We start from the raw sequence: 65,499 nt of genomic DNA on the forward strand, positions 1-65,499 counted from the left end.
ACAACATTAACTTAGTATCGACATATGTATCTTATAGGCGGTATAATTGCCTAATCTGACTTTCTTTTCAAATAACGTAAACACCCTACTAGTGATTGTCCACTATGGGATTAGCTTCCAATCTGAATTTCTGAAGTTCATGGTGGGTCACAACTTTTATGATATGATTGTTGAGATTCTTAAGTTTCTTGATGTTCTTGGATCCTATTCTATTCACATTCCAGATTGTGAATGAGCCATCAAATTCTGAATCGTAAGGTCATATGGTGCCAAATTTCTTGCTGTTTGTGTCACAGGAAGAAGAACATATTTATTTTCCTTGTGTTCTCCATGCCCCCTTTTCCCCCTAAGTTCTTTCTTTCTTAAGGTATTGCTCCTTCTGCTTCCTCTGGAGCCATTTTCTGGAGTCATCTTCTCCCTTGTAGATCGTTCTAGCTCATTTACCTGTTCTTGTATTTCTGTATCTTATATACACTCAGAATCAATATTTACTTCTATGTTTTAATACATTATATGGCCAAAGAGCATAGGATGTGAATAAAACTGCTTGCGTTGCAATCACAGATCTACTACCTACTAGATTAGCTGTAATATAGGAGCTTTACATGACATTTCTTAGCCTCAGTTTTCTCATTTGTAAAGTATAGCTCATAATAGTATATACTGCATGGAGTAGTTGTGATACATGTATTTTTTATGTTTATTTATTTTTGAGAGAGAAAGTACAAGCGGGGGGGGGGGCAGAGAGAGAAGAGAGGTAGAGAGGGTCTGAAGTGGGTTCCGCACTGATAGCAGCAAGCCTGATGTGGGGCTCAAACTCTAGACCCATAGATCATGGCCTGAGGTCCTGAGCCAAAGTAGGATACTCAACTGACTGAGCCACCAGGCACCCCAGTAGCTGGGATCTTTAAAGTGAAATAAAAGCAGCACATTAGGGACACCTGGGTGGCTCAATCTGTTTAGGGTCTGACTTTGGCTCCGGTCATGATCTCATAGTTCGTGGGTTTGAGCCCCACGTTGGGCTTTGCGCTGACAGCTCAGAGCCTGGAGCTCAGAGCCTGGAGCCTGTTTCGTATTCTGTCTCTCCCTCTCTCTGCCCCTTCCCCACTCGTGCTCTTTCTCTCTCAAAAATAAATCAACATTAAAATTTTTTTTTAAAAATCAGCACATTGTTATTGGCCCACAAAATTTCTCAATTAGGAATACCAATTACTGAAATCTGAACTTCCAAATATTTATTTTCTATTATAAAAGAACATAGCAAATATTTCAAGGGACCAAAAAAAGAGGAAAGTAAAATAAAAACATCAACAGTGTAATAATATGTAATTTCAAACATCATACATATTTGTTATAAAATCATTTTTTTTTTAATTTTTTTTTTCAACGTTTATTTATTTTTGGGACAGAGAGAGACAGAGCATGAACGGGGGAGGGGCAGAGAGAGAGGGAGACACAGAATCGGAAACAGGCTCCAGGCTCTGAGCCATCAGCCCAGAGCCTGACGCGGGGCTCGAACTCCCGGACCGCGAGATCGTGACCTGGCTGAAGTCGGACGCTCAACCGACTGCGCCACCCAGGCGCCCCTAAAATCATTTTTAATAATCCTGACCATTGGCACTCCTGCTAAAATTTAGAAATATCTCATAGTCACCGTTCTTTAAATTGAAAATACAATGAGCCGAATATGAGATAATATAAAATGTTAAAAAAATTAATATACATGAATTTAAAAACTTAAAATTTCAGTTCTTACAAGTGTTTGTTTCTTGTTAACTTTTTGAGAATTGGTACTTGTACATATTATAGTCTCCTTACCCTAATAATGGTAACTCCTGACAATACAACTCTGTTTTGGGGGACTCGTGGATGAGAAGGTAAGGCCATTTACCATTCTCTGGTTCATTAGGGAAAACTGTAAGTTTCAACACTTAAGGAATGAAAACTGTGTTGGTTCTTTGTTATTTTACTTAACTCATTCATATTTTTCCCTGTTGAAAGGGCAGCTGAACCCATATTAGATTACTGTACTGTTGATAGTAACTATAACTATAATGAGTATACCGCTTATTGTAACTAATGGAGGTATACCTGCTGTCTAAGATGCCAGTCACCTGTCATTCTTTCTTCTGCCATATATTCTATTCCAGAAGTGTTTATTGGGTTTTTTTTTTCCAAATAACTCAGTTATTGCAATCCTCTCCTTCCACACTTTCCATCAAAACTATCATTAAATGGTTATTGCTTTAACAGGAAGGTTATTAGTAACTTAATATGTTTTTAAGTGTAGCAGTGTCTTGTTTCTTTTGATATGGTTAAAAAATTACTTCTCAGTGTTCTCAAAGTTGCATAGATCTTCTCATCATATTTTTTCCCATAAGTTCTACTATTTTGTGTGCAATTTTCCACACCACAAGATTTTTAAACAACACACAGGTGATATTATAGAAGAAATAGCAATCTATGCCTCCAAAGAAAGCACTTTTAATAGATGGTCATGATATTAGCAGTGAAGTATGAAACAGCAAGGTTACACTTTAATCTCTCTTTCCTGACAGAGTGCTTGCCAGTTATTAAAGCCATGACAGCTTGCCATGACTAGAACCCTAGGGGGCCTACCCCTCATTGGGGAGATCAGTAGACAGCCACCAATATCATGGGACTCTTGGATCAACCTCAGAGAAGAAAATCAATATTTTGAGAAAGAGGAGGTAACCTGGGGAGTGGTATTTGGCACTTTGCCTCATGGAGCATGTGTTACTTTGAAAAGGTACACAATTCACTGAGTGTCCTGCCAGTAGCAAAAGATAAGAGAGGCAATAAATGATAAATGAGATCATGCTAGCAAAATGTTTTAGAGTGATAAAGTGTACAAAGGGCAGATAATAAATATGGATAAGAATAAAATAGTCATTTTATGGATGAGATATTGAATTCTTTCTTAAGACTCTCATGAGCAAAAAAGAGATTTTCTTTGGAATAGTTGGGGCAGTCTGACAATCTTGCAAAAATGCATCAATTAACAAACTAAAAGTAAATCAACTCTTCTAGAGCTGAAAGGGCTTAAGTGTGTAGTTTGATATCATCAGTAGGCTCCCAAGAGAGATTTTCTGTATGCAGATCTCACAAAACAATTTCAGAAGATTCACACTCATCCACTCACATCACTGACAAGTACAGTTCTCAAAGACGGTTTAACAAGATAAGCTCTTCTCTTTCTTTGTGAAGTTTGAAACACTTTGCTTAGCTAAAAAGAGAACAGAAAGATCATCCATAGAGTTGTAAGGAACTAGTGAATAGTTTCTTCTTGCTTAACCATATTTTTAAATCTCATATATGAGATCATGTTTCTATTTAATTGCTTCCTTAGGTAAATAAGTACCTGTCAATTTTGGTGGCTGTTCTCAGTATGACTGGAGCACCCCAGTGCTCTGACATATTCCTGTTTTTAGACAGAAGATTCAAAGTGAGCACTGGTAGAACAGATCTTACAAACATGAAAAACAGAACTGAGTTACTTTAATTCTGTCATCGATGTGCAAATCATTGTCTAAGCTTTACAGAGGCTTTTCTTCACCTACTTCTTGCCTTTTCTTAGACATTCCATTGTAGTAATTTAAATGCATTAATCTATTACTTTTTCTCTTTTTTTTATCTTAATGTACCGGGGTTAGAGATACAAATTTCATCTGAAGCAAGCTCAAATAATTCCAGCCTCTTACTGATTAATCCCCAAAATGAATGTGTGTACCTCTGTCCTCATGAGTCCGGTGAAGATGGTGGTACACCTGGAGTTTTAGAAATTAACGTCAATATAAAAGTAATGTTTGAGAAAGGATAAGCGATAAATGTGCTAATTTTAACCACACACACGTATTATATAACATATTATATGTAACATTATATGATCATCTCTTAATATTGCCTACCCGCTGAGAAACTGCTTCCATTACAGCCCTTGGTACACCACTGTAGTCAAGAGACTTTTAAAATGTACTTTAGGATGTTTGCCAATGGAAATGATCCAGTATGTAAGAGAAAAACTGATGGTCTAAGAAAGATAAGGAAGATTTAGAGGGTGACTTTCAGTAGGTAAAAGGGTTTGACATCTGGCTTTAGATAATTATTCTGAGGGTTAATCTATCTAGGAGCGAAAGCAAAGCATGTGGGTATATAGAAGAATAGTGCTGGGTAGATGTTATTCTCTGGAAGCATCTTTAAAGTTGGTGAGGTTTTCCCATCAGTTACTCATAATAGGAACCACCAATTTGCAAAACCAAAATGAGATCAAGTTTTATCTTTAGGGTATAATCCCCAACCCTTTTAATTTATCATAGGAAAAGAGAGCTAACAATTTGAGTGCCTACTCTAAGCCAGACATTGTGCAGAGGTGCAGAGTTATTTACATGTGTTGTATCTTTTAATACTCGGGACAACCCTGAGGTGTGATTATGTCACGTTTCATTTAAGGAAACTGAGGTTTAGAAAAATGAAGGCACTTATCAGAGGCCATACTGTTAGGAAATGCAGATTCTGGCCTCCAAACCTGTTCTTTCTGACTCCAAAGCCAGTGTTATGCATACTTCATCATAATTGCTTTTTCCAATAAATGCATATTCATAATTTAATACTCTCACTTTCCTTGGGCTTGTGTGATAACCAACACAGAAACAAACCACTTGGCTGCTAACTGGGAAACTTTGTTATATTCTGGTATTTGTAACTAAAGTTTTGCGTTTTTTGGACAATACGAGCATAAAGTTAAATGAGGACAAAAGAAAAAAAAACAATGATAGTTTATTCAATTAATAAACCTCTAACAATTCTTTTTATTTTGAGTCAGGAATGATTAGGAGTGTTATCAGTGCTAAGAAGACCTGCTGCTCAAATCTAATTAAGTTCAACAGCAAGAGGGGATTTTTGTTTATTTGTTTAGCAATTTTTGGTTCTTGTTCAGAGTACTGAGGAAAAGGACAATTATCTGCATTTGTAATTTTAAATATATACATACTTCTTATATGTCTTCCATTCTAAGTAATCTTTTGACTTGGAAGTTTAAAAACAATAGAGGAATTAGAAATTTATGTAAGCCAATATATGGCCTATTTTTGTGAAATCAGAGATGCACGTGGAAGAAGAACTTACATTTCATAAAATTGCATAATGTTTTAGAATAAGCATTATTTGTATTTATGAAATGCCTTTCTTCCTATAATTCCCAGCATTGCAACTAGGATAAACACTTTTTCCTTTGATGGATAGAACCTAACATTTTATTAGAAAATTATCCATCTTCTGTATTCACAAGTTAATTAAAACGCAAGCAAGTTCATTTTTGCATTTTGTTTTTCTACTACTTAAGGATATATTGTTGCCTCCAAAGTTTTGAACCTCATTGTGCAAAACTGCTTTACAAACCATAGGATAGATTATTAAATGAATTATAAAACTTCTCTCACCAAATTATATAATCCCTATATTTTTTGCAAGGTCTTCACTGTTTGTTACTTTGCAGGTAATATTTTGTGCTTTCTTATTTCAACATGTTGCTCAAAATATACACATTTTATACTAGTTAGCAAGATCAAATTATTTTATGACAGTAGGTAAGGTAAATCTCCATTAAGCAATGGTAATGAAGAAAAGTTATAGAGGTATAAGGAATGTTACTGGGGCCTGCGATGGAGGTTAATAAAATAGTGTTACCCTCTATCCACATATTCTCTTACCACTATCTGTTGATCCACGCAAATAGAGGAGAATCCTTCAAGGTTCTGGATAAATGAGCTGAAATAGTTCGATCCTGAGGATATTTTACAATTTTACCTCACCATTTCATTAATGAGTGAACCTGTGTTATCTTGAAAGCTGTTCTTATCGGTATATTTTCAAAATCTCTCATTCTGTCTGATGAATTTTAAGGCATCCCCATTCTAAGATGCTGTGAGTATGCACATTGACCTGGTTTTAGCAATGTGTTCTTTAAATCCCAGTACTTTGGAAATCCACCAGATACTTAGTAAAAACCTAACTTTGCTCACCAACGGTGAGACTCTGAACAAATTATTTAATCTCTTTGAGCTTCAAAGTTCTCTTTTTAAAAGGAAAATCATATTTGGCATATGTGAATATATATGAATATAAGAGGGATTAAGTCAAAGAGTGTAGGTAAAATTCTTAGCATAGATGCTAATGAGTGTGAAAATGAAAATATTATTTAAAAATTCTTTTAGTGCAGTGGTAGATATGAATAAAAACCCAAATTATTCATTTTCTAATATAATATATATCACTGAAAACATGAAAACATGTTAAGGTAGAAGACCATTTTGCTCCATTTTCTCAAATAAAAATATTTTATTCTACCTTAAATGTGTATACTCCAAACTGAAACTTTATATTTTGTACAAAACAATTATTTTTCTTGTTAATTTATTTAATTTTAATTAGTAAATATAAATAGTTCTATGTTACACTACATAATAACTTTTATTTTGAACTTACAAAACGCTTCACTTTCTGAAAATTATTAGCTCGAACATTTGCCTGTTTTGATTAAATACACATCAATGACTTCCCTCCCCACCCCCCACGTTTGTAACCTGTGCATTCCTTTTACTTCATTCTGCTCTAAAAACAAACCTTGACCTCAACCAGCAGTCTCAGATTGATAGGCTAACCCTGACATCTGACAGGAAGGACTTACATAACTATAACCCAGCTTTCATAAACTCAACATCAAACCTTTCCTGCTAACATTAGAGCCCATACGCCACCCAATGTCCCCATAACTAGACTTTGTTTATTCTGAAAACATGTTTACCTTTGAACTAGCATTTGGTAAGTTATTTTTTGCCTTAGTTCACAATGTCTAGCTCTCTGGCTACTCAGTGGCATACTCAGTGGCATCCTGGTCTTAAAACTTGGCGCTCTACTTGGTTCTCAGAAATCTCCTAAGAACTAAAATCTGTTACTGATTATCAGTCATGAGCCTGAGGACTTACTCCTGACACATCTCCCTCAATGTTACTTGCTACTTGGAAGCTAAATTGATTTGTCTTTTTGTACCCTGGGACTACTTGTCAGCTCTTGGGAACATACTTGCTGATGTGAGACCCTGACAAATATGATTCTAAACTTTCTTCATATTCTCTTAAATTTGTTTAATGTTTTATTTATTTTTGAGAGAGAGAGCATGAGTGGGGGAAGGACAGACAGAGAGGGGACAGAAGATCTGAAGTGGGCTATGTATGCACTGATAGCAGCAAGCCCAATGCAGGGCTCAAACTCATGAACCATGAGATCATGACCTGAGCTGAGATCAGACGCTCAACCGACTGAGCCACACAGATGCCCCATTTTTATTTTTTTAAAACAAGCTGAGAGTAATGGAGACTCCCCTTTCTGGTTCTTTTCTCTACCTTCCCACAAAGCCACATATGAACTTAGCTGTCCATCTTTCTTCTATCTCACTCTTTTTCATCCTTTTATGCTTATCTAGATCTGTACCTGTGACTTTTTTTTTTCTAATTTGCTTTATGCAGTGTACACGATTAGACAGGTTAAACAATTTGTAGTCTCTTTTACACACTATCTAACATTAGACATTTCTTTCATTGACCATATGCCACATGAATGTATAGTAGATACAATGCCTGCAAGGAATATAGGGATGGATAAGTGTCAGAAGAGAGATGCCCATACTAATTTGAGAACAGACAGAAGAAATTTCTCCCAACTGGGTTTGAGAGTGAGAGCTGAACAATGTGCTCTGTAAGAACAAACATGTGTTCTCGATTTTATTTGCACTCTATTCCAAGTTCTTTACAAAGGGTTGGGTAAAATTCTAGCTGAATAGTGAAAGAACAAGAGCTTCGTGGGAAAGGTGGATTTATTCTGGCAATGAAAACCAGATTAAGTTTTTATTCACATAGGTTTATTCCATCTAGTGGATGGAATGATGTAAATGAGCAGAGAAAATACACCAGATATGTTCAGAACATGGAGAAGTCTCGTGTGGCTTATTCAACTCTGTTTCCTGAAGAGTTTCAGAGACACAGCCAAGTTGAAGAGCTTTGGTTAAGTTTAAACACTAGGCCTAGAGATATCAATTTAGGAGTTACCATAGAGGTAAAGTTTGAAGCAGAGATTGTTAATACTGCCTACTTGCATAGGGCAGAGGAGAGAAAAGTCAAGGAATAAACTCTGGTAAATATGTATATTTAAGTGATAGAAGAAATAAGGTCCTTAAAAAAATAGATACATAAACTCCTGGATCTTGAAGTCCCCTTCCTACATGAAGACACTGTGTTCAGGAGAGACTAAGGATTTTGATTGATGGATGTGATGACAGAATTTGAACTCCAAATGAAGAAGAAAAAGGGAGCAATTGGAAATTTAGGAAGAGAATCAGAATATTGCAATAAAAAAAGGGTGAATGAGGAGTAGAAAAAATAAACACATACCTCTTTGTAGACATTTAATGATAAAGGAAGGCAGATAATTCCAAGGCTTTTTAAAAAATATCCTGTTAAATTGTGAAATAGCAATAATTCCTATTTTTCTTTGATTGATAACATGAAATATCCTTAAAAGAAATTGAAAAAAATAAATGTTTTAATTATAAAACAATGCATTTAAAGTCAAATACTACCTCTGCATACTACCTCCTACCTTGATGTTCAATATTTCAATTAGTCAAACCATTATAACTAAATCAATGAGTAGACTTCAGGAATTATTGATTGAAAAAAGAAGCTAGTAGAAAATGTAGTTACAAGTAAAAAGGCTATCAAGAATATATCTTAACTTTGACATATGTTCTATTATAAAATTATATAATTAGAGGAGTTTTCAAGGCAAATTTCAGAAAGTGTTTTAAAAATAATTCTGTAAGATATAACAAAGCATTTTCTAAATTTTTAAATAAGAATGATATTATTTTATAATATTTATGGAGATTATTCAAGTATTACATACTCTTCAAAAAAGTCCAATGTGCTCCCTCTCAAAGACAAGTGAAAAAAAAAAAAAAACCTTGGATTTTATAATCCACACCAGGATGGAGTTTCTAATGTTGTCCAGAATCTTCAGAATATGTACTGTATATTCATTACATACTAGACATGGTGCTGGGGGATTTCACAAGTATAGTCTTATTAAAGCTTCATAACAACCCAGTGACAAGTATTTGTATTTTCTGTGTGAGAAAGCCCCGTTTAAATATTTGAGGTAGGACATAACCAGCAAGTGACCAAAAGGTTCAATCAGGGATGATGTCTCATAATTGACATCTTGTCTCATTCACTAACACATGCAAGTATTTGTTTATTTGTTTGATCCTCATTCAATAAATCATATACCATTCAAAAAATGCTTATTAAGCATCAATTGTGTGCCAGTAGGCACTGTCATGTTAGGTTATGAAATATATTTTGGTAATTCTTTAAGCTGATCAATCTGCACCTCCTGATTCTACAACTTTACATGATTACCTTTCTTGGCTAGGAAGTACTGATCAAGATTAAGCATTGTACCCAAGGATGGCACTGTTCCTTTCAATTCAGCTTGACAAATAACTATGTGTCAAGCAGATTTTTTTAGGTGCAATGCTTATAGAGGTGAGAGAATGTAACATTGTCTCTCTTCTTTTGTGATTAAAGTCTAGTGGGGAACAGGGATGATAAATAAGTAACTACTAGTGTGATGAGTGTTATGAAGGAAGAATTACAATGTGCAGTGGGAGAATCCGATCAGCCTCAAATGCTTTCCTACAGGAAACTTGACAACAAGAGGACAATGGGAAGAAAATTTTTATAGAGATAACTGGTTTCATTTTCAGGAGCAATATCTCTTGATTACTCTTTTAGGACATTAAATAGAAAAGCAATATTTTGCTATAGTCGTCACAACTGCTAAAATTTATTCTTCCAGTAATTCTACTTGTAACAAAATGCTGAGAACACAGAACACAGAATAGTCTCAAAAGAATATTCATTTCAGGTTAAGAAATTATCTATCTGAGCTTACATGGCATCTAGTAGCTCACAGTGTAACTTCTAAATTATAATACTAAAATACAGTTTTAAAAAGGATTAGAAAAGCTAAAAGTAATCACAAAAACAAATACAAAACATACAAAATATGTTGATATAAATATATTTATATATATGTATAAACATAAAATCTATTGACATGTCTGGGAAGAATTGAAATTAACTTCAAGACCTATGGAGAGGTAGATATTACAGCCATGTTGGGATTGACAGTCAGGCCTGGGTATGCAAAGATAACAAGGGACTTGGTATGTAAACTTCTAGAATTTAGAATTTATGGGTGAGAGAGACATTAATATAAACCACTGTACTAATGAATGAAAAATTACAATCCCAAAAACACAATTATGTGGTCAAATTTGTGTTAAAATGTGCTGTGTGCGTATTATAAATCTACACAAAATGAAATGAAAAAAATGCACAAAACTATTATGAAATGCATTTATGTAAAATTTGTGTAATTAGGAAATAAACACACAAAAGTAGCACATAATACATAGTATAAAATTTTGGTTTTCTTTTTATGTACACATAGGCATATCACAAAGAATGAAAGCTAAAAAAGAACACATATACTATATATGAGCGGCAGAATTATGATGATTTTTAGGTTCTTCTTTCTTTTCTGCGTACTCCAAAATACCTGCCATAAGGATGCATTACACTTATTCCAAATTTAACAGAAACATTAAAGTAATATATATTAGTGAATTTGGGGGAAGAAGTTTTGCATGCAAAATGTTAAGGCATGATGGTTTAATTTGTTAACATGAAGGGCTTCTTTTTGTTGGCTGCTATTATGCAAGGCTATTGGAGTGCTGTCAATTTCTTTTTAATCTCTAGTTTTGGTATGCCTTTTGTATCTTTCAATAAGGGTATTGTTAGTACATTATAAATGAAATAATACATTTAAGATGGCGAGCACGGGGGTGCCTGGGTGGCTCAGTCGGTTGAGCGTCCGACTTCGGCTCAGGTCAAGATCTCACTGTTCATGAGTTCCAGCCCCGCGTCGGACTCTGTGCTGACTGCTCAGAGCCTGGAGCCTGTTTCAGATTCTGTGTCTCCCTCTCTTTCTGACCCTCCCCCGTTCATGCTCTGTCTTTCCCTGTCTCAAAAATAAATAAAACGTTAAAAAAAAAAATTTAAGATGGCGAGCACAATTCTTGATGCAATGTAGTAGTAGGTAAATTTCTCCTCCATCTACTTTCATTTTATATATTTGGTTATTTGAAAAGAAATTTTTGGGGTGCCTGGGTGGCTCAGTCAGTTGAGTGTCCAGCTCTTGATTTTAGCTCAGGTTATGATCTCAGAGTTGTGGGATCCAGCCCCTTGTCAGACTCTGCACTGGGCATAGAGCCTGCTTGAGATTCTCTGTCCCTCTCCCTCTACCACTCCCCCACTTGCACTCTTACACTCTAAAATGAAAAAATAATAATATTAAAAATATAAATAAATAAAAATATAAATTTCCATTTTGAAATTATTTTTAGATTTATAGGAAAGTTGCAAAAATAGTACACAATTTCCAGTTTCCCAAATTTTTTAACTTTTTAAAAAATATTTATTTATTTATTTTGGGCGAAGAGTGCAAGTGGAGGAGGGGCAGAGTGATGGGGACAAAAGATCCAAAGTGGGATCTTCGTTGACAGACTTGACTGCTGGAGCGCGATACAGGGCTTCAACTCATGAACCACACGCGAGATCATGACGTGAGCTGAAGTCGGATGCTCAATTGACCGAACCACCCGGGTGCCCTGCAGTATCCCCATTATTAACATCAGGCTATCATCTACCTTGGAGATAGCATGGCTCAGTTGGTTAAGCATCCAACTCTTGATTTTGGTTCAGGTCATGTTCTCACAGTTTGTGGGATTGAGCCCCCGTCGGGCTCTGCACTGACAGAGCAGGGACTGCTTGGGATTCTCTCTCTCCCTGTCTCTCTGCTCCCCCCACCCCAAATAAGTAAACTTAAAAAAAAAAAAAGATATCAGCTACCTTCACTTTACTTATTCAATCCCTACAAACCCTTGTTATCTTCAAAGAAATATCTTCTTACAAATATTTGAAATTCTTGCATATGAAAACTAATCCTGGTAACATTTTTCAAAATGTAAAGAAATATGATTTTAAAGTGGAATGATAGGGGCACCTGGGTAGCTCAGTCAGTTAAGCATCTGACTTTGGCTGAGGGCATGATTTCACTGTTCATGAGTTCAAGCCCCACATCAGGCTTTCAGCTATCAGTGCAGAGCCAGCTTGGGGTCCTCTGTCTCCCTCTCTCTCTGTCCCTCCCCATTTGTAGTCTTTCTCTCAAAAGTAAAATAAACATTAAAACAAACAAAAAAAAACTCAAGTGGAATGATAAACTTTATATATGATTCAATCTATATAATGAAAATGAATAATTTCATATTGTGAAATGTTATATTTCAAAGAACGGGAAAATTATATTGCTCATTTTCAACTATTGGCACTGAGACTCCTATCCTCTTTGCCAAATCCCACATACTTTATGTTTGCCACTGTCTATATCATACCTTTCAGTAACAAGCTCAACACATATTGGATAGGAGCTTCTAAGATCCTGAGTTTTATCTCTGTGCATAGCTTATAATTCAAATATATAGTAATATATATATTTGTTACATATATATTTGTTACATATATATGTATATTTGTTACATATATATATGTTACATTTCTAGAGGATAGATATTATACCATGCAGTATTTCTGACACATTTTTAAACCCAGGAAGATGCTGGATGAAGCTAATAGAAAGTTCTGATTTAAGCATGTGTAAAGAGATCTTAAATTTTATGTTGACTCATTTGTTAGTAACAACATTAAAATGTACAGAATGAAAGTCAATAGTTTGAAATTAGTCAATAAGCTATTTTTGCCTTAGTTTAGAAAAGTCTAGGAAAAAAGTTATCACAGTTGCAACCATTCCATATGTTTTGCTTGTTAAAGAACTAAACAAAGTAAAGTTGTATTCATTCAAGCTTTCACTGGAATTTTTAGGCTTTGTAATCATTCTACAATGCAGAAAGCAGTCCTGATGGCATTGAATTAAGAATCCAATTTTGTTATTTTTGTTTGGGTATTTGTTTACAGATAATAGTATAATTATGGTCATAGAATTACATATCTGTAATGAATCATACAAACTATTCCAAGTCTTCACTTGAGAGAGACATAGAGTTAGGGGTGTTAAATGTTATGTAAGATCCTACTGTATACTCACATTTCATGCTCCACAATAGAATATCAGCAGAGCAGGCTTTTCACTAAATAGTATGTATATTTAAAATGCATGGAATCTGTGTAATATCAAATTTATTGGAACAAAAAAGTAATCCATTTTCCTCCCTGTTCCTATTTTTCACCAAGCCAAAAACAAATGTAATCAGATTTTACTTTTTATACTTCTGTCAAATATTCTAAATACAGAATAGCATTTTTAAAACTTATAAATGCCATCAACAGTGGTTTTTCAATGGATTTTCTTCTTTCTCAATTCAAATGATTTAATTTTGTATATGCAACTTTATTTTCTGTCCAAATTCATTTTGAGTTGTTTCTTCATAGGCCCTCGTCTCCTCTGATCTGTTCATTTTAATTGGCCAAATAATCGCATCTCATTCAGCTTAGGTAATTGGTGGCTGGTCAATTACTAATATTTTACTTAAAATAATTTGAGTATTTTCAATATATTTGAGGTTTTAACTGAAACTGTATTCAATAAAAATGAACATTTTCTAAAAAGTACTCATACCCTAGATAGTCCAAATTAATGACAGACTATTTCTAATTCTTGGGAAAAGTAACTGAAGTGAAAGCAAAGAATTGGTTTGTGGCCTAAGCATAAATTGTTCAGCTGAAACCTGGGTTGCTTTAGCATACTGTAAGTTGAGTTCATGGTGGATTGGGTTAAGCTGCCTTAAGTCTGGTCCTACTTTTTAAATTTGACTTAACATAATAAGAAGTAAATGTTTTCTGCTTTGTGCTTTTAACTTTGTAAGGATTGGAAAATATCAGTGAACTTGTAGGGGAAAGACTCACCAAGCATAGCAGATCCAGGCCTCTAGACAGAGAGGCTGGAGACATCTGTAATCTGACTGGAGACTAAACAGAAGGAAAAATATTGTCCTTCCTCTGCTCATATAGGCCCTCACTGCAGGTTGAAGGAGCATCTCCTGTGCGCACTTGTATTTAACAGGCCTTGCCCTCGAATGGTCTGTTGCCAGGAATAACAATAAACAGTAGCTCATTACACAAGGTGCCATCTCATTACATGAGGAGCTACTCTGGCGTATTAAAAACAAAATACTGAAAGCCTAAAAGAAAACATGACTGAAACTGAATGCAAACAACGGTGCCTTTTATTTTAGATATATTGATCCTCTACAGAAGAGTGGCATACTTAATGAATATCCTTAATGATTTTACAGTGGGGCAAATTATCTATGAAAGGAACATGATTTAAAAAGACGGTATGATCTGGCACCCAGTGAAATCCAATATTCTTGCAAGCAACATCAAGTCACTATGTTATAATTCTCAGGGAGCAAGAAAGCTACAAAATCAGGAAGGGAAATAAAATTACTTTGTTTTAGCCATAGTTTTAAAGTCGACTAAAATGCTTACAGGGTGCCATGAAAGTATTTCCCAAACCAGCCTAATCCTGTTCTTAGTAATTACTTCCTCCCTTTCAGGCAAAATACAGTTGACAGAAAACAGCAAACTATTTTTAGGGGATTTAACAGGAATGAAGTATCATATGCAAAGAAAATTTTCATTACTTTAAATCATAACCTTTTGAGATTTTATTTTCTGGAACCTTTTCAAATACTTAAGATATGATTGGGCTATAAAAGGTTAAGTTAGAAGGAAGACAAATCTCTCAAATTCTTGAGATTGGGGTTCTGTGAATAGTCTACAGAGACTCAAAGAATTTGAAAGTGAGCAAAAAAATGAAAGTGAGCAGAGCAGAAAAAAAGTCATGAATATATAGAAATGCTTGATACACATTAAAGAAAAAGACATTAAGTTTGGATAAAACAAAGTAAGGTTTTGGGTTTTACAAATAAAAATGTAGGAATTTCTGTTATGTAACAAAAGTTTAGTGTATTTCTGGACACAACAGATCATGTGATTTGTATCCTTCCAGAGATGTAACTGGCCAAATAATTTTCTGCAGAGAAAAATTAAAAGGCTATCACATACTTCTCTTGAAGCCCTAATCTCTATTTTGACATTGTCTAGATTCTGCAAGAACACAGATTTAGACTACTTGCTATGGTCAAAGGACTTTCTAGCAGACCTCTATCAATCCCAGTGGAGGTATCAACCCTTCTTCCTATAGAATTACTGAATTATTCCTATTATAGAATTATTCCTGTAGAAATGTGAAGATGAAAGAAATTTTAGTACGAATGCAGTTCAGCCATTTCAGTTGACAATATAAGAAAACTAATACTCGGAAGAAAAAGAAACATTTCAATAGTGGAACTTATTTAACCTTTAAAGGAGCATTATGGAATTTATATTATTACCCTATTGTCAAAAATATAATGTTCACAGTGTTTAAAAAATTTGCCATGGGTCTCTCAGCCAGATGTCAATGCATTTCAAATTCAAACATTATAATGGATCATTTCATTCTCAATACCACAGCAATATGAGAAAATGTAGTGGGTGCAAGGTTACACTCTCTTGATACATTTTCAGTAATTTTCAGAGCCTGTACAGGGGGATGTTTATTGCAGTAGATTAAAAAATATAATAGAAATAAATGATATATATTTATATATATCATAAAAGAAAATAATGTCTTTTGTTTGAATTTTCCTCCTATCCCTACCTCATCTCATACTCTTACCTTAGTGCAGAGATAGGGAAAAAAATTGCAAAAAGTTACCTTAGTCATAAAAAGTAAGATGTATTGTAATGGGATGTTTTTGATTACAAAGAACATCTGAGAGAGTTTTTAATTAAAATTCATTGTAATGACTAATGGAGCCATGGGAACAAGAGAGATTGTGAAGACAGGCAGTAAATTGGAGAAAGTGGTGTGGTTTACAAGAGAACTGTGCTCCTATTCAAGTTTTCCCTTTAACTTGCTCTATGACCCTAAATAGTTATGGAGGACCAACCCAATGCAATAACTAAGGATTTTTAGCTCTTGTGTTTATGTCTTTGGGTAATCCTCTGCCTTTGGGGCCAGGCCCGGGGGGGGGGGGGGGGAATCTGTGACTTGCTTCTAACTAACAGTATTTGCCAAAGGTGATGGGATGGATTTACACTGTATAAGACTTGGTTTTAACAGACTGAAACAAGAGACTCTTCTTGTGGCTCAGTAAACTAAGTGGCCATGTTGGAGAATCACATGTGGCAGAGAACCATGGACAGCCTCTAAGAACAGGGGGAAAAAAAAGAAAAATAAAACAAAACAAAACAGTGTCCTAGAAATATAGCTATGAGGAAATGAATTCTATCAACAACTTGAATGAGCTTGGAAAGAGAATCTACTCCAGTATAGCTTCTTAAGGAGAAGGCAGGCTGTGACACCCTGAGCAGAACACCCAGCTATGCTATGCCTATAGTCCTGACCTATGAAGACTGTGATATACAAAACACATTCACGGTCATTTGTTATGCAGCAACCGAAAACTAACACAGGGGTTTACCCTAATTTCTTTAGGACTGAGTGGAAATACTGCATGCATTTTTAATACTTATTTTTTCTAAAATGTTTCTTGGTTGTAGGAGTCTAGAATTTAAAGGTTGTACTCTGAGAAGTCAATGCTCTCATTTAAGCAAGAAGATTGTGAGTCTGAAATAGAAATCCATGAAGGCATGTAAGGTACAAGAACGAAAAAAGAAAGGGCTGAAGTTTAACTCTGTGTCACCTCCTATATGGGGTTTCTGATTTAATGACCTCTTTAAAGTAGTCTGAATATGGAGTTCCTGGGTGGTTCAGTTAGTTAAGCACCCAACTTCAGCTCAGGTCATGATCTTGCAGTCCGTGAGTTCAAGCCCCACGTCAGGCTCTGTGCTGACAGCTCAGAGCCTGGAGACTGCTTCAGATTCTGTATCTCCCTCTCTCTCTGACCCTTCCTTGCTCATACTCTGTCATTCTCACTCTCAAAAATGAATAAATGTTAACAAAAATTTTTAAAGTAGTCTGAACAGTTTCTCTTGGAGCCAATAGGCAGATTTCCTAAGTAGACACAGCTATCCATTATCCCTGAACTTTGGGAAAGTGTCCCAGAGACCTCAGGGAGATATGTCTGATCGCTCTGGTAGATGATCTTCCTAAAACTGACAGAATACTGCATCCTTAAATACAGAGTTAAATGCATTTAACCTTCCTCCACCAACATTAGATTCAATCTTCAAATTCTAGGATAACTAGCAGTGCTTGTAGACTTGTTCAGGTCTCCTTAATGCTATAAACCAAACACAACAATCACTGTACATCCGAAACCATAAGAGACTGTATTCTGCTTTTACAAGGACTTCCTCCTACAAAGTTCACAAAGCTGAAGTACATTTTTTTTTTTTAGGTCATAGAACAAAACCAGAACGTGCAGTTTTAATTAATTTAAATAATCCTCACTCCACGCTTACTATTTGGTCTATTGTTCAAAAAGATTGGAATAGGATGTGTTTTCCTACAATTAGGAATGATTCTTTTTCAAAAGCAAGGACTCATGAAATACCAGTTTGCTGCTTTATGGCTACCATTTTATATTTTTATTATTATATTTTAATAACACATATATCTTATTTGTATTTTTAACCTGGCACACTTATGATGCCTCAGCATCTCCCATGAAGGAAGTTGAGAAAACCAAACATTTTGTAGTTGAGAAACATGAGGTACTATATACAATTTTCTGTTAAACTAACACGAGTGGGGCACCTCGGTGGCTTGGTCAGTTTAGTGCCTGAGTCTTGATCTCAGCTCAGGTCTTGATCTCAGGGTCATGAATTCAATCACCATGTTGGGCTCTGCACTGAGTGTGAGGTCTACTTAAAAACCACAATAGCAACATGAGTGAAACATAAGCACCTACTCGTTAGGAATTTCTTTACTTTCAAGTAAGTATGCTAATTTAATAAAGACCTCTTACTAGGTTATTAAATGTTATCTAAATATCTTCTCTGCTTTCTTGCCTTTTCTGTTCTGCCCTCTTTTATCTTGCCATTCTGCCTCCAAACACACTGGGCCTGAGTTCTTATAAAATGCATGTAATTTAAACTTTGCTTCTCTTTAATAATCTCTGGGGATGTTGGAAAAAGCAAAGTTTTATACATATTAAAACTAAAATGTGAACTGCCAGTTTGGAATGTAGACAAGAATTGGTAAAGTTATGTGAGGGTAGGAAATGGGTTTCCTTCCTGAAAGTTTAATTTGGTGGTATTTTCTGGAAGGTGCCTGGAGCACTTGTTAACATTCATAACATGCTAACAAGATTTATTTTCATAGAGAATATAAATTGGGCAGGAGAAAGCTTTGTGAATGAACAACAGACTGGTATGGAGAAATGCAGGAATGTGGTTCTACCTACTGCCCTTCCTTTTTCAAACATACATGGACACCTTCATGCCTGAGCCCTTCATTTTCTCTCTTTCCTCTTTAGTTCTCTATTTCCCTTCCAGCCTCCATTTGTATTCCTTTTTCCCAAAGCCTTTTAGTATATACTTCAACACTATACAACACTGTACATTTCTGTCTATCCTAACAACCTTAGTAGTATCTTTTTTATTATTATTATTAATTCAACACATTTAAAATGATCATCATATACTATAGTTCCTTAACACTTAAATTCAGTGTCTCTGTCAATCTGAATTATACTTTAAGCACAAATATTTCATCAAAATATATTTGTCATTTTATTTTTAGATATTTATTATATGAAGCATATGTGTATGGGTGTGTGGTAAGATTAAAAACAATCAGATCACCATTACTGGATATTTCATTTATAACTTTCACTTAATTGCAAAGTTAATATTGTAAACATGTCTAATATTTGTGTGCCATTTATTATTTTTATGTCATTGTGTTTTTATGAACATTTCGCGAGCTTTGTTCTTTGAGTTCAGGGTATTCACAGAGCACTGGGTCACTGATCATTTCTGATCAAGTCAACAAGTATCCTCATCTTCTGAAATAGTCTCAAGAGCTGAGCAGTGAATTCAGATCTAAATCTCACTTTTATCTCCAGTTTTACCTTGTTGCTAGGAGTATTCAGCTTCATTTTCAGAAATTATATAAAAGAAAGCCAATTTCATGGGGAACTTTGCAGAACCATGACTATGACTCAAACATGAATTACAGATTTTATATATTTCTTATGGTCTCAAGAACACATTCACTTGTTCCTGAAATTCCTGTTGTATAGGGAGTTTTTAGGGGACACGGTTTATTTTCAGCTGCTTAAGAAACTAACACTGAAGATGCAGATACTTTATAATTGAGATACTTCTTGAGATTTGCACTTCAAAACATAGCCACGGGGCGCCTGGGTGGCGCAGTCGGTTAAGCGTCCGACTTCAGCCAGGTCACGATCTCGCGGTCCGCGAGTTCGAGCCCCGCGTCGGGCTCTGGGCTGATGGCTCAGAGCCTGGAGCCTGTTTCCGATTCTGTGTCTCCCTCTCTCTCTGCCCCTTCCCCGTTCATGCTCTGTCTCTCTCTGTCCCAAAAATAAATAAACGTTGAAAAAAAAAAAAAAAAATTAAAAAAAAAAAAAAAAAAAAACAAAAAAAAAAACATAGCCACACAAAATAAAGCACATTTTATAATCACTAACCACTTTTGAAATTGAGAGTTCATTTTCTGGCAAGAGCTGTGTAATTTTTAAAAATCTATTATTTCTTCAAACCCAGGGCAGTTCAGCAAAGAGAAATAAGAATAGTTTTACAGTGCCATCTGTTTAATACACATGTTCAGTTTGAATCTAAATATCTGGCTTTCTGTAAACAATTGAACAAAGTTTCTTTTTATTCTTTGGAAAAAATTTTGTTTGTATCACTGTTGATCTTTTCCATTCAATTTCAAAATAATACATCTTCACTGAAGAAACCATGACTTTTGTAACAGTAAAAAGAGCAAAATAATGTTTATATTAATTCCCATTTCACAGAGGCCAGATCATGGACCCAGAGCCAGACTGCCTGGATTATAATCTCAACTCCAGCCCTTACAAAATATCTAAATTTAGAGAAATTACCACACTAGCCTCAGTTTGCTCATCAATAAAATGGAGTTGGTAACAGTGCAGAAATAACAATGTTATTTTGAGAATGAGTACTGCACTCCGTGACATACCATAAAACCCAGCGAGTGTTACTAATACCATTCTTATTAAAATCAAATTACTTTTTAATTGCATAACGTCTTGTGATAATTTTATGATGTCATTTTAATTTTTTTCACATGGAAGTGAAAAAAAATACACTACATTATTTAGGCTTATTGATAAATATGGTAGTAATTAAATATCTACAGATATACATCTAAGTTAAAGCAAAAGTCAGTAAGTATTGGGGCACCTGGGTTGCTCAGTTGGTGACAGCTCAGAGTCTGAAGACTGTTTCCCATTCTGTGTCTCCCTCTCTCTCTGCCCCTCCTCTGCTTGTGGTCTCTCTCAAAAATAAACATTAAAAAAAAATCAGTAAGTATCAGAATTTCCCATTTTTCCTTACAAATATAAATACTTGTAGAGAACTTAAAGGTCCAGGCCTGTGTATCCCATAATGAAACAAGAGGCATTTATAACTCACTTTTTCTCCCACTAACAAAAGCAAATAAATACACATAAATGTGCATATCAACACAAATGTAAGTAAGTATCGATATTTCTCAATCTGCACTGTATTTTAGTTTATTTTTCCTCTGCTGTCTTTTTCAGTATCCTTCATAAGGAGTATCTATTACAGCACACCCATTAGTTTATTTGTGCTAGCATTTATATGGGCTAGCATACTCAAGAGACTCTCAGAGTATCATCAAAAGGTAAATGACAAGTATTTACTGGATGTATTTATATGTCAATAAATAAATATCAGCCGTTAAATAATTTAAAAGAGGAAAATAGGAAAAAATATGGAAGAGAAGGTAACTATCATTCAAGGGTATGCTTTAGAAATAAGGAATTATCTAGGGAATACAATGTTATTTATAACTTAAAGCACATGGGGCAATCATGTAAAAAACCAATATCTGAAAGGCATTAATCTATAATCATGTTAATACTTTACCATTCTTTGTTAAGAAATTACTGCAATGCTCCCCATATATGGTGATATCTAATGAGTCACTTCATACTTTACAATTATGAAAACACTTAATTTTAGTTTTAAATAGACTAAAGTACATAAAGAAATATCATTGTATTAAATTTTGTATGTAAACTGTAACCTAGATTTTTGGAGCAAACAAAAAGAGCTATACTTTCGTCACCTAGTCTCTGTGCCTTAGTTTCATTATGTATAAAGAATCATATAAAATCATATTTAATGCCCTTCCCATTGCCAAACTTCCAGTTCTACATGTTATTTTAAAATAAGCAAGAATTATATATTTTTTATGATACCTAATATGTTCTTTTTGAAATTTAATGAAGAGATACTGGCTTTTTTCCTACTACCGAGAGAGGGGTCCACACCTTCTTGTTCTGAGTTTCCCTCATAGCTTTCAGGGAAACTTTGACAATGTCCAGAGCCCTTGATGTCCTACAGATGAAGGAGGAGGAAGTCCTGAAATTTCTTGTAGCAGGAACCCTCTTAGATGGCACCAACCCTGACTTCCAAACATGGGCCTACCATCGCTCCGTATAACATACTCTCCCCCACCCGTGTGGACCCGGCCATCCAGAGCAAACACTGGGAGCTCACCGGCGAGCCTGAGGAGGCCGTGGCGGCCAGGAAGTTCTGCGCATGTGCGGTCCTGGCTCCCGTGAACGCTTACGGGAAGTCTCGCGTGATCTCTACCTCCAAAGAAATCCTGAAGAGCCTGACGAGGAAGAGCAGGTCGTTGCTGGAGAGGGTGTGAGCAAGGGGGAATTTCAGGCTGAATGCACAACCCCGGCTGCAGCGACCGCTGTGACTCAGCGGGAGGTGGCGGTGGGGTCTGAAGGTGCACGTGGTGCCCGCAGCCAGCCGGCAGTTCCATGCTGAGGCCTGGTCTGTAGCTTCCACTACCATGCCGGAGTTGGGGGCGAACTACTGATCGGTCTGAAGCTCTTCTTTCACAGACTCTAAACGCAAAGTGGACATAAGGTCGACGGAAAATAAACAGCTTGATAGAAAAGGAAAAAAAATCTAGAATCTTCGCTCTAAAGAAGAGAAAATAGACGGTAATTCTCTGGATATAGGCTCTGTAGGGTATGCTGTCAAATTTTAAATTCTTATCTTCATAATCATGATTGTGAACAGCCTAAAGAAAGCGTGCAATACAGTATTCATTATTAATTGTAATATCTTGTAGAATATAATTAATCTAAATTGATCTGTGATGAAGTCCTGAAATATATTGAGGGGTGAAATCAAGTTTGTTTATTTCAAAATTAATAAGACCTTATTGGATGGGAGAGCTTTGGAATAATTTCTTTAAGAATACATTTGGAAAAGACTTCATCAAATTTCCCTGATTAAATTAGATTTGGACTTTAAAATCATGATTTGAAATCATGAGCTTTCTGATGGATTTGAAAGAATTAAGATTAATGTATCTATGAAAAATGGAATAGTCCTGAAGACTCTGGAGGGAAGCAGGCTATTTAAGTATTTTTTCTGCTTTGTTGGAGTCCTCAAAATAAATATGGAAAAAAGCCAAACAATAAGAGGTGGAGGAGTTTCATTAGGATTAGGCACTGAAAGTTGTCAGCAGAGTCTGAAGTATCAGAATCCGTCCTTGCCAGAAAAATAATGACAAGAGCAGTTTAGACCTCTAAATAATCTACATATTTTGTGAAAAGAGAAGGGAATTAATATTAAAGTGAGTATTTTGTGAGATTGTAGGGAAGATTCTGTAGCAAGTTAAAAATGAATTTGTCATAGGTAATAGGAAAGAGAAAAGAGATTTTGCGAAAGAAGGGGAAATAAAGGGTAAAGATATAACAAAAAAGTAAAGAAGGTGTCAGGTGAGACATGCAAATATAGATAGGGGAAGCAATAAATTGACATAGAGTTTAAAAGAGAATCCACTGAAACAGAAGAGTGAAAAAATAAACCCCCATTATTTCAATGAAGGGCCAGAAAGTGGGCAAATAAAGGTGCTAAACTCTTGAACACATTAAAATAAATTTCCACCTTGTTTCTTATGGTAGTTTTGAGAATAATTTTCACTAGTTGTTCCTTAATCCTAGGTAGTAATTTCTAAATTCTGGCAGGTAAATGTTTAACAATCCAGTAAAGTCTCTGATATCAGATGGAGTTCTTAGCAAAATTGCAGGGTATGCTAAATGAGGATAATTAACAATTTACACTGAATTATAAGTAATCCTTTTGCTGACTGAAGGTGTTTGAGGAGACCAAGAACTGAAGACGTTTAACAAAGTAATGGGTGACTTCACCCAAGGCTCTGGCACAAATTCAAATTAAAGGAAACAAATAATACTCATGCCTGAGGTAGCTGAGCTTATGCTAAACTGTCAGCATATGTCTGCAAAAACAAAATGGGAATGTAAATAAATAGATAACAAAATTTTGACATTAGTCATTCGCTTAATTTTTGATCAAAAAGAGTTTGTGAGTTCACTCTAATATAGAACTTTGAACCCATGATATCAATTTTGTCATTAAAACGAGAGTTTTACTCAGTGAAATCTGTCTCCCTAAAAATATGCACTATTAAATTATTAGAAATATAAGCTTAATAGGATAATGAAAATTTCTCAGGTTTGTAGCATTTCTACTATGTTCCATTTGGTGTTTATATCAGGAATAAAAATAAGCACTAGTATGTATTTTCAAGAAGGAAAATCCAAAATTATAACTAATAAAAATCATTAATTGAATCAAATAGGAAATCAGTATTATATATGTATCAAATATGTTTTTATGTCTTAATGTCACTTTTTCAAAGATTTTATTTTTTAAGTAATCTCTACACCCAATGTAGGGCTCGACCTCATGACCTCGAGATCAAGAGTCATAGGCTTCATCAACTGAGCGAGCCAGGCACCCTATATATCTTAATATTATATGAAGACTTTCTGTTGATTAGGAAAGAATGCCTAGGCCAACATTTCAGTGATGATTTAGCATCATAATGTAGAAAGGCAAATACATGGTTTGGAATAAGACAGAGCTGGGTTCAAATGCCAATTCTATTAGTTACTTTCTAGGTTAAGTTTGAAAAATTATTCCCTTCCTCCGAGATGTTTCTAAAATGTTCTCAAATGCCTAATCATAAGAGTGTTTTGAAGATTGTATTAAATTAGGTAGTGAATGTAACAGTCTAGTATCCCACTATGCATGGAATAAACATTAAAATGAAAAGTATGATCATTATGATTTCATGAATGAATAACGCCAGCCGCATTCCAATGTAATCTCACAACCTTCTTAGCCCCTCTTTTAAATATCCCAACAAGGAAAAAACATTTTCTTAGTGATCCTCAGGTCCCCCACTTGCACCCAGGCTCCACCAAAGTCTCTTGATGTCTGCCATTGCCTGAGGAACCCATGAAGTCCATCTCCAAAAACTTAGTCACACTTTGTATTGGTGATATTCATTTATTTGGCCAATTCTTGCAACTTCAAGATTTCAGAAACCTACCCAATGTTGTCAGCTACATCCTTTAATCTTTGCTTTCCATTTAGCACTTACTTCTCTTTTCTGAGATACTGTTGTTTTATAGGAGGAAAGTAAGCCATAAACTCTGTCAAGTAAAAAGGAAAGGTTAGAAGGATTCTCACCCAGCACCCATATCAGTTACCCTTCTTCCATTATCTGACTAAAAGTAGTTTTATCTCTTATCCTCATTTTGGTTCATTTCATGAAAATCTGAATTGCTATAAAATTTGTTTTTGTGTGTGTGATAAATATGATTTGACACATATAATTCTTTATATCAAATTAACTATGCAAGTTACAGATAACCAAAGGAAATGGGAAAGATAAGAAGTTTGTGATGGCATTATAAAATCTGTATGAAATAAATGCAAATGTTGACAAAGTTAGACTTCCATGTACAATATTTGCTTTATCATGTTTCTCTTTAAGGTGTGTACCATCTTACTGTGTTCTGTTTTGTTGTACTCCTCTCTTCCACAGTGTCTGATAAAGTGAAGAGGTTTGTGTTTTATTGGAGCATGTGATTCTGCATACTTGTACTGAAGATGGCAGTGAATTTGTGGAAGCATATTGCAGATTACATGAGATTAACTACTTATTTCAACACACAGTGTCAGAATCCAACCTGTAACACATACAATACGAGTTAAATTCCAGAGGGAGATCAATGATGAAAGGTAAAAGCATTTTGGAATCATTAAGCAGACCAATTCTACAAGAGTGTTCCTAGAAGGGGTTGGGGAATATTTATTTTTATAAAGTTTCTACTTTTTAAAAGTTATTTTCTTATGCCTGATTAGGCACAATTATCTTGTCCTTTCCTAAACTCCAAAAGCATTCCTATGTGTACAGTGTCATTAGCTGTTGATCATATGCTCTCCTGTGCTGGCACTTTACTCTCATCTCACAATGTTAATTAACTTTTCAAGTTAGATTTAAAATTTTCTTAAGGCAGGGGCAATGTATTATATTAATTTATTCAATAAATAATCTTGATAAAGGAATAACTAGGGAACATTCAAATGATACTGAAGTAAAAGCACACAAAAATAAGGAAGTTAATCAAAAATCAAAACAAAAAAGCCATTAATACTGTTCTTTCAACTTATGCTCTATGAAGGTATCATGTTAAAGAATTTGAGCAAAGGGGAAGGTAGAAAAAGCATGATAATGGAGGCAGATATGACTCCACAAACCCTGGTTTTGTTGCTTGCTGATTGTGTAATAATAGGGTAATTATTAATTCTCTTACTGGTATGATATATAGACTACTAGCATAGTCTATATTTTTTTCCCCTCACTGGGAACTTGGTAACAAAAATATGAATTAAATTTCTCTCTCAAAACCCATTGACTATGTCTGAGCATATAGTAGATGGTAAATAAAAGCAAGTATTTTTTTCTACATGTTTACTTACTGTTCTGTAAGTCCTCATCATGGGGATGACTTAATGGGAAGAAATGATGCTTAAACAGAGATTTGGAACCTAGTAAAAATAAGAATTTCTGGATTAATTTGTTCATTTCCATAATAATGAGATATTAACTAAATCTATTTGTTATATTCAACCTAACTCACATTTTACTTATGAAGATGATGTTTGGTGTTTTAAGTGGTACAGGTTATGGAATGAGGTAATTTTTGATTAACTAGAATCATTAAAGTCTACTGATTTTGAGTTTCACAACTCATTGACAGTATAGTTCATTAACTGCTTGTTCCATAGAAGATCTATAGTCAATGAAGCATAATCTCCTACACACATACTTAGAAAATTGTACCCACCAGGAAGTGAGTTCCAGAGGTCCCATCAGTATCATTCATTCAGGATTGGTCTTCTAATAGATCAAGAGAATTAATAGATTAAGCCATGGATCCTTGAAAATTCCATTTGCTAAGCAAACTTATTTTTAAATTGCTGCTGACAGTTTGAAAAAAAAAGAATTGAATTTTAAACATGAAGATGAGTAAAATTGAGGAAATTATTATTATTTTAATTATCTAATTGTGCATTATGAAAATGATGGTGTTGCTCTATATAATTCTGTCATCTTTGTTATGATTCTATTTGAGGTATCCAGCGTGTCTAAGTTGGATTACATCAGTTATGTGCAAACATCTTTTACCATTATTAAAGTTTGTTTATTTATTTATCTTGAGAGAGAGAGAGAGAGAGAGACAGCACAGGTGTGGGAGGGGCAGAGAGAGGGAGGGAGAGAGAGAATCCCAAGCAGGCTCTGCACTTTCAGCATAGAACCCAACGTAGGGCTTGAACTCACAAACCATGAGATCATGACCTGAACTGAAATTAAGAGTCAGATGCTTAACTGACTGAGCCACCTGGGCATCCCAACATCTTTTACCTTCATTAACACTTTCTTCTATTCAGCATCATTTACTTCACCTCAGAGGAATGCCCCATTTCCCTTAGTAACTGTTCAAACAAATTCACTCTCAGGTACTGAGAGTCTGACCTCAGCTCACCTCTTCAAGCTTCTCTCCTGACCTCATCTCTGAGTGCCAGTTCCCACAAGCCTTATAAAATTCCTTCATTTCTTTACATGTGCTCTGTTATCTCTCTCCTTCAGGTTTTTCCATACTTCTGCTATGACATTCTTTCCCTCCAAAATTAACCTGGCTAACTTGTACTCATCATTCAAATGTCAGCTTAGACATAATTTTCTACACTAGGTGCTAACCCTTGCTTGACCCCATAATTCTGAGACAGATGTTGTTCTTATGAGCTCCCATAAAACACTGTTCTATGTCCACACTAGTGTGTAATTGCCTGTTTAATTGTCTGTACCCCACACCAGATGGTAGAACACCTTGTTCACCCTTGAATCCCCAGTCAACAGCACAATGCCTAGCACAATAGTAAAAAAAAAAAAAAAAAAAAAAAAAAAAAAAAATTGTCATAGAATGGATGAGTAAACTCACATAATTTTGGTTTGCTTATTTTACAGGGAGAGGAAAACCCTTGAATGGGAATGTGATTTTTAATTTTTAGTTCTACAAGACAATCTAAGAGCAAATAAATATCACTTTATTGATTACACTTCTTACAAATGACTCAACTGTCCTTGTTTATATTGAACATCATTCCTAGGCTCAAAAATCATTTACAAGTAATAAAATAAGCAGAGACATAATTACAGCATAATGCTCAAATCTGATGAAGCTAGGAGATATTGGTAATTTAGACCTATATGAAGTGCAAAAGCAGATTAGTGAGGCCTGCAGAGGATAACACAGATGAGAAACAAATTGTTTCACATTGTAGAAATTAAAATCTTAGAAATTGGAAGGGACAACTTTGGTGAAAGACAAGGGGGAGGTGGAGGGAGATGCTGAAAAGAGGGGGATTGTTTGAATGCTTTTTAATGGAGTGGATTGGGGGCCAGGTCCCCAGTGACCCTTAATGTGACCTGGATACTCGCCCTTCATCTACCACCAGTCTTAGGCAATGGGTTTAAGAACCTGAACCCGAAAAGTTTCAGAGCAGAGGTAAATAATAGGACAATATAGAAGAACTGAAATCACAATGAATTATGTGGCCGCAACTCTCACAAGTACCCAAAGTGCATGTAGGGTTCTTTCCTGCTCTCCTTATTTTCTTGCTTTTCTTCACACTCCCTCAACCTTGTCACAGTAGAGTATAGGATCCCTCTCTGGGGAAAGAGAATGGCTTTAAAAGATTGTCTTGCAGAAACTACAGTGTGGGGAGTGAGCCCCAAGGTAAACAGACAGTACAAATGATTTCACCACTTGACAAGCTTGGTCCACCCATGGGGAATATTTGCAGGCAGTTTTTCAGGTATTTAATCTTATATATGACTTTCTTTAAACAACCTTCTAAAATAAAGGGGGAAAAAAGCAAAAGAAGCCATGAGAGGCATTCAGCAGAGATAAATTTCAAAGAAAATTTGATCACCTATCAGAGAGATAAGACACTGCAATGTGAAACAAGGATATGCTATTAAAAGAAATAAAAGAAAATAAGAAATTTCAATTGGTAATTATAATTATGGAAGCTGCAATTTTACAAAAATTCATTAGAGAGATTAGAAGTTACAGTTGATCTTTCAAAGGATAAAAGAAAAGAAAAAGTTGAGAAATAAGGAGGAAAAGTTAGAAGATTGAAGAAAAAATTGCTACATCTGATTAATGAGTTCCAAAGAGCACAGAAGGGAGGAGATTTCTAGTGAAATAGTATGAGGACCTTTATTAGAACTCAAGAGTATAAAATTCTGGATGGAAATGGCCTACAAAGTCCAAATACAATGGACTGAAAAGTAGATGCATCATTAACATAATTTTGAAATTTTAGATCACCAACACTCGATAGTCAATTCTAGAATTTTGCAGGGTAAAAATAAGGTCATGGTAAATATTCAAGCATAGCATTAAATTACTCAAAAACATTGGGAATCAAGTTTGGAGCACTGGCTTCAAAAGTCTAAGATGAAATCATTTTTATCTTAAAACATTCAAATTACAAAAATCATAAGCCAAGGAAAAGAGTAAAATAAAAGTAATTTCAGACAACGAAACATCAAAATTTTATTCCTCACTCTCCCTTTCTTGGGAAGTTATTAGAAGATGTGCTTGACCAAAGCATGGAGACAAACCAGTAAATAGAAATGCAAGGGAGTTCCAAAATAACAGGAAAGAGTGTAAAAATATAATAATAAATCAACAGATAATATAAAATATTATGAATGTTTATCAGCACATTGAAAATATTAATAAATAGGGAAATAAAAGCCAGCCCCTCTCCAAATAGTTTTTATAAGAGTTGAAAACAGTAGGCTCACAGGACAAAACTAATTTTTGTGTGTATATGGAACAAGAGAAATGGATAGCCGGGCTAATGCTGTGTTCTGTTATAAATTTGTGCTTATAATATGTGCAAGTATTAATAAATATAAAGTAAAATATAAAAATTAATTATAAACAAAATATCCTTGTTATTTTCCATTGTGTTTTCAAAGGAGGCAGAAGTGATTGAATGATAGAATGTCTTCTAAGAAAACCACAAATCTATGCATGTAATTGGAGTCCCAAGTACTCCATGCCTTGAAAAAACAGCATATTAACAAATAATAAAAATTAAATTTGCCAGAATGCTTTTTATCTGTGATGTAGTTATTAACTGGTAAAGTTTATAAGCCTTCTTTAACTTACTAATAAAATCTCCTTTGAATTGAATAATGTACTTTTGATACAGAGATTCCCTTGAATTCTGGAAGATATAAATCTGATTCAAATTTGAAAACACGTATTGAATGGATTTTAAACATAGCCAAACTAAATCTTGAATTTTCATCTGTTAATGGTACATAATAATCTGAAGCTTTCACACTAATTCTAATGACTTAAGACAGGCTTATATTCAGAAGTCTTATTTTTACATAACTTATCTTGGTTAAAATTCTGGGATATTTCTGTTAATCCAGAGCAGAGTACAATGGAGAGAATTTAAAGATGTAAACAACACTTTAAATCAGGAAAACCAGTTATGTGTTCTAAACCAAGGCAAATTATATAAAATTTACCTCTTCGTCCTCTTCAGCTCCTTGAAGGGCATTTGTGCATTTGTAGTAAGGCACAAGGATCCCTTCTTTCACAGAAAATAACCATCCTATGATAGAATTATACCACATACATTTCAGGATGATTCCGTGTTTGAAATTGGAATGTAACAAAGTCTAATAGGTTAAGGCAAATTCACTCAAACCAAAGGAATTTTGGACTTCCTCTATTGCATCAATTTGTATTGTCAAAGAACAAGTTGAACCTATGTACTCTGTCCTGATTGAACCCTCCAACCCATTACTCTTTGCTCACTGAGTAAAGTATTTAATACTATAATAAGTGGCTTCTTGTATCTCAACATTACTTTAGAATGATGGCTGGTTTCTTCAAGTGTGTGACAGAGACAAAAGATAGTTCTGAATGGCAATTGCTTTAATAAATAACTCAGATAAATACATTTCATAGAAGCTACCCTACCTAGGACAATGGTTTTTGCTATTTTTTTTCTCCAGCATAATACTTCCATAAACTCAGCTAGAGTAATTTCCATTTAATTAGCAATTATTACCAGTTAAGACACTTTATATTTTAGGATTATATGTGGACTTTAGAGAACTGCAAGTTGTTGTTGTTACTGAGTTATTATTATAGCAGAAGAAACAGACAAATTAATGACAATACATAATGTATGGTAATGGTAATGATTTTATTATATCAAATATATGACAAACTCACCCTCCCAGCTTCATTATTTGAAAAGAATGTCCATGAAGATGTTGGTATACCATGCTAAGGAGTTTGTATCTTATCCTTTTGTCTTGTCAGGAGCAAATGCAATGGAAAGGGTTAGGATTTGAGTTTATGCTCTAATTTTCTCTCAACTATCTGTTTTCCCCTTATTTCCTTCATTAATAGAATTTCCCTGTCCTTTTATCTGGGCTAACAGCTGAAAAGACTATAGAGGACAATATTTCCTTCTTCCTTCACACAGATATACCTGTAAAATTAAATTCTTGACAATGGAATATGAGCAAAAAGTGACGTGTGCAAGTTCTAAATCATGGCCTAAAAAAACCAGTTGTTAACCTTTACTCCCTTTCTTCCTTCCTGAGGATCTGAATGTTATTCTGGTCATGATCAGCCAGCTATAATCGTGTATGAGGGCTACACATGAGAGAAAAGTAGAGCAAGAAGACAGAGGGACTCTGCATCTGTGGAAAATTTTTGGAGAAGCAGCCTAATTCTTTCTGGACCATTCACCAACCCTGAACTGTTATGGTGAGAAAGATCTTAATATATTTTTTCTTTAAATTACTGTATTTGGTAGTCTATTAGTTGTAGAAATTTAGTTTCCATCCTGTGCAATAGGAAGAAAAATGGTACCTGGTAATTAGGTGATTTTATAATAAAATCCTCAAGTATATGGCATCAGTTTAATAATCTTAAGCTGAACAGCAAGGATATAGATGCCACAGTCTAGAAGGTTTGAGTTCTGGTTAGTAGTGAAAAACACTAAAGCATTCTATAACAATTTGGAAAGCAGATCATATTTGTATACAATCTACAGCTCTGGAAGTGGTTAGAAAATGTTAAAATATTCTTGGGTTTTTTGTTTGTTTTGTTTTGTTTTAGTCTTATAATGATTAGCAAGATATCATCATAAAATAATCAGACTAAAGCAGAAATGGCAATGGATATAGTTCTTCAATGGAAGATTCTGCCATGGCCTGCACTATAAAGTGACTGGGAGTTTAATCACTAGAGGTTTTGCGGTGTTGGGATGATCAACTACTTTTCAACTGCAAACACCGGGGTTTATCAATGTGACCTCAAGCTTGTCTCACATCTTCTATTTAAATGTCCCTTGCTACGCAATAGGAATTAACTCTGTAGTAAATATAAGATTCAGGAAGTTCCAGTTTTACAGAGCTTCTTGTTTCAAGGGGCATCAAGGGAATCCTAAATAGCCTGAAAGAGAGTGGGATGTTCTGAACACAGAGGTATAAGGCTTAGGAAATATGTGTAGATGAAGTATTTGGCTAAGGGCACTTGCATATAGAACTAACTGGAAGCATACATTTAGAAGCCTAAAAGATGAAGTATGTTGCCAAAGAAACTATAATTCTGGCCTGAAAAAGTCTATGTCTTTTCAACCCCTCCCACCCAAAAAAAGTTGGGGACACCAAATCTGTACCAGGACAAAGTTGGGCAGGCCTTGGCAGGGCATATTCTCCAATGGCAACTATAGAGATGGAGCGACAACTCACTGTCCAAGCAGCAACAACTCAGGTTGCAGATGGTCTTAGGAGCTGCCAGAGAATGATTCCTCACAATGTCTGCCAAGCAGAATTTGATAACTACTAGAGAACAGTGACTGTTATGTGTTCCTCATTCTTTCAGTTTTCTGAGTCAAGGATTTAATGCAATTACTCTGCTCATACTCCACCATTGTAAATTAGGCATAATAGGAAGTAGATAAACCCATTTGTTGAAGTAAAGGATGCCATAATTTTAAGGAGCCACATCTAGGCCTGATGGAGTGGACTATTCCTCATCTAGAGATCGTGGATGGACCTTGAGCTGAATGGCAAACATGGATAGGATGTTGGGATGTCTTCCTGGAATGTGTGTGTATGTGTATGTGTGTGTGTGTTTGTTAAGGATATGCTTAATATATGAGAAGAAAGGTGCTTTTATGTTGATAGGAATTGGCTGAGGGAGAATTTTCCTTTTGAAATAAAATACTCATCAACTAGAGATTGCATTCAGGTGTGGCCATGTGAGTACATTCTGGTCAATGGCAGGTGAAGGGAAGGTATGTGTACCCATTATAGGTCATGTCTGAAAAGGAAGCTGCTTATTCTTATTCTCTTTTTCTCCCTTCCTGAAATCAGAAATATACACAGTGGTGTGAATGAAATGACCTTCTAATGGATGGTGAACATCACATAGAAAGGTCCTGACTGGCTAGATTACTCTGTACTACCCTGTTTCTTGAGAGAACAGTGAGTTTTTATCTTATCCAAATTGCTGTGAATTCAGATCTTCTTAACAGTAGCCTCTTTTACTAATCCCAGAGATGATAAATATGAGATTTACAGTTTAAGATGCTACCGCTGGCTGTGGACTGGATGACAGACTGGAAAGAGATAGAGAATCCAATTAGATGTCTAGAAATAACCCTTGTGAGAAATGATGGTATAAAAATATAACACAATGACAACAGCAATGAAGATGAAGAGAGTGCTTTGACAGATATTGGAGAAGTAAAAGTGACCAGACATTTTTAACTAATTAAAGATGGAAGTTGAGAGATTAGAGTAAGTTTTAGATGAGTTCAAAAATTTTCAGTAAATGCCTACCATATGCCAGACACTTGGTTATTTTCTGTGTGCAAAACTAAATAAATAAATAAATAATAAAAAAATAAAAATAAATGTAAAAAGCTTCATTGAAGACATTCATAATTTTGTTTACAAGATAAGAACAAACACATATACACATGAAAAAACTTAAGACAGTATTTGTTTAATTACAAGAATCAAAGATAGTCTAGAAAGGTTATAAGCTTTCAGCAGAGAAACTCATTATAGGAGGAGAATTCATAAAGAATGTTCAACTTAAGCTATTCCTAAAATGATGAATCATATTAATATAGAAAAGAGAATAGATGGAAAAGAGAGGCTAGCTGTTAGTGGTTATTATTAGTGGTTAATATTAGCTATTCCAAAAGTTCCAATTTGAAAATTTATATTTAATTTGTCATAGATATTGCCCATTTTTTAATCCATCAGCTTTTGTTTTGAATAGTTTGATAAAGTTAAAGAAAATACTGTTATTCTAATTAATACATACACACATTCCATCTCTAAGTATCCAGATTTCCATATTTTATCAAGTGTATAGGTTAAAAAGTAAATTATTTAATAGATGTGATGGGTTTAGGTTTAAGATTTAGCATGATATTTACCATCATCAAAGATTTCTAAAGGCAAAACTGTTATGTTTCCTTTATTCTAATTTAATCAGGATCTTGAAATCTTAATTACATTGTATTTTAAACACGTGATAATGTATACCATTTATTGAATGCTTATTATGTTGCAGGTCCTGTTTAAATGACTTCATGTGTATTCGCTCACTTAATGGAGAAACATAGAAGGAAGGAAAGTAGGAAGGAAGGAGGAAAGGGAGGGAAGGAAAGAGGGAGGAATGGAGGGAGGGAGATCAGTAAAAGTGTATTTCATAACACTAAGTGTTTTTTTTTTCAATTTTGTAAAAGTTGAGGATGACTGTTATTCTTTGTATTCTATAAGCAATTACACAATTGACATTGCTGAAATGTACATTCTGAAATGCTGCTAAGAGAGGAACATATTTATTGTGTTCAGTAACATTTTTTAATCACCTTTCCCATTGCTGACTGCTTCCTCTAAGTCCCTCCTACAGTTTGCAGATGATCTGGTCTCTTGGTCTCTTTATAATCCCCCTCCCTAACTCTACAGCTCCATCTGTAATTTTTTTAAATTTTTTTTTAAGTTTATTTATTTTTGAGACAGAGAGAGACAGAGCATGAACAGGGGAGGGTCAGAGAGAGAGGGAGACACAGAATTGGAAGCAGGCTCCAGGCTCTGAGCCATCAGCCCAGAGCCCGACACAGGGCTCGAACTCACGGACCGTGAGATCGTGACCTGAGCTGAAGTCGCACGCCCAACCGCCTGAGCCACTCAGGCGCCCCCTCCATCTGTAATTTATCTGTATTCACCTTCTACTTCTCCCTCTGTCTACTTTTCTATTTTTCTCTCTCCTGCCAGTTATGCTCTGCCCATACAAATATAAAATCTTTCTATATCTCCACTTCTCTAATTCAACCATTTCCCACTTGGTGCTACCCCTCCCCCGGCCTATAATTTACTGTACCAAATGCCAGGGTAAGCATCGGAAAGCAAATCTGACAGTGTTAGCATATACTTCAGAGGATTTGCAGAAAGGAAAAAAAGGCCAGTGAACATTTAGGAGTTAAATTTTGCATTTATTCCTCTCACAATTATAAGAGTGCTATGCAAAACTTCTGGAAATAAAACTCTTTTTATACCTTGAGGATTCAGTGTCCAGGGCATTCATAACATTAAAATAGTCTGACTATAGAAAGTTGTTAATAAATCCCTGAAGGTATATTCCATATTCTGGGAAACTGAGCACATACAATAGCAAGCAGTGTAATTCTATCTGGTTCCAGTAATTGCACCAATTTGTTTGAAAGATAGAAATGTGCCCTTTACTTTAAGAAAAACGAAATTGAACATCCATATCCAGTGCCTGTAGCCAATTGACTTTGTTCATGAGAAATTCTTTGCAAAATGTGATATTGCCCAAAGTATCAGCACTGTCCACTTTGCTTTTGTAAATGCTCATTTTTTAAGTTTTTTTTTCAGTTGAATTCCTTCCTCATTTGTTAATTTAGCAGACAGACATTTATGGCACCCCAAGATGTCCTATGCACTTTATCTGTTTCTAGGAATACAATAAGAATTAGCAATGGCTCTTACCTCAGTGAATTTACAGTCTACATGTATGTAAATATATAAGGATCACGACATGTAACAGAAGCCTTAGTAGAAATATACATACATAAAGAAGATCCATTTTAGGAATAAGTATAGAGAACAGGGCATCTGGGTGGCTCAGTGAGTTGAGTGTCTGACTCTTTATTTTGCCTCAGGTCATGATCTCAGCGTTGCAGTTTCATACTGAGTGTGGATCTTGTTTAAGATTCTCTTTCTCCATATCTTTGCCCCCCCTCAAAAAAATTTTTTTAAAGGAGTAAGTATAGGGGACCCAATGGAGAATTCCATGACCTGCTCTGTAACAATTCTAGCTCAAGAAAAGCTAGACTCAAAGGCAGTTTCTTAAATTACTTCATTTGGCAAGGTTGAACCCAAAAAAATCTTTGATACAATCCATATAAATTTTTAATACTGAAATAGAAAGTAGTTTTAAAAGGCAAGGGAAGAATTAAGCTAAAAATGTAGAAGAAAAGTATTCAAAAGTTTAAGTAAGAGACATCTCATCTCTTTTTTAAAGTTTTTTTTTAACTTATTTATTTTGAGAGAGAGAGAGAGAAAGAGCACAAGTGGGGGAGGGGCATAAAGAGGTTGAGAGAGAGAATCCCAAGCAGACCCTGAACTGTCAGCGAAGAGCCTGATGTGGGGCTTGAAGTCATGAGCCATGAGATCATGACCTGAGCCGAAATCAAGTGTTGGATGCTTAACCAACTGAAACACCAGGCACCCCAAGATGTCTCATCTCTTATCACCAAACAAAAAGGTGTCCTCAAATTCTGCAGTCTTTTCCAACCTTTGACTTTGTGAAGCCTTTCCTCCAAACTGTAAAAATGTTGCCTTTTCCTAGATAACTCTTCTTGAAATGCCCGTTCTATCATCCACTTTCTTTGTTGGCTCTTGCTGAGACTACTTTTCCATGCCTGTCATTAAATATAGTTTCATAGTCTGATGATAGTATCTATACCCATCCTTTTAAATACTATCTTTATGACTATGGAATCTACCAGTTGCTTCCTACCTCCTACCTGGGAAATAGACCAACCCCTTACTTTTTTTTTTTTTAAGAGAGGAAAGAGAGTGTGCTCATACATGAGCATGTGTGCGTGCATATACCATACACACATGCACATTAGCAAGTAAGGGGTAGAGGGAGAGGGAGAGAGAATCTGAAGCAGGCTCCACACCCAGCATGGAGCCCAACGTGGGGTGTATGGGGCTCCATCCCACCACTGTGAAATCATGACCTGAGCCAAAATCAAGAGTCAGATGTCTTAATCGACTGAACCACCCAGGCACCGCCCCCCAGCCCTTACTTTTAAACATTTTACGTATGTCTCCAATAGGATATTCATAAGGCATGTCCCTACCAACCTGTTAAAAAAGAAATCCAATTTCTCCTTGCTTCTATATCTTTTATAAAGGGTTTCTTTAATAAATCTTTGATAACAACCAAATTTGTTTCCCCTCACTACAGTATATTGCATATTCCTCTGTCTTCCTTTCTCCCTAACACCAGCATTGTATAGTCCAACATTGCCCTGCCTCTAATGTATTCCTTTCCTCTTGTGTGCACTCTGGTCTTAGCCTATTAATTTGTCCATGATCACTTATCCTCCAGATCCTCCCAGATGGTATTGTTAGACTGGTCTTACCACACCACAATGCAGATTGCATGACTCTCATATTGAAATGAATTTAAAGACTCCTCATAGACTGTAAAATTAAATTAAATTTATTCCTATAAGTGTTGTGTTTAAACATCTTTTTCATGATGCGTATTGAAACACTTTTCTGTTTTTGAGTCCTGTGATGCCACATATTCTTGTTTTTTTCTACTGAATGTGTACACATTCTCTTTTTATTTTCTTCACACACTCTCTCCAGATTATCCCCATTATTCTCATGACATTTAAGTTATCCATATGCTAAGAGTTCCAAATGTATATCTCTAGCCTGATTCCTCTAGAAAGCACACATTTAACTGCCTACTTGTTATTTTTATTTCAATGTCTTACCAACATTTCAGAACTAACTTCTCCAAAGAGAGCATTTTTTTTTACCTCTGAAATCTGTGTTCCTCCCCAGATATTTCTTATCATAATAAATAACACCACTTTCCCACTTGCTGACATCAGAAATCCATATTTATTATTTGTTTTATTCTTCGATTTCATCCCCAAATGCAACTCATCAGCAGATTTATATTCGTATCTTCTGTCATCAATTCACTTTAGATCATCACCTGTTCTTGCTTGAAATATGACATCCTTCTAACTCTATGTTTTCATTCTTGTCACCTTCCACATTCTTCACAAGGCATCCAGAGGAATCATATTTGGATAGTCTCAACCTCTATTTATAATCCATTAATAGCTTCTATTGTGCATGGAGTAAAAATCAAATTTCTCAACATAATTTTTAGCCCTGCGTGATCTTGGTCCTGTTTACCTCTTTGGCCTCATCTCATTGCTGTTCTCACCTACTACCCTAATCCCCTCTTTCACCAGATCCCAGATCTGGTGAAACATTTGCATACATTTGCCTGTGCATAGTGCTCCATTTTACCCATTCTAAAATAAGTCCTTCTCTTCATTCAGCTCTTATCATAAATATCTCATTATCAGAGAAATCTTTCCTGAAAAGGTAAATAAGATAGTCAACCTTTTCTTAGTATCTATTTTAGATGCCAGTTGGTTCCCTTGGGACCCTTTATCACAGTTTGTAATTATTTAATATATTTATGTATTTATTTGCTTTTCTATTTCCCTACTCCATGTAAGCTCCCTGAGAACATATAGTTGGTCAGCCTGGAAGTCTAGGCCTGGAAGCTAATATGGTACATGGCACAACATGGTGCATATTCAGAAACACCTGAATAAATGGATGAAAAACTCTATGTATCATCTCCCTTGTCTACTTGATATTTTTCATATCTAAACATATTTTACTTCTAGTTTATTGGTTTTACTCTTCCTGTTTCCTTTGAAGTCCCATTATACTTTCAAAGCACCAAACTAATGGGGCTTTCTTGAAATGCCACTGTCCTTTCCCTAAAGTGCCAATTAACCAATTGTTTATAAAAGGAAATCTTTCAACAAATGGAATATAATTTATTTCTCTGTGAAATCTCATAGCACTTGAGGAAAGGGATCTTTTCCTAAGGAATTCTCATAATACATTACTATGGGTATAGGAATTGTGTCTGACAAATGTTATATCCTTTTATCCCATATCAGAATGCTATATTGTTCAACACTTGCTGAAGAGGAGTTTCTGGTATATATATGAAAACATTTGTATTTTAAAAGTCTAGCTTATAATAGTTAACTATTAACCTGTTAATGTGTTATGTTGACTTTGGGTTAGGCATAGGGCACATTTGAGACACTTAAGCTTTAATATTCTTGGTTTTATTTAGAAGTATCAAAAGAAAACATGAATAATTATTTCTTACATTTTTTATGAGTATAAAACTTCTTAAGTTTTTTATGAGTATGTATAAAAACATAATTTATAGTTATTAGAGAATCTAAACCAAAAAAAACCTGCTCCTGCAAGATTCCTGGGGTTAAAACCATGTTAATTTCAAGTGCCATTGAGTATCTATAGACCAGTGTTATGTTTGTGTGGATTGTATCTTTTTAAGGGACTGGAATTAGAAGTGAATCCAGAATACATAGCCATCAATAAGTAACTCCTCAGTTGCTTCCTTCATTTACTGCAATCCAGTATAACACAAACCTTGAAAGTGGTAAGGATCCTAATTTGAGGTTCACTTAAACATTTTTTATTTTTTTAAACACAGGCATTATTAGAATTGTTTTTCCTGGAATTTTTCCTGTGATGTAAACATGCTTATATTGTCTTCTAAAAAACGAGGCAATCCTAAAACCTTCAAATACAGAGATTGGGTGGATTTAATTTATGAAATAGTGTGGTGCTTCATAACCCAGATCTAGTTACAACACTTTCTTCTATACATGAAAATCTGTTTTGGGGTGCCTTGGTGGCTCAGTTGGTTAAGCATCCAACTTCGGCTCAGGTCATGATCTCACGGTCTGTAGGTTCAAGCCCTGCCTTGGGCTCTATGCCAACAGCTCGGAGCCTGGAGACTGCTTCAGATTCTGTGTCTCCCTCCCTCTCTGCCCCTCCCCATTCATGCTCTGTCTCTCTGTCTCTCTCAAAGATAACAAATAAACGTTAACAATTTTTTTTAAAAATCTGTTTTGGAAATAGAGCTAAGAAATCTTTGCAATATAAATCATTTTTTAACTCAGATCTACATGTGTCATTATTTGGAGGGAACATATTTTTAGCTGTTTGTACATAAAAAATATTATAGGCAACTATCATGGTTAAACTAAAATTTTTGATAGATGCCATAAGTCAAAGAAGAGTGACCATTTTTTTATGAGCTAATATTTGGCAATGTTTGCTTATGAAACAAGACATCTTAAAAGAACCCATCCTATGATCTCAGAATGCAGAATATGTTTCTTCGTCCAAGGCTAATAACTAAAACCCTTCATTACATAAGGTAAAATAAATCCATGGTTCAACAATTTGATCCAAACATCTGGGTGAAGTCTTAGCTTTCTCTAATTTGCAAGTCTACTATTTGATTTAATTGCATGTTACTTTATCTTATTCTCTTTGCTTATTAGGACTTTCTTTTTTTTTGGATGCATGCAGTGATTACTAATTATATGTAACCTGTTGACTTCTAGTCTTTTAAATTCTTTATTACTATTATTTTCTTGTGATTTATTTTTTGTCTTTATTAATTTTGTTTTACCCCTTACGATTTTTTGTGAGTTTTGCTTATAAGCATCACTAGAAAACCTACATAATTATGCTTCTCATGTTTTTCATGGATGTACTTAAAAGCATAATCTAGAGTCATTCTAGAGAGCCTATACTGAAGGAAATACAGCAAATATGTTGCTTTTGTATTGTAACAATTGGGCAAAGTAATTGTTTCTCTACTTCTGTTTCTTCTACAAATGTGTTTTAAGTATCAGAATCTATATCTGTCTGTCTAGGACACGCCTGTGGTTGGAGACTAAGTGAGAAATCAATTGCTAAAGAAGTCCAAATACTCAGCAGGAAAGATGAAACTCTAATATTTGAAAGAGTCCAGAAGACAAGTAGCTTTTCTTATATTTTTATTGATTTAATAGTTCTGATATTATCATTTTTATGATATCCTTATATTTGTTTAAGGCTTCAATACTCTTTGGTAAATTTGTTTTCAGGAATTTATCAATATCGCTGTTTTATAACCATAGCAGCTTTGTGTGCCTTTACAATATTCCCAGCACTCTTCACTTCATTTTGGTCAAGGCTGCTAAAACATCAGATATATTGCTTTTCTAAAGCGATCTGTCTTCCATCTACAGTTTTCAGAATTAGTTTATTAATCCAGCGCAAGAGAGAGATGGCTTCCTGCAAGAGGAATGTGCAGTGGTAGAACATCTGCTGGGGGGTTAGGCAGGGGCCTGAGATTTGTGACTGTCTCAGGGTGACTGCACGAGGGGGCAGGAGCAGGGCGTGGGGGGGGAGCAACATTTTGCCCCCGCCCCCATTGCTAATCTGCTGACTGTAGATCAGGGGTCTGGGCGACCGGAATGCAGAGAGGTGATTCACGCGTGTGGGAACTAATGGTTTTCACTGCAGTTATGGGATCTGGAATTTAAAACCAGGTCATTATATATTGTACAGAACCCTAAATGTTTTGATTTTACAGAAGGAAGGCAGACTGAAATATATAAAAGCACAACATTTGAATGTAGTTTTCAATTCCATTTAAATTCCTCATTGGCAAAAGACCCTCAGTTTACTAATTTGTAAAATGTGTATAATAACATTTTTCCACATGGCTATTGGTAATAAATGAAGTGATAATAATTAACTGCTTGGCATTAATAAAGCACAGAGAAGGCTCTTATGAAAGGGACTCCATTATTGTTTTGATGTGGAGAGAATAACCTTGGATACTACCGCGGTAGGGATGTACCTTGTTTTTTATTTTTTTTCTTTCCTGTAGGCTTTTGTACTAAAAAGAGTCTCATATGGTAGACTATTTACTAAAGAGGCTGGTAAGATGTTACTTTTTACTTTACTTTTCTTCTGAATATTCCACATGTGGAAATAATAGCAAAATGCAGACAAATAGGCATTGGGTCTTTGTCTACTTTGGATTTTCTATCAGTTAGAGTCAAAATAAGAAATAGATGGCACACCAGAAAGAGGAATGTTACATACAAAGAAACCACATAGGATAGCGCCATAATCTGAGGCTAAAAGCAGTGTGGCTATTAGCACCTAGAGTCCCAAAGAAATGAGGGAAGGGACCCTAACTGGAGACATCATCTTGTAGAGATTCCTGGCTTGTAGAAGGGAGGAAAAACTAAAGTACACTAATGTCTACAATACAATCCAGCTATGGTTCTCATTGGTATTTACCCAAATGAGTTGAAAATTTATGTCCACACAAAAATCTGTTCATGGAATTTTATTGCAGCTTTAATTCATAATTACGAAACTTGGAAGCCATCAGGATGTTTTTCAATAGGTGGATGGATAAATAAACCATAGCCCATCCACAAATGGAGTATTATTCAGTGCTAAAAAGATTAGCTATTAAGCCATGAGAATACATGAAGAAAACTTACATGTGAATTACTAAGTGAAAGAAGCCAACCTGCACAAGCTAAATCCTATGATTTCAACTATAAGATGTTCTGGAAAAGGCAAAACTGGGGTGACAATAAAAAGATCCATGGTTGTCAAGGGTCAAGGAAAAGGAAGCGATGAATAAGCAGCACTTGGAGAATTTTTAAGGCAGTGAAACTATTGTGTATGATACTATAATAGTAGATCTATGTCATTATACACCTGTCCAAAGCCATAGAGTGTACAACCCCCTAAGATGAATTGTGAATTTTAGGTGATAATAATCTGTCAATGTAAGTTTATAGATTGTAACAAATGTGCTACTGTGGTGCAGGGTGTTGATAGTGGGGGAGGCTACTCGTTTGCGGGCAGGAGGTTTATGGCAACTCCCTTGTACTTTCTACTTAGTTTTGTTGTGAACCTAAAATTGCTCTAAAAATACAGTCTGCTTTTAAAAAGTACACTAATCTGGGGCACCTGGGTGGCTCAGTTGGTTAGGTGTCTGACTTCGGCTCAGGTCATGGCCTCTCAGTCCATGAGTTCAAGCTCCACGTTGGGCTCTGTGTTGACAGCTCAGAGCCTGGAGCCTGCTTTGGATTCTGTGTCCCCTCTCTCTTTCTGTCCCTTCCCTACTCATGTTCTGTCTTGCTGTGTCTCTCAAAAATAAATGTTAAAAAAACATTAAAACGTATACTAATCTTACTCTGCTCGATCACTCTGACTTCTTGCCTAGGGGTAAAACAACCATAAGCAATTAGGGTATATGCACCTTGTTAATACAGTCTATGCAGTCCAGCCAATCAGTTCAGAGGGTAGGAGGAGAAGGAGGGAGAATAAATAAATCTGGAGGCATAAATGGAAGGTATCTAGCACAGACTTCTTATGAATGTTGCGACTATTAACAAAATTTCCTGACAGTGTTTTCATAACAACATTCCTCATTATCAGTAAGTCAGAGCATTGCATTCAAGTTTGTTGGTAAAACTCAATATGTGTTGAGTGGCCTTGACAACACTGACTAAAGAAAAAAAAAATCCCGTAGAAAATACCATTGGATTTTATATGCATTATATTCAAATCTAGCACAGAATTATAATAAAAATATTAATACATATTATAAAGAAGGTATAGTTCTAATAAATATTGGGATGACTCTTAATGTTTGTATGAAATCGGATGTTCAAGAGAAGAGCACAGATAAAATAAAGCCTAGTAATAGAGGCTAAAGATTAACTTATCATTCTTCTTTTTTTTTAATGTTTATTTATTTTTGAGAGACAGCACTAGCAGGGGAGGGGCAGAGAGAGAAGAGGAAGCGTATCTGAAGTGGGCTCCATGCTGACAGCAGAGACCCCAATGAGGGGCTCAAACTTGTAAACTGTGAGATCATGAAGTGAACCAACATTGGATGCTTAATTGACTGAGCCACCCAGGCACCCCTGAATTTATCGTTCTTAAAGTAATGTATAAGAGTGACTAGAAAACTGGATGTGATGGGCACACCAGGGCATGAAGCACAGCTGTGACAATTTCTCACTAGATAATTCAGATAACATGTTTTTTATCTAAAAAAAAAATGAGAGGAATAATAATATCTACCTCAGAGGTATTATGGGATAATTTAAGTTAGATAATATGTATAAAATATTTAACACACTACAATGGTCATAGAAATCCTTCAATAAATTTTGACCACAATAGTATTACTAAAATTACTATTAATGTCAACATCATTAGATTTTTTTTAATAAATTCATTGCACTGTTGGATTTTCTAAATGTTCATGCATTTCAGCATTAGAACATGGGTGAAACAGTTGTAAAGAGTCCTATTTTACCTTTTGAGTATATTATTTAGTAGATAGCTTATGTGAAGAGCACATTTTGTGTCTTTTAAAGATAGTATTGGCCAGTCTGTACCTAGGGAATGCTGATCTTTATTATCTGTTTTATCACATGCAAGGGAAGCATTGCTACTAAAATCTTTATATTGCTGCCAGTGTACTGGCACTGCAGTAAGAGAAGCAAAGAAAGAGCTTAATCGAAGGTCATTTACTCAAATCATATTTGCTGTGTGGAATTTATTGCTAAAGAGAAAACCAAAGACAAATATAGAATTTGACATTTGAGAACCAGTGTCAAAGCATGAAGTGTAGAAGACCTATAGCTTTGAGATTCAAAACTATATGGAATTTTAACAGTAGCCATCAAAATATTTCAATATGATATAAACATTTTGATTAATATTACTTTTCTGATCACAACACCATTTTGAAATAACAGCCTTGAACACTGCATAGATCCTCAGAGTCAAGTTTTATTATAATTAATAACAAAGAAAAATCATGAAAGATTCATAATGCAAGTAGTAGGTATTTAATTTGACACCCTTCTTAAATAACAATGTGGGGAATATAAACAATTGTCATTCATTCAAACTTTCTCTGGGATACTTAAGGCCTCATGGATGTGTGAGTTACAGGGATACACGCACTTATTTTTTATTGAAGCTGCTTTTAGAGGAAAACAGCAAAGTGAGAAAATGGTTATATCAGTAGCGGTGGTTTTTTTTTAAAAGAATAGGAGGTGCCTATTGGAGGCAAAGAGCCAAATATGGAATGTTCTTTGTGCCATACTTTTCCTCTAGGACCCAATAGAAGGGGTATTTACCAAACTTGTTAACTTGATGTTAAGTGGACTGATATATCCTATTATTTAAACTAGAATATAAGAAATCCGCTGCATTTAAGTGTGGTGTGTTCCAGATTCTGAACAAAAGAAAAATCCATGAATTATACACATGGATATACAGAGAAATTCTAATTAGTGAATAAACAAGTGGGAGGGGCATTCTCATAAGAGACAGAAAAAATGATATTCTGTCATCTGTGGATTAAAATGACAACATCATTCCCTGAAGTTTTGACAGTGATATGATAAGGATATTGAGAAAATATGAAATCTTAAATTGTGAAACTGAACATGGGAAGAAACACCTGCAAGCTCATGATTCTTTTGTGGGAGTAGGAAAATGAAATGGACATGGGAAATACTGGGGTAATTACAGGGACAAAAGCAGCTAAGATTGTTTCAAACATTTTATGTCAGTTCTCACGACGTTTTATTATATTTGTGGATTTTATGAAATATTTTATTGTTGTAGCAATTTTAGGATTTAACTCAGCCTTGGAATAATGAAGGGATATGCCAGATTCACAGATCCATGCAGCATAATATTATATAAAGCATTTTAAATGGGGGGGAAAGGAGAGTAGTTCCAGAAATCCTTAAATGTCCAAATTTTTCATCAAGTCATAGACAAAGGACATCAATTTATCTTTAGTGTTAATGATTTGGTTTTGGGGAAATAAATATGACACAGGATGCTAATTTTAGTGAATTTACTAAGCATAGATCATGATACAAGAAAAAGATGGATTCATTTTACATTATAAAAAAACACTACAGGAAAATATAACTGCAGAATTAGATCTATTTGCTAAGTATGCCATTGGATAAAAAGAATATTTCAGAGAAGACAGCTCCTAGTTGTTGCTTTTTGTTTTTGTTTTCTCTCTCCCTTTTTAGAGATATGCTGAGCAGAAACCTTTCTCTTGGGGAGCATTTTGCTTACTCCAGTGAAAATGAAGGCATGCCTGTTTAGCCCAGGAGGGGATACCACAGGCCACTGTTAAAAACGTACCGCATTGATACTAAAGTCCTATGCTCTATCTAAACAGGGAAGACTCTACATGGATAAGATGTTGACTGGAAGTCATAAGTCAATGATTAAAAAAATTAGAATGTGTAAATCCATCAAGTAACCTGTTTTTGTTTTTCTGAAGGATATTTTGACTAAAATCACCATCCAGAGCACATTTATTTTCTTTTCTTCTTAAACTTTATTTATTTTGAGAGAGAGAAAGTGTGAGTTGAGGGTGGAGCAGAGAGAGAGAAAGAGAGAGAGAGAGAGAAGGAGAGAGGGAATCCCAAGCAGGCTCCATGCTGTCAGCACAGAGCCCAACACAGGACTCAACCTCAGGACCTGTGAAATCATGATCTGAGCCAAAATCAAAAGTCTGAGGCTTAATCAGACAAAGCCACCCAGGCGCCGCAGAGCACATTTATCAAGCTAAGTATTTTTTACATGATTTTGTGTTTTTAAAATGTAGTGAAAATTGTCGTCAATTCAAATGGTACCTATTTTTGCAGAGAAATCCTGAAACAAAAGACAATTGTCTAGATTCTTGTTGGATTAGGTTGGAGTTGGAGTGGAATTGATTCAGCTGGGAACATCAACAAAGCTGGGAACTCCCCAGTTCCCATACTGAGACTACCTTAATGTCCTTCCATTTTCTATTAATCTTGTACTTGTGACACATTCGTTACCTGACCTGTAGAGGTGCTAATCAAGAAAAACACCCCAAGATAAATTCATAAAAAATAAGGAATATTAAGATATTTCTTTCATTGTAAAGAATACCTAAAGATTAGTTCTGAAATTGGTGGTGGCGAGAATTGGGTGAGATGGGTAACGGGGATTAAGGAGTGCACTTGTGATGAGCACCAAGTGTTGTATGGAAGATTTGAATCACTGTTTTGTACACCTGAAACTAACATTACACTGTATGTTAACTAACTGGAATTTATATTTAAGAAAGAAAGAAAGAGAGAGAGAGGGAAGGAGGAAGAAAGAAAGAAAGAAAGGAAAGAAAGAAAGAAAGAAAGTTTATACACAGTGTAGTTGCCATGAGTTAAGTATATGGCTATTTAAAAAAAAAAAAAAAGAAAAACGATTAGTTCTGAACTTTGCATGAACTGTTATTCCAATAGCCAGAAAATGCCAGAAAGTGTTAGATGGAATAGCATATCAGAGATAAGCTAGTTTTAAAATGTTTTTAAGAAATGGTACATTATCTATCAAATCCTGAAAGTAAAAAAGTTTAACGGACCCTAGGATTGGGCTGAGATGGAGAGGTTAAAGACAGCAATCAAGTAGAAGGAACAATCAAGGCTTCCCTTATGCTCTTTTTCTTTCCCTGTAAGTTGTTTCCAGGAAAGGGCACAGGGAGAAAATGCTCCCAGTATCGAATCCTGATGTATAATTTATCAAATCCACAGGGTAACTCAGTCAAAGATTTTTATGTTTTTTCCTTTATGCAAGATTGCACTGTACATTTTGTTTAGTCTCTTAAACGGATAGGAAGAACTGAAGGCAAAAATGTTATATTGAATTTTCACTTAAAGTCACCAGATGCCCAAGGATTTCAATTAGTTGAATTTTCATTTTGTAGTATAGCGTTCCATCCTGAAGTTTTATCTTTATCCTGTGCTTCCTCTGGCATTGTTCTTCAAGTAGGCAGCATTATTTTAAATTATTTCCTTTCTTATTATAAGTTACACTTTAGCAAAATCAATCAAAAGAGTAAATTGTTTTCTTTCCATCTACTTGCATTAATGAGATAAAAAAAGAAACGAAAGGAAGAATTCATAATTGCTGTGTTTAGATAAAGAACATTCAGTATAATTGGAAAATAAAAGAAAAAAATTCTAACCAAAAGTAGTCTGAAGTGGGGAACAATATCACTTCTTGAAGCAAAAAGTAGGTTCTGCAACAATTGATATGATGTTTTTTAAAAAGAATCTATTAATCATGTTGAGGGAGCAGTAGAGAAAAATTCTCCAAGGCAATACAAGGGAGTTAGAATTTTGCCTCAAGGATGGTCTCTTTGGGAAGACTTACCTGCATATACTATGAAGCAGACCAGAAGATGATACTGTATTTTCTTCTTAGTAGGTCGTGGCTAGAAGTAAGACATGAAATACAGACTAGCAAAACGTCATCTTGTTTTTATTAGACAGTATGTGTAAATTGACACAAATCAGAATTTATACAGATTATTAATGCATCTAGTTACACAGGTGTAATATTTAATTATTACGGTGTGGCAGACATTGAAATAAATGTGGAAATAAAAGCATGAAAGGTTTATTTTTTTTTAATTTTTAATATTTATTTGAGAGAGAGAGAGAGAGAAAATGAATGGGGAGGGGCAGAGAGAGAGAGAGGCACAGTATCTGAATCAGGCTTCAGGCTCTGAGCTGTCAGCACAGAACCTAATGCTGGGCTCAAACCCATGAACTGTGAGACATGACCTAAGCCAAAATCAGATGTTTAACCTACTAAACCACCCAGGTGCCCCTTAAAATTTTTTTTAGGTTTATTTACCTACTTTGAGAGAGACCAAGATAGCAAGAGCAGGGGAAGGGCAGAGCGACAGAGGGAAAGAATATCTCAGTCAGGCTCTGTGCTGCAGAATCAGGGTTTGAACTCATGAAACTGTGACATCATGACCTGAGCTGAAACCCAGAGTCAATTGCTTGCCCAACTGAGCCACTCAGGTGCCCCAAAAAAGGTTTTTCTTGGGAGAAGATAGTAGCATTGGTCTTTCATAGATATATGTTCAGAAGAGGAGATAATATTTTACATAAGCTTGATTGCCTTATTACCTAAATGCATACTTTATTTTCTTGTATTTGTCTATGTAGTAACTAAAACACACATTTGTAATTAGTTGTACCATCTGACACATTGAAGTTAAGATTGGCAATAGTAGCTGCAACTATTACAGGATAAAGTCCCATAAATGAAATAACAGATGTTATTATATATGTGTGGAACTTTTAAAGACACTGGAATAAAATACTAAAAAGTAATTGTAATTTCAAATATTTGCAAATAGGAAGTTTGAGAGTTTTGGCTAAGTAGGAATATGCTTGAAAAGAAAGGGAATCCTAGAGAATTAAGACAAAAGTGAGACTATAAAAATAGATAACCTTTTGGATAGCAAGCAAAGATGTCTGAGTGAAATTGATTTGCATGGATAGCGACTGGATTTGCAACTTCCTCCATCTCTTACTGAATGTGGGGTTCTACTGAATAAGGCAGTTAGTTAGCAGGAAGCGATCCATGGTTCTCTACCTGTAGAGGAAAGTATTAAGAGTAAAATATTTGATAGATTCTTTAACACTCCCTGACTTAGTCAAACAGAGTTAGTGAAAATTCAGGGGACTCTGACCTGGAAATAGGTTTTTCAGGAGCAAGTTATCTGGAATAGTCATTTGGCTATTTTGGAGAAAGAGATGTGGGCCTGCTTCATCTCCTCATCTCTACTTTGCATGTTTGGTAGATCTGTCATGATTGTGGAATGTAACAAGGTGTGAAGGTGCAACCATTAATGCAGATTTCTTTTTTTTAGTGAAAGGAAAAGGAAAGTGTATATAATAAGAAATAAATTGACATATTCCAGCATATGGTAATGTAAGATCTATAGGACAGATTTTGAGCAAGTTGGTTAGCACATGGGATCCTTTCAAATAGCAGAGGATTACCTGAAGACCCTTAAAATATTTTGAAGTTGTTAATTTATTAGCTTCCCAGTAGACTCCATAGTCATCCTATGTTCATAAAATTTTGAAACAACTGGATTCAGGTTTAACTGTTACTATACTATTTTTATACTGTAACTAGTCATGCCATATAACATTTCTGAATATCTTCATTAGATTAGTATAATTTTCTGCCTACTTTGACTACTGGAGGAATTAAATAAAATTATGTAATTAACTTTGAAAAATATAAAAATGTTACATAGTAATGATTAATTTTCCTAAAACGTTATAAGTATTTTTGTTAACATTTTAACCTGTTCCTCCTTTACAAACAAGGGTATGCCAATGAGTATTTAAGGAAAAAAAATACATCTTATTGATATACGTGTGTATATGACATTGTATTTCTTAAGTCTAAAATATCAGTGAATCTACAATCTGGATGTGTTGGGTAGATTACAGATGAGAAAGCAATATATTTATAACTTTCTTCAAAGATGTATTTTGTGATTTATCTTTGTTTATGCATGTAGCTTTACTTAATATTTTTAATAACTTTCTGTTTTTTTTATTAAAAATTTTTTTTAATGTATGTTTATTTTTGAGACAGAGAGAGACAGAACGTGAACGGGGGAGGGTCAGAGAGAGAGGGAGACACAGAATCTGAAGCAGGCTCCAGGCTCTGAGCTGTCAGCACAGAGCCCGACACGGGGCTCGAACTCACGGACCGTGAGATCATGACCTGAGCTGAAGTCGGACGCTTAACTGACTGAGCCACCCAGGCGCCCCAATAACTTTCTATTTTTAAACAGTTTTAGTATTATAGGAAAGCTACAAAGATAATACAGACAGTTCCTATGTTATGTGTGTGTGTGTGTATGCATTACTATTACATATTTTTCAAAACCAACATACTAACATAGGTATATTAGTATTAGCTAAATTTCACACTTTATTTGAATCTTGCCATTTTTTCCACGGATGCTTTTTTTATTATTCTAGGATCCAATCTAGGATGCTGCATTTCATTTAGAGTTAATTCATTTTAATTTTGTAGTGTATTTAATTGTATGATTATGCTACAATTTGTTTATTCTTATACAAACGGCAATTATTCCCAAGTTTCACTCTTACAGATATAACTGTTTTTTGTGGAATAAGATAAAATCCGTTATGTGTATTCATAAAGCAGCCCTACTCTTTCTCCCATTGTCTCTCAATCTGTCCTATAGAAAAAAAAAGAATCTGACTTGCTCCATAGCATTTTGTCTAATTCCTAGTCTTAACACCAGTTTCCTTTTCTTTTTTTCCATCTTTGTTCAGGTATAATTGACCAATACAAATATAAGATATTTAAAGTGTACAAGATGATTTGATATACATATACCTTGTGAAAGGAGTCCCCCACTGAGTTAGTTAACATATACCTCACCTCACATGTTCCTTTTTTTTTCAGTGAACATTTAAGTTCTACTTTCTTAGAAAATTTCCAATATACATACAGTCTTACCAGTCTCCCTTTAATAACTAAAATGTATGATACAATATGATCATAAAATCCTTGAATATTATTCAAATTAAATAGACAGCTTTTCCTCCATCTGGGGTGAGCTTCAGACTTGGAAGTGTGCTGTGAAGCGTGGGCATGGTGAGGAGATGTCATTACAAGTGGATTTTTATTCTTGGAGATTGGCAAGGTGATGGGAGTTCAGGATAAAGATATGTTAAGAAAAATTGTTCTAAACTTGGAAATAGGGCTAAAAGGTGGGCTGTATGTCATTTAAAGTCATATGTGGACATTGTTTAATGGACCTATCTAAGGATTATCCAGAGAAATATATACTTTAACTCACTTTAAACAAAGTCCCAGACTTAGTGACATTACATGTTTACTTGTGTATCTTTGTCCAAGAAAGATGCAGATACTCTTTCTATTAAAAAAGATAACCCTAGAAATTATGATTTGTTGTTCGATAAGAAATCAGCAAGTTTTGTAAGTAACTAAGCAATCTTATTTTAGTATTCATTGTCTATAAACCTCAACTTCTTAAATGCTCTTTGAATCATCATAATGGTTTCCTCTTCAATTACATTTTCCCTAATACATGTTCCTTTTGTGTTTATTTGAGTTATATGTTTAAACTTTTTGAAAATCAAACTTTAACAGACAAAAGGACCCTGCTTTGTTTGTGGCGCGGTATATAATCTGGCTTCTGCTTCCCTCTGGGTGTTGCAGATGCGTAGTTGCTAGTTGCTCTTTTTTAGGTGTGTGCTTTTTTTTTTTTTTTTTTTTTTGTATTTTTAGAGATTCTCTTGTGGCAAGCTCTGACTGATGCTACTTGGCAAATGATGTCTGTCATCTGGAAGGCTGTTTCTCACTCCTTTCTTCATATACAACTCTTTTCTTGGAATTCCACTGTCTTTGAAAATTCAAGTGACCCAAAATGCATCATTACACAACCATTTGTAAAGTACAGAGTGTTTTGAATGCAGCCAGCTAGGAAGACTATTCCAACCACATCTTTCTTCTTTACCCTTTCCTAAATGGTAACCAGACATAAGAATCTATTGCTCCCAAACCTGAGAGAGTACTTGTTTAGCTCTCTAAGTGATTGGCTTGAAATCTCCTCACCTAGCTTGAGATAAGAGAAAGCATCCCTTTCACTTCCTCTCTATCTTTCCCCATGAGAACTTGTATCGGCATCTTTCTCTCTCTTTCTCTTTCTCTGAAGAAATCTTCTCTGTCTCTTCAACATCCACTCATTTATAAGTGTTACCACCTTTACTTCTTCCATATTTCCTTGGCTGTCCTTGGCATTTGTACAGTTTGTACTGATGCCTGCATAGTTTCAAATTATCTAGTCTAGTACTATGAAATTTGTTTGATATTCTGAGTGAGAATCTGTAAATTTATAATTTTGGATAACTGTAATCTTCATAATTTTAAATAATATCATTCATGAACATGGTATGTTTTTCCAGTTTTTAAAATCTTTTATTTGCTTTAGCATAATTTTATTTATAAAAGCCTTATACATCATTTAGTAGCTTGGTTTGTTTGTACCTTGTCGTTTTAGGTTTTTAGGAGATATTTAAAATATTTTAATTTTTTAAATTATGATTGTAAATTGTTCTGACTTTTGAATATTGATTTTATACCAAACAACCTTGCTGTTCCCTATTTTATTTCTAATGATTTCTAGATTCTCTAAGGTTTATCTGTCCTATATAATTAATGACAATTTTGTTTTATTTTTCTAATTTTATATCATTGTATTTCAATTCCTGGATTTATTGAAATTGGCCAGGTTCTGTTATCCTTCCTAACCACACACACAGTCTGTGAAATTAAATAGAAATTATAGTGAGGATAATTCTATTCATGATTTTACTGAAAATATATCTAAAGTAAGTATAAATGTGATGCCGGGTTTAGATTTGTGTGTATGGGCCATTCCCTTAATTAGTTAAAAAAACATTTTTAGTCTATTATGTAGATAAGAAGTTTTTATTTGATTACAAATGGATTTTAATAGGTTTTTTTTCTGAATGTAGTGGTACAATTATAAATTATTCCCTTATATATTTCAATTCACTAAATTAATGACTGTTTTAATTAAAACCTTGGATTCTTTCAGTAGAGCGTTCTTGATCATATGAATAAATACATTGGTAAATAAACATGAACAAAATGTGAACATATTTGTAGATAATAATGTACAAAATATTCTATATAATGTGGAATCTACTTTTATTCAAACACTTGTTATGACATAGGTTGAGTACTCAATATTTGGATTTAAACTTGAATATTATGTATTAGCAGCTTAGGTCCTTTTCCTGAATGCTTCCAAAAAGGATGAAATTGGTTTTGTTTTTTTTTCTTTATGTGAATATTATGGTAATTAGATTCAGATAAATTATAAATATGCAATTTAGTTATATTATGGAAGCAAGATTTTATGAATTATTGTTATCCATGAAATGTGGTCTCAGAATAAGCTTTGACCAAATCCTAAATGCAGCAGTGTATGCTAGGACAGCAAAACCAATACAAAACATCATTACTACCCACACATTATCTAAAACATAAGGCTTGAATATAATCCATAAAATTGTAAGATAGTTTCCTTTGTTACGCTTATTTACATGGATTTTAACAGAAGTGTAATGGCTTTACTCATAATTTTTCTTTGAAAATCTCTAAACATGTAGCATAGAATCTACAATGGAAAAGATGGTAAAGGCTATGACAAGAGCAGAGCAGAAAAGATTTTCAATTCAAAATTTCAATAATTATTTAAAAAGATGTTCAACCTCTTTATTAATCAGGGAAAAGCGAATCAGTGATAACAATTTCATTGGTCATATTGGCAAATAAATTAAAGATTAATAACATCCAAGCTGGTGAGGGTAATCAAAACAGGCACTCCCATACATTGCTGATTGGAATAACAGCAACCTTTTGGGAAACTAACCTGGCAGAATTTAAAATTGAAATATACATTCAATTAAACTCAACATTCTCACTTTGAAATAAAAATACGAAAGAAAAACGCCATCATACAAAGATTTCCTGCAGAATTCCTTGAAGTGATAAAAAAAAAATAAAAGCATCTTAAATACCCACCAATAGGGAAATGACTAAAAAACTTACGGCATATTTATAAATATTTGATATTATACAGTCATTAAGAAAAATAAATCTCTATAAATGTTCTACTAAAGAAGCAAGAAGCAAAGTTATGTTTGTGTATGTAGGTTTCCCTCTGCTTACATGGACAAACAAAATTACTTGGAAAGATGTGCTTTATACAGGTAATAATTTTTCCTTGTGGAGTGAGCAAGGGGAATGGAGAGATGAGAGTGAGTGCTGAATTTTATTATGTACTTCTTTGTGTCATCTATTCCAATGAGCATCTTATGCCTTTGTAGCTTGAAAGGACAATCCAATAGAGCATAATTCTGGATTTTGACTGAAATATGCATACAACTGACAAATATTATAGTTTACAGGCTTAGTTTCTTGTGGAAAAGAAAGAAAATTTTTCTCTTACGTTTCACAATTAATTGAGTATCAGTCCAATAGCTGATATTGAGCTACCAAGTTTTATGAAATCTTCAAAATTGCTCGGGAACCTTCAGAGGCAAATAATCCTTCCTTTAAGGGCATTTTAGCTATTTGGATGAGAGTTAACAGATTGTAGCTGTTGGAACATTGTGATCTAGTCTGAGTGATAAAGTGAAGCACTATAGTTCATGGCAATAAATGCCACCTGCAGTGACTTTATCAGTCAACTAATATTAAGAACATATTCGAGGGCACAGTATCATTTCTCAGTACTTGACATACTGACACAAAATATTTTCTAATGTTTATTAGCACCATATCACTTGATAAAAAAGGTGGTTTTGTTGGTTTCAGAAGTGCTTTTTCCCAACAACTGCTGCCTTTGACAATGTAGAACTTGAGATTTTGTAAAAGTATAAAACCTTTAACTTGAGTTGTATGCATTTACTGTATATTCCGTATTTGCGGTCTTATAATTTAATGTAGTGTGAGGTATATGCATTAAAACATGATTTTGTTTTTCAAAAAAAGATATAAATCAGAATATTTAAAATATACTAAATTGCATAAAACTGACCATCCTGATTAGGTGTTAATAGTATCTATATTGTCACTGCTTAATAACATTCCAAATTGTTCAACACTGAGAGGAAATGTGTACAATCCTCATTAAATTAAAATAAATCCCATAGGACAAAAATAACAAATACTTTGAAAAAAGGTGTTATCAAACCTATCTGTGTGTTCAAAAGCTTGAATATAAATACATGGTGGTAATGATATCTTGAAAGACTTTTGGATTCTCATCCAATTTGAACATTGACTTTAGAAAGTGCTTGCTTCCCAAAGTCCCTGTGCATAGGCTGACTTTTTACACCACACTTCTCTTATTACTAATTAACTCCTGTAATGTAACTTGTTAAATGTATGTTTTGCTAGGTTATAGCAGCTCTTCGTATAATATTTCTCTCAGGGCTTCTGATTCCTTCCTATTCCTTTACCTATTATTTCTCTTATACCTCTAGCTCTCTTCATTAACATTTGCAGCACAGCTAGCGTGAACCTCTATCATTGGCTGACCATGTTCATTCTAATATGCTCTTGTGCCAGAGATAAAGATTTTACCCTACAATTTTCATTAATATAAATAATTTTTATTTACTTCCACCAATTTACCCTATTTTTCTATTCTGTCAGTTGCATAATGAGTTTTGATTGTATTCCAGTTTCTTTGATTATTCGTATGTTCCCTACTTTTCCTGGAGAAGATATAACTTATATACTCTTCTTTATTTGTATTTGCATACTTGTATTTTGTGAAATATGCTTACATAATAACTAATTTTATAGTTGGTGAGTATAAACCAAGTGCAGAGCACAAGAAAATACTTAAATATATATTTGGGTTCAATTAATTGACCCCATTCTAGAATGACAGTTCAAATAAAGGGGAAGCCCTTAGTTAACAAAAATGTTAATATCCGTTTTCAGGTTTAAATGAAAAAGTGAAGAATCCTAAAATATATATATGTACTGTGGTTGATCTCCCTAGAAGCTGTTGCCTGAGATCAGACCATAATTTATTTGGCATTATTTTTAAGATATCCTAATTGATACGCCAATTATTATTTATATATTAGATGAAACTCTACAAATAAAAGCCTAAAACTATTCTCGCAAGTCCATTAGGAATCTGTTTTTCTTTTCTAGTTATAAGATATATGCATTTCAGTTTAATCAATTTACAAATGCAGTTCTGAGGCTACAAAAATAAAATACAGCCTCTAGTCATTGCTCCTCAAAGAAAGAACCCCTCAGGGCAAACTGTCGGTTTACACTGCAGTGGAAAAAAAAAAGTTTCAGAAGCATCAGCCTCCAAGTAATAAGCACATAAGAAACTATAATGTAAAACCCATATCAGAGAATTATCTTGATTTGTGTGAGTAGCGCAGATAGTATTACCTTAGGGGATCTGAAGTACGATTGAAACAGAAAATGCAAAGTCTCAAATAGTGCCTCACAATAGTTTGCAACAAAGAAGCCTCGCTCAAGAGGGTCATAAACTGACTTTAATGGGAATCAGTAATTCATCTATTGCATGTTGAAACATCTAATTGTTGTTTATGTTGATGTAATTGCCATGGTGAAAGAGGGGGAAAAAAGCCGAAACCACATTTTCAGAATATTAGACTTTTCAGAATTTAGAGTGTCTTATTAAATTAAAGATGAATAATAAATCGGTTTGACTGGCTACTAAATCACTTTTTAAAATTTTGCATGATAAAATATGCGTTGTATTAAGAGACAACAGAAAGAAAGAAAGAACGATGGCAAACGATGAATGGTGCTCTCTGGAAGGCTGATTACCACTGATAGGTCTCTCTTTATCTTCTCTGATTTTCTTATTCATAATTTAGGTTCATTTAAAAACACTTGGTGTTATGTTATTGAATCAAAATTATGACTGTCCAAACCAGATTGCATGGATGGGAAGGAGAATAGGGAACGTGACAATAGAACATCAGCAAATTCCTTTTCTACATCATAGTCAAAAACTCATTAAATGTGAACTTCAATATAATAATTAGATGAAGCCTACCGTAAGGATGGAAACCAGGAAAGGATGATATCCACAGCAAAATTAATGTTTATACAATTGGATTTATACTCGATGATAAAAAGTAAAACTCCCTCAGAGAGAAGTTCAGAACACAAAATCCTGTTGTGAAGTTTCAAGAAACCTAAGACAATATGCCTTAAAAAAAAAAAATCACGACACAAAATGTTTAGTTTGTAGCCCCAGTGATTATACATGAGTTATGGTGATCTTTCCTCAAGTAACAAAGCATGGTATTAAATAGGACAAAGTATGTAATGAGTACAAGAAAAAAATTAAAATAAGAAGACTTGAATAAATTATTCTGTCTTTAAAGAAAAAATAATCTAAATATATATATATCTCTTAGAATTATATAATTCATTAAACTTCTGACATTAATAGATATGTAAAGTAACATATAGACATATAAAATGACTTACATAGCTAGATAAAATGTTTTATAAAAAGTTTTGCATATAAATAGAGGATACAGTTTTTCCACAAATCAATAAATTAGACTGCCATTACATTCCAAATTAATATGGAAACAGTATTTAAAGACCACATCTCTTGAGTTGCATTGCAATAAACTAGAATTCAATAGTGAACTCTTAATTATAAATTTTTTAATGTTTATTCATTTTTGAGAGAGAGAGAGACAAGAGCACAAACAGGGGAAGGGACAGAGAGAGAGAGGGAGACACAGAATCCGAAGCAGGCTCCAGGCTCCAGCTGTCAGCACCAAGCCCTATGCTGGGCTCGAACTCATGAACCGTGAGACCATGACCTGAGCCAAAGTCAGACACGTAATCAACCAAGGCACCCAGACGCCCCTATAGTGAACAGTTAATTATAAATCACCAAAAGTTACTGAGCAGTATGTGTAGCTGAGTAGATTAGTAGCCAGGGAAAATTCAAAATATTTTAATATATTTTCATCAAATAAACTTCAAAACTTTCTGACTTTCTTTTTAGTTAGATCTACCTCTTAATGAACAAATAATTTCCATCCATATATAGCTTGAAAATATTGTAAAAGCAAGTTAATTTTATGATAGGTTTAAAATTCTAATATTAGTGGAGAGCAAAAAAAAAAAGACGGAAACTGTACATCGGTCTTATTTGTCTGCAGATTTTGAGGCCAGGTCAGTGGGGGGCCACTGCCGCTTGAATACTCCTCCCATTAGGGAAATGCCCCTGGCTGCTATGTGGAGGATAATAGGAGTACAAGGTTGTTGTGTGTGGAGCATGAGGAAGCTATTGAAGTCATAGTCTGACCCAGGGAAATGCCCCTGGCTGCTATGTGGAGGATAATAGGAGTACAAGGTTGTTGTGTGTGGAGCATGAGGAAGCTATTGAAGTCATAGTCTGACAACAAGATGGTATCAGTAGAAGTCATAAATTGTGGTTGGGTACTTGATATATTTTGAAGACAAAACTAATTTTCTTCTTTGAATGTTTGGCTATGGAAAGTTAGAAACATAAGCGGCAAATGGCTTTCCTTGTTTTATAAAATAATATCTAAGACCTCACTTGCCTGGCCCAACTCAGCTCCTCTTCTCCTGGCTCGGCATATAACAACCCAACTTCACTCACTTTTCACTTCCAAGGGTGTACTCTTACATTATTCCCCCAATGAGGGTTTTTAGCATATTTCTCAAATGTTTGTCTTCATTTCTCGTTCTGGCTGTTTTTGTTGTTGTGATTTTTGTTAAATCACTGTAGGTCTCAGCTTCGATGTGCTATCAAATAATGACTTCCCAGATCATCATATTAGAGTACACTCCCCACTTACTCTTCTTCACCTTTTACCAAAATCATTATTGCAGCATATTTTTTTATTCCTTCACAATGCTTTAAATTTTGGGGTCATTTATTTCTAGATTTGATTTCTTACCTTATTTTGGCTGTCTCACCGAATTTCAGTAAGTTCCATGAAGGCAGGAACTAATTGTGAATTAAATTCTAGTGCATATTGGGTACCTGCTAAGGGCTTGGCCTATATTGGCCCTCAGAAAACATGTAAATAAATGAATAAACCCAAAAAAAATTGGACAAACTGAACATCTATTCTTAATTAATAAAAAAAAGTTAATTAGTAATAGAGTACTAAATTACTGTAAGTGATAGAGAACCTTTAGCTAGGGAAAGTTTTTAAAAATATGAATAAATGGAAAGAATCAGCATGCCACTAATTGAGAAAATACTTTTTTTATAAAGAGTTCAATTCTTTCCCAGTTATTTAATAAATCAAGACAAAATCAATTCAAGCTCACCATGGGATATTTTCACCCCAAACTTGACAAATGATTCTGAGGTTAGTGTGAAAAATAAATGAACAAGAATTTATATCAGATAATCAGAAAAAAGAGTATCATCAAGAGGCTTGCCAGAGAATAAAATATAGTACAAAAACATAATAATTAAAGTGTGACCTACTGGAAAAAACAATAAAAATAAATAGACCATATTAGATGCATGTATATAATAGACAAACGAAACTAAAATTTCTAGCAAATTTTTAGTGAAAAGTTCCTGGATTAATGGTTCACCTAAGTGAAAATGAATGTAGTTGGATACCTACTTATACCAAATACTAAAGGAAATTCTGAATGGATCTGAGAGTGAAATATGAAATGACTCAATCATTCAATAAATCAAATGAGATTATTAATATGATTTGTCGGTGGGAAGAACATTCTGTGCTCAAGAAAGGAAATTATGGGGCGCCTGGGTGGCTCAGTCGATTAAGCATCCGGCTTCGGCTCAGGTCATGATCTCGCGGTCTGTGAGTTCAAGCCCCGCGTCGGGCTCTGTGCTGACAGGTCAGAGCCTGGAGCCTGCTTCGGATTCTGTGTCTCCCTCTCTCTCTGCCCCTCCCCTGCTCATGCTCTGCCTCTCTCTGTCTCAAAAATAAAAACATTAAAAAAAATTTAAAAAAAAAGAAAAGAAATTATGTACACACATACTGTATATACATAAATATATATTTGTAGTCAAATATATTTTAATTTCACTATTGGAACATTTGTGAGTCAGTGTTACGTATAATATGCAAACAAGACAGTAAGCAATATAAATACATATGACAAAGGATTAATTAAAAAAAAAATGTTTGTTTCGTTTTTGAGAGACAGAGACATACACAGAGTGTGAGCTGGGGAGGGGCAGAGAGAGAGGGAGACACAGAATCAGAAGCAGGCTCCAGGCTCTGAGCTGTCAGCACAAAGCCTGACTCCAGGCTTGAACTTACAAACTGCGAGATCATCACCTAAACTGAAGTCGGACACCCAACCAACTGAGCCACCCAGGCGCCCTGACAAAGGATTAATTTTTAAAGGATATGAATTTCTTTTAATTTGAAGAAGACAAACTCCTCAAAATAAAGATGGATAGGTAATATGTATAAATGATTCAGAAAATTAGATTTAATTGTCAAATGTCTACACTGAAAGCACAATACTTAACTAATAAGTAATAAATTAAAGGGAGATATTTCTTTCATACAAAAGGATAAAATCAAAGATAATGAAATTATACCATTAATGAGAAGATATCAAATTATTCTTTGTAATTACTGACATATAACCAAGCTGTCTTCATATCTGAACTACGACTGTATTGAAAATGAGTCACTGGGACGCCTGGGTGGCTCAGGTGGTTAAGCGTCCGACTTCAGCTCAGGTCACGATCTCGCAGTCCGTGGGTTCGAGCCCCGCGTCGGGCTCTGGGCTGATGGCCCAGAGCCTGGAGCCTGCTTCCGATTCTGTGTCTCCCTCTCTCTCTGCCCCTCCCCCGTTCATGCTCTGTCTCTCTGTCTCAAAAATAAATAAACGTTAAAAAAAAATTTAAAAAAAAAAAGAAAAAAAAGAAAATGAGTCACTGAGTGTTAAAGAAACATTTCTTAGGCTACTTAGTAAGGAGAAACATTAATAAGTAGAAACAAAGTTCTTTTAATAACACAACCAAGTTCTTAATCACTATGTTTTATAATTTTATAATGTTTATAATTTTTCCCTGAGAACTCTATTATAATATACCAAAATATTAAACATGCTTATATCAAGAGAGAAGAAATAATAATTGTTGAAAGATGGGCATGTATTTCATTATGTCTATAAAAATTTTAGGATGCAGTTTTTGTATTTATTATTATCTAAGCATTATAAATATAATTGCTTTGAGAATAAAAAGTAGATCTTCCCATGTATGGTCTCTACTATGAGTATCTTGAATGGTAGCAATACAGGTTTTTAATTTTTGATCCTTTACAATGTTATTATTTTTTTTTTCTTTTTTTTTTTTTTTTTTGGGACAGAGAGAGACAGAGCATGAACGGGGGAGGGGCAGAGAGAGAGAGGGAGACACAGAATCGGAAACAGGCTCCAGTCTCCGAGCCATCAGCCCAGAGCCCGACGCGGGGCTCGAACTCCCGGACCGCGAGATCGTGACCTGGCTGAAGTCGGACGCTTAACCGACTGCGCCACCCAGGCGCCCCTACAATGTTATTATTTAAACATTTTTCCATAATGAGCATATAATACTTTAAGACATATTTAAAGAAAACTGATACATTTGAAATTTTATGTTTAAATTTGTATTTGTAGAAGAATGTGTAGGAGTCACTAAATTTATGAGTACCACGTGCCACAGCCTAAGATAACTCCTGTACAGGTTTAAATTTTTAGGAGCTATTTAAATAATTTTGGCTGCACCACAGGCACAGGAGAAGGGCGAGGAGTAGCAGCAAGAGCTTCACAAAAGTATTTATTGACCTTTACAAGAGCAGAGACATCATCAGGTGAGTGGAGATCTGGCAGCTTCTAAGCATTTGCATCCCTGAGAATTACACCAAGATTGTGAGGGTTCATTATGATGATTTTGACAGCTGTGTGAACTGCAGGAATCTCTTCATCACCCCACCTTTCATGTTTTAGCCTCATTCTTCTCTTGACTCTTCTATACATCTTTAAGCTTGGCATTTGAAACTTTGAACTGGTAAAGTTTATTTTATTTTTCCAACCTTATATCTTATGACTGCAGAAAAAGAAACTGCTATGAGAGAAATAATCTATGATGCCCCAAATGTTCTATAAAAACTTTGCCTTTTCTCCTCTTGCTCCTGACATTCTAACAGTTTTTCAGTCAAGGTGTAATCCTATATTTGTTCGTTATTTCCTTCTGATTTCGATAACCTTCATTTATTTGCCATTCTAAAATGAGTATAATGTAATCCAATATATAAAATATTTAATACAAGACTCAGGAAGGTTGAAAATATTGTGGAAATATTGTGAAAACTTGTGAAACAAGTGAAACTTGTGAAAATATTCTTTTAAATATGCTGGCAAATCTCACATTCAATGCACATAATAGCAAAAACAGGCAAATGAAATATATAGGCACTAATTACTGTTATACTCTTACGCCTCCTTGATTTCTGTTTATGTCTTTTCAATCACATTTCTCAGGAATGGTCTTTACCTGCTGCCATACACTTCTTATATGCACACTCAATGGGTTACTCCAAACTAGATCAATTTATTTCCCTCACTCTAATTACAGTCCTGGAAAAAGTTAAGAGGAGACAGCTTTTCTAAACTTTCCATTTTATGATGTGTCAGTAGAGCTGAATACAGTTGGCTACTCCTTCCATCTTTAAACTCATTCTTTCTTTGGACTTGGTTATACTTCTTTTATTATGGTTATTTGCTGCCACATCCAAAGGATAATTGTCTTCTCCACAACCTCTAAGGTTGATCCTTATCAACCTGGATTCTCTCACAAGGGAGTTTCTTCAAAACACACAACTATGGTTTTCACCTAGAGGTCAAAGATTTGCAATTTTATCTTCAGCTGAGATTTCTTCTGGGAGCTCAACATTTGTATTTCCACTGTTCTCTTGATCTCACCACTTTAATGCTTCAAAATCTCCCCAAACTAACAAGCCAAGAATTGAAATAATGATCGTCCTCATTTCTCCCCCAGAGCCATTTCTCTTCCAGTGTATCCTGTCATAATAAATGATGGCAGATGCTCTCATGTGAGCCAGAAAGCAAAGGGTTGTCCATGAGAACAACTTTTCCTTCTTTTCCACATGTCTGTAAGCAACGCTGTCCTGCTAAGGTTTTCTTCTGATTATATGTGGAATTCATTTTTCCCATCCCTAATATTATGTCCAAACCTGTTACTCTTGCTCATGCCCTATTGCAATAGCCTTCAGTTATTTGGTTGCTTCTGTTCTAGCCTCAGCTACTGTACTCTTCTCTCTTAGATATAATGCTGTTTTCACAATGTCTTCTCCAGTCAGACCTGGTGATGATAGTTGTGCTGGTTGTGTTTTGAACAACTTTACAGGGAATCCTTCACTCATTATTCTGGTTTACATAACTGACAACTTCCCAGCAGATGTCAGCAAAATGTTCTTGAGAAAGGGCCCCTTTTCCTAATTTATACAAAATCACCCTTTGGGCTAGTAGCCGCATGTGTGTCCCTCACTCTCTTGCTTAAAGCCGTTCAATTTCTCTTCATTTATTGAGGATTAGGTGTAACATACTAAACATGCATGCAGTGGAAAGTTTCACACATGACCCTACCTTGCTCTCCTGCTTTAATTTGTACCACACTCTCTTCATTCTCTTCAGCTCAGTCATCTTGGCCTTTTCCAACTCCATGAAACATTACCTGCTCTGCGGTCACCTTACTTTTTCCCCTTTGCTTTCTGCTCATGGAGTGCTCTTCCCTCTCCCTTCACCTAGTTTACTTGTAATCTTTCCATCTCAGCTCTACTTTCAGTTCCCCGGGGGGAATATTCTCCCATCTTCTATTTAGGTCAAATTTCTCTGTTATGTCCTCTGATTGATCCATGAAACTCCCTGCTCATAATATTTAGCACAGTTAAGGAAATTTCAAAATTTTGTATGGCTTTTTGATTAACATAATACATTCCTTTGTAAACTGGAACATTCATAAGGGTTAGTGACTGTGTCAGTTTTGTACAATACTGTATTCCTAATTCTACCCAGTTCCTTAACCCAAGTAGTTTGGGCCTCAATAAATATGAAAAGAAGGAAGGAAGGATCAAAGGAAGGAAAGGATCAGAGAATGGAGGAAAGAAGGAAGGAAGAGTCTACAATGCCTACCAACTATTGTTGCCATGACCAATGTAGATGGATAATTAATTGTGTGGAAGGTTTTATTAGAAGTTTTCTGATAATAATGGCATTATTTAGAGGATGGATATTTATGTAAAACTTTAGAGTATAAAGAACATAAATATGTAAAGGTTTCAATTTAATGGAGTTTGCAAAGTAATTTTATGTTAAAAATATGAAAAATAATTGAGAATTCCTCACACAGATACGAAATTGAAACTTTTCAATTATACATAATGTACTTCAAAGTTTTTTTTTAAACATGTTATTGACAGTAGACTGGTTTTAACTACTTAACACATTAAATATGTTTCACACATTTTCCATTGAGTATACCTATTTTTTTTTTTTTTACATAAAGTTTCCTAAGAAGACTTTCATTAAAATTTTACACTTCGGTAACTGGAACATTAATAACAGCTGAAGATATCTTTTCATTATCCATTTTGGTTTCATAAAATTAGTAAGAATGTTATATTTGAATAATAGTTTGGTAGATGCTAATGAAATAAGAATTCAACCTGTCTATGACTTCATTTTTCATTATTATGATTAAGTAATGTGTTAAAAATAAATGTTACTCAAATTCATTATATAAGGTGATTTCCCTTTAGATTTAAAACCTGCAAAATT

The 65,499-nt window shown here is 34.7% G+C and overlaps 1 long non-coding RNA gene across 1 annotated transcript; it reads left to right on the top strand.

Annotated features, from left to right (window-relative positions):
- Positions 1 to 22,131: 22,131 nt before the first annotated feature.
- On the top strand, positions 22,132 to 31,684 carry LOC125169902 (uncharacterized). Its single transcript, XR_007153836.1, has 3 exons — positions 22,132 to 22,457; positions 25,354 to 25,550; positions 31,525 to 31,684. It is a non-coding gene; the product is annotated as an uncharacterized LOC125169902 (long non-coding RNA).
- The last annotated feature ends 33,815 nt before the right edge of the window (positions 31,685 to 65,499 follow it).

This window comes from Prionailurus viverrinus, chromosome A1, assembly GCF_022837055.1.
Source record: "Prionailurus viverrinus isolate Anna chromosome A1, UM_Priviv_1.0, whole genome shotgun sequence".
Classification (NCBI taxonomy): domain Eukaryota; kingdom Metazoa; phylum Chordata; class Mammalia; order Carnivora; family Felidae; genus Prionailurus; species Prionailurus viverrinus.